At 41.9% G+C, this 72,089-nt stretch overlaps 1 protein-coding gene and 1 long non-coding RNA gene across 2 annotated transcripts; one reads left to right on the top strand and one right to left on the bottom strand.

Moving 5' to 3' along the window:
- Positions 1-3,969: 3,969 nt before the first annotated feature.
- On the bottom strand, positions 3,970-23,910 carry LOC306867054 (interferon-induced protein 44-like). The gene is made up of 7 exons (XM_079412518.1): positions 23,760-23,910; positions 23,645-23,678; positions 7,205-7,409; positions 6,908-7,054; positions 6,646-6,817; positions 6,218-6,318; positions 3,970-5,283 (listed from the first exon to the last, which is right to left on the bottom strand). The coding sequence occupies exons 1-7, from the start codon at positions 23,827-23,829 to the stop codon at positions 5,116-5,118; spliced, it is 897 nt and encodes a 298-aa protein (XP_079268644.1). The 5' UTR covers positions 23,830-23,910; the 3' UTR covers positions 3,970-5,115.
- A 15,192-nt stretch (positions 23,911-39,102) lies between these two features.
- Positions 39,103-56,764, top strand: LOC306867343. The gene is made up of 6 exons (XR_013784006.1): positions 39,103-39,177; positions 39,544-39,630; positions 53,690-53,737; positions 54,205-55,116; positions 55,204-55,863; positions 55,996-56,764. It is a non-coding gene; the product is annotated as an uncharacterized lncRNA (long non-coding RNA).
- The last annotated feature ends 15,325 nt before the right edge of the window (positions 56,765-72,089 follow it).

The following is a 72,089-nucleotide window of genomic DNA, read 5'->3' on the forward strand; positions in this document are numbered from 1 at the left end:
CAAACATTTTCAATATTTTAAAGATTTATTATTTCGAAAAATTATGTTTATACGGTCTACTTTAAATACTTTTGTTAATATTTTTTTACCTCTGTGATTATGGTATCTTTCCTTAATTATCTGAAATACCATAGCATATCTGTTTATAATGATGCTGAGCACGGAGCGTCCTGAATGCTTTCATTAATATTTCGCTGTATATCCTATGTTTTTATTAATAATTTGGGTGTATTTTACTGTTCATATGTGTGTGTTTTTCAAAATAAATGAATTAAATTAATTTCGAGTCTGTATTCATCATTCAGAGCTGTTGAAACAGCCTTTAGTTTAGTAATTAGTTTGGGCATATGAGGACATAAATTAGGTTAAACTACTGCATGTCCGCCCATAGAAAATAAATAATTATAAAATATTACCAACTGATTACCAGCACACAACTATTGATCTGCGACATTGCCACGACGTCGCAGTTACGAACTAGCAACGTCACAAAGTTACGTCGTGGCGACGTATACGCACCTTTCACTTTTCCCGTTGCCACAACGTAACTAGTTACGTATTTTTATTAGCTGGGTTACTAGTTGGGTTTTTCTCAAACTACAACACGATGAATGCTACGCATCTAAGAATGTTTAGACCATGTTTATTATTAATAATCTGTTCACAAATATATTTTAATAATGTGCTAAACGATAACAATTAGTTCTCAGATATAAAATATCCCATTTTTTATAGTACAAAGCATGCGTGAGTCTATGACTGCAGAATCATATCTTCTATACTATAAAATCATACATGATGTTCAGGATGGCTATATGACTCCAAAATCATAGGTGGGTTTTCCCCAAACTATAATTCCTGACTATAATGTTTGAAATCCAGTAAAACATTGTGAATATGATGGGCAATTCATTGTATTTAAATTTCTTACGGCGCGAGTATGTTTTCATGCTCTATATAAAACAATAAAAGTAATATGAGAGTATATTGTAACATGATGAATGCTACGAGTCTAAGTATGTTTACAACATGTTTATGATTAATAGCCTTACTCTGTTCAAAAATAGAGTATAATTGCATGCAATTATCAAAAATAAAATTTCTTTTTTTAAGATAATACAAAGCATGAATGAGTCTATGACTACAATACCTATATAAATATATATATATAGATGCTCCTGATATAAACATGCTCACAAATGTTTTTTCTCTTTTTTTGGTTGTTTGTATTTTATTGAATCAGACACCTGCACCACGGATGATGAATCCTGGTGACTTTCAGTCTCTTCCAACTGTTTTCCTCTGAGAGCGCTGCACCAACATCAGAAGTTCCATGGAAAGTAGCAGAAACACTTAAATAACACGTAAATATCAGATATGATTTACTTGTTTCACTTGTTGAACAGAATCTGTTGCAGGAACGAGTCAAAGTCTGTTCACATCTCTGTGGTTAGATCAGTGCACAATAGAATTGACCTTCATTATGTATGTTTTGATTATACTGTGTTGTAAATAAAATACAAATAATTTAAAAACCCATTTTTTCAGTCTCCTCACTCTCTCTCTTATCTGTCTCAGTCACGGTCACACTGATGGCCCATTAGCAGCTTTAGGGGAGGGCCCTTTGTCTCTCAGGTGAGAATCACTTAATATTAAAGCCCATTACCACTCCCTCGCATATTGGCTTTCAGTCACAAAACATGTCTTTAAAAATTTAAATCAATATATTGTTTTCTGTGAATGAGTAAGCAGAATGATTTTCACATAATTGTGAAGTAAATATTCTAGCCTAGAAGACTGATTACTCAAAAGTCTTGTGAACAATTGTTCTGTATGTGTTTTATGGTCTTATTTCAGTGACTTCAAAATTTTAGTTTTTCACTAACCATGCATAAACGTTGTTTTCTCAAAAACACAATCATGTACATAAATGCTGCTAACATATTATTGTAGCCCAGTTTGTGCTGTTTACAGTGTTATTAGACTTTAGCCATTTATACTTTTATAAGCAACTGAAAAAAGCACAAATGTCAGGGCATGTCGAAAGTTCTTCAGGCCCCCAAAACACCCTCAGGGCCCAGAGGGTTAAAGCAGATGTAGAAACATGCTCGCAAATACTATATGACCTGTTTGGTAGGATCTGGAAGGAAGAAGACCTGCCTGCGGAATGGAAGGAAGGCCATCTGGTAAAAATACCCAAGAAAGGCAACTTATGTTAGGAGTTTGGGTTTGTTTTTCTGGTTTATCTATCTGTTTCTGTGTTTCGTTATTTGGTTTTGTTCCTGTTCTGTTTATAATTAATTTGCTCATTAGTCTTGATTAGTTAACTCCCGTCACCTGTTCATCCCTCGTCAGCTGCACTATTTAAGTCATCCTTTCTGTTCAGTTTGTGTCCGTGATTATATATGTTACACCATTCGTTGTTCGTGGAAAGTAAAGACTTATTATTTTATACCTGCCTGCCTTGTCGTGTTTGCCTCCCTGGATTATAACGTAACAACCTAAGCCTCTGCGACAACTACAGGGGTATACTGCTTCTATCCGTACCAGGCAAAATTCTAAACCGGATCATCTTGCAACGCCTCAAGGCAGCAGTGGAGGCAGAGCTTAGAGACAACCAAGCTGGATTCAGGCAAAACAGATCATGTGCCGACCAAATAGCAACCCTACGAATCATTCTTGAGCAGTCACAAGAGTTTAAGTCACCACTTTATACAGTATTTCTGGACTTCGAGAAAGCATTCGATGATCTGGATAGGGAAGTGCTCTGGCAACTGATGAGACACTACGGCATACCAGAGAAGTTCACCACCGTCATCAAGAACACCTATTCGGGAATGCAATGTAGAATCATACATGAAGGCCAGCTGACAGAAGCTTTTCACATCACAACAGGAGTAAGGCAAGGCTGCTTACTTTCCCCATTATTATTCCTCCTAGCGGTCGACTGGATCATGCGGCAAGCCACAGACAACTGGACGACCTAGACTTCACAGATGATATCGTATTACTGTCCCAAAATCACTATCAAATGCAAGAGAAATTGAGAGAGGTAGAACAGAAGGCAGCCGAGACAGGTCTTCATATTAGCATACAGAAGACCAAAGTGCTCAAAGCCAATACAAAGACGTTGGCCAGCTTGATGGTTAACCACCAACCACTAGAGGACGTCAACTCCTTCATTTACCTGGGAAGTGAGGTAGCGAGTGATGGCGGATCAGAAGGAGATGTAAAGAGGAGAATAGGAAAGGCAAGAGAAGCATTTGGCGTGATGGGGGCCATATGGAGAGCACGTAACATCACACTCAAGACCATGGCTATTCAACTCAAGCATAAAAACCATACTTCTCTACAGATCTGAGACGTGGAAAACAACAAAGAGCAAGCTACAAGTCTTCACCAACCACTGCCTCAGATGTATTTTTAACATCAGATGGCCTGATAAAATAAAGAACGAAGAGCTGTGGGGAAGAGCAAAGCAGCCTGCAATAGAAGTGGAAAAAAAGAAACGAAAATGGGGATGGATTGGGCACACATTGCGGAAACCGAAGAATTCCATCACACGCCAAGCCCTGCAGTGGAACCCACAGGGCAAACGTGGTAGAGGGAGACCAAGAAACACCTGGAGGAGGAGTGTCATAGCTGAGATGGAAAGAGCTGGCTACAGATGGCAAGATCTGGAGAAGCTGGCACAGAACAGGACGAGGTGGAGAAATATTGTAAAGTGAAAATACAGGTAAACCTTTAGTAATTAATAAAGAATTATTAGATAATTACGCAACAATTACTTAGAACCTGAAACAGTATTCTAAAGGGAAAATATAGGGAACCCATTATTAATTAATAAAGAATTAATTACTCGTGCGGGAGCTGGGCTTAGGGAAACTGCAGTTAACTTCCCGGTGTTAACTTAGGCGTTAACACAAAAACTACCCAAGACTAAATACAAATATGACCCAACAGCTTCATCCCAGTGTTTCAGTAAATAAATAAATTAATTAATTAACAAACCACCATTTTACAGAGTGTACTGTATCTGTAGTAAGTTGGATAGTTATGGCAAGACAGTGGAGTTGGGGTTCCTTTCCGAAGCAGATTCCTACAGAACATGTGCACAGGGCAATTATTTACCATACAGGCAAAAACAGAAGGAGTGAGAACCAGAAAGGCGTAAGTGACATTTCACTTTACTGGAGGGCCAAAACAAAAAAATTTTGATCAGGTTGATCTGACTTTATGCACTGATTTCAATCGTTTATAATAAAAATGTGTACACTTATGGATGACAGTATACTTATATATATATATATATCCATTTCACCCAAAATGTCACTTACGCCCTTCTGGTTCTCACCCCTCGTTATGTACAATTACAATAATGAGTCCTTTTGGGTGTGGAGCAAACAAAATGCATATTTAATTTCCATTAAAGGCTAATAATAGTAGTAGTGGACTGTAACAAAGATGCTACTGTAGTAGTGCTTTGTTCTTGTTCTTTTACTCAAGTAATTTTGAAAATGAATAGGCCTACTTATAATTTTACTGGAGTAATATTTTATTGGGGTATCTGTACTTTTACTCAAGTACTTGATTTGTGGGCCGCAACCTGATTATTATAGTGACTATTTGCGTATAACTGTTCAGTATTAGTTATTTCATAGTTATTTTTCTTGAACCTTAAATGGTAGACAGTTAATAGTAGTTCTTCAGAAGGTATGATAGAATACATTAGTTATTGTTTAGCTAACTGTTACTTAACACAATCATAAAAGTGTATTACATACTGATTAGTTAACACAACTCCCTACTGTTAACTACTAAGGAAGATAAGTATTAATGAATAATTACCTGTTAGTTCTTCAATAATTCCTTATTAGTTATGCAGTAAGTAAGAAACAGTATTCTAAAGTGTTACTGTAAATTCATTTAACAAAGCTACAAAATTTCTGGGAAAAATATAAATAAGAATTGTTTCACATCATTCAGTTTCATAGTAAATGTTGAGTGATTTATAATAATAATAATAATGTATTGTACAGCCAACAATATTCAAGGTCAGATTTATTAGAAAGCTAGACTGTGAAATGCAGTAATTACTGTATATGTGGTTTATGTCTAGCTATCAATTTCCTGCAATCTATCATCAGCAAGCTGAACGATCTGTTCAAGTGCCTTCAGTATCAGAACATCAGTGTCATCATCTGTGTCGATCTCATTATGGTAGTTCTTCACTGGGAAGATGTTTGTCAATGGCACCCCCACTTTAGCACTGCACAACTCCATCTGGACAGGAACAGAATGGGAGAAAATTAGACATGCTATTAGACAAAATCAGATCAACGTGGGCTTTTGAAACAGCAAGTTGACTGTGTTTATGAATGGATCATTGAATAACTGGCTCACTGGATTCCTTCAAAAACAGATTCAGGAAAGATACGCCGCAATGCTATGAGACGCACAACAGCTCTGCTCCGGCTTTGTTTGAATTATTTCATTTGCAAAACAGGACAAAATACAAAATGTGTCTACAATGTAACTCACTCAATTCACTTCTTGTCTGTTGAACTGCTGTATAAAGTTAATTTAACATTTGTGATCATGCACGCGTGCTGATTCTTGTGTGACATTACTTAACTATATCATATAAAGATAAAAAAATCAAGATCAAAAATAAAAATTTTGAAGTAAAAATAGATATTTTTCCTTTCATTGTTTGAATTATGGAGGCATTCTAACTGCATTCAAACAGGCTTTATCATGCAATTAATGCTTTTGGACTCTCAAGATGTGTTTTTGTTTTTTGCAAAGTCACTGAAATACTAGATAATGCCGTCTCTCTGTCTCTCAGTCATCAGTACAGCACAATATCGTTATGTCAGGGGAATGTCTTTAAACGCTAATACAGGAAATATCATACCTTATTGTGTTAATGTTTTTAGAATGTCAAGCGCTTGAAACATTTTGTGCGAAAAATGATAACATGCGTGAGCTCGCACACAGCTCATTCATACTGAGCTCTGATTGGCCATTCACCGGTAGAGAATGTTAATATTAATATTTTTATACACATAATACATAATACTATGTATTACATAATACACAGTATTATTAATCTGTATTATACATTATTAAGGGGATGGTGGTTTTACAACACCCCCCCGGCCATATGTAGAACAGCAAGTGTCACATAAATATGTCTTTGGATGACATCACATACCTTCTCCTTGATCTTCTTGCTAGTGTACACCTTCCTCAGATTTTTTTTGACCAACGGACATGCCTCATCCACTTTGGTCATGACAAGCACTTGAGGAATCCCTGCAGGAAATGTAGAGGCAATGTCAAATTTAATATTTTTCTCAACAAAACTGAGCGAATTTGTTGAAAGGTATATATTCCTAGGCTACATAATTGATCCCCATACACTGTCTGGGCTGTGGACATAATCAAGCTGCAAAGTTGAGAGTTGCAACATACCCTTTATTGCAAAATTGCAACTTGCATTTGATGTTTTCCACTTACACAATGTCAAAACATGTCACACAAACCCAGCCCACTATCATTAAACCGACTCCTCTCTCCAACATAATGTAATGTATGTGAGCTCATGAATGAAACTCATAAACATTCAGGGGTCAGTTTTACCCTTATCACTGATTCTCTGGCGGATAATCTTCAGCTTGTCAATAAGTTTATCATCTGTGAATTGGACTGTTGCTGCGTCTATGACGTAAACCAGGCAGAAAGATTGCTCAGAGAGGCTGGGGTCACTGATGTAATGTTGATCCTCACGAGTGAGTGGCTGATCCTTGTTGAACTAAGATTGGAAATTCAGCAAAAGACATATCAGACATACAATATCACATACAAATCAGTTATTTGCTCAATTAATGTTGTGGTTTATTACTTTATGTCCGTCCTTCATGTGTCCAAACACAACACTGATGATGTCTTCTACTTGTGACCCTTCCAAAACTTCAGCTTCCAAGCCCATGATGTCTTTGAAGATGAAGGGCAACTTTTTTTTCCTGCTTCTAATGGTGAATCCTTTGAGCTACAAATCAAGACCAAATATATTTGTGAACAGTCTAGAAGAGATCCTCATATGATGATCCAAAATGCTTACAACACTCAAGTGTGGCTCAACTGGACATTTCTTGGTCTTTTAGAAAAAACCTATATGCAGCTATAGGCAGATACCTACGTTTTGAGTGAAACTGTGATCGAAACCAGCAGCTGAATTAGCTATTGCTCTAGAGGAGATCCGTCCTAGAAAGGCACTATCGACAGAGTTAATAAAGCTGGACTTTCCTGCTCCAATTTGTCCAGCTACCAGGATCTTGATGTCCTTTACATCTGGATGACTCGGAGAGAAGTTTTCCAGCTTTTCTTTCAGTTCTTCTTTCTTTCTGTTAAAACAAAACACAGATGCATTGTTATATGTGGCAACATTTTGTCATATTGGCTGTGTCTGGAATAGAATATCACCATACTACGCTTACTTTAATGAAATTATATAACAATTTTTCCTTAAGAAGTAACAATAAAATTCTGCGCTACTTTTTAGGTTAATTTAGGTCATTAGACCTTATTTATCTTATTTGTTTAAATGTTCATATTCCACAATCGTACAGGCATATGCAAATTTTGGAGCTTCACTACACTTCTGTGAGTTTTAAAAAAGAGTAGAATTTCACATTCATTTGGGCAGATTGTTTCTGTGTAGTGTGCTTTTTTAATGTTGTACATAAGCAAGGTAATTAGCAGGTATTTCACACTCAGACCTGCCAACCTGTACACATTTTGCGTAGTGGGTACACATTTTGACCTTATTCTGTGATAAGAAACCACATCGGATCACAAAAGGAAGTTATTTCAAACACTCTACTGATGTTGTGGAGTAAAAACATGAATGTTCTCTTTTGTTTGGACAGCAGTTTAAGAGATGCTTTCCATCGAACTGATTTCTTAAGCAAGGACAGTGAGGTAGTCATTATTCAGTGTTTTCTTTATTCGGTTTTGCATTTCAATAACTTCAGTGAGTTTTATTTCTCTCTGAACTGCCTCTGTTTGTGTGTCCATGAGTCTTCTCCGCTTATAACATTAACATTTAACATATAACATTTAAAAAAGCAACACATGCTGAACATCTTCCCTTGTGATGACTTGTTATGAGAAGCGTCTCTGAAACTGCTGTCCAAACAAAAGAGAACATTCTAACAGTGTTTGAAATCAATTCCTTTTGTGATCCGATGTGGTTTTCTATCACAGAATGAAGCGATGAATATATATTCTATACTGTAAAAAAGGCTATTAGCAATTATAATTATTATGAAAATACCCAAGATGGCTTGAAGAGCCCAGATTAACTATACATTGTTGCAGTTGAGTGTTTATTGTCTTTAAGTCTGATCAGTTTAAGCGTTTCTATATTCTTTTTATTCAGTTACAGCAATAGCTGCATGTCTTTGCCCGTATTATGGATTTCCTGGAGCGTCATCATTTCTATTACTTCTGTGGTTCATATGTGGAGTTTCTGCGTGAGGAATAAGTAGGCATAGTGGTTCTCAACTAAGGTCCTTGAGTATTCCAACTGTACACATTCTGAATGTCTTTATCTTCTTTACTCTACATGTCTCTCTTCATATTCTCCCTCATTTGAATGCTTTAACTTTAACAGAGTCTGAGTTGTCTTCAGCTGACATTCACACAATGATTGAGTGGCTAAAGAACAACAGAAGCCCTCACAGTCAAGTTGAGGAGTTCATTGGGCTGCATGGATTCGATCTTCTGGAACAAAAACTATGAAGGAAATCAATAGAGAATATCCTAAACTTAATGACTTTCCTGGAATGATGAGTATAATGATGTGGAGTTACATTATCCACTGGCTCCACTGGAGTACACAGAATTTTCACCTCTAGTAGAAATCCTACATTAATTTAACTAAAATGCTTCAGCTTATTCACTCTTTTGTTGCAATCTACCATATATTAATAATGTTTTAGATAGCAGGACTTTATAGTTATACAGGTGCTGGTCATAAAATTAGAATATCATGAAAAAGTTGATTTATTTCAGTAATACAATTCAAAAAGTGAAACTTGTATATTAGATTCATTCATTACACACAGACTGATATATTTCAAATGTTTATTTCCTTTAATTTTGATGATTATAACTGACAACTAATGAAAGTCCCAAATTCAGTATCTCAGAAAATTAGAATATCAATTAAGACCAATGCAAAAAAAATTTTTTTTAGAAATGTTGGCCAAATGAAAAGTATGAACATGAAAAGTATGAGCATGTACAGCACTCAATATTTAGTTGGGGCTCCTTTGGCCTGGATTACTGCAGCAATGCGGCGTGGCATGGAGTCGATCAGTCTGTGGCACTGCTCAGGTGTTATGAGAGCCCATGTTGCTCTGATAGTGGCCTTCAGCTCTTCTGAATTGTTGGGTCTGGCGTATTGCATCTTCCTCTTCACAATACCCCATAGGTTTTCTATGGGGTAAAGGTCAGGCGAGTTTGCTGGCCAATCAAGAACAGGGATGCCATGGTCCTTAAACCAGGTACTGGTAGCTTTGGCAGTGTGTGCAGGTGCCAAGTCCTGTTGTAAAATGAAATCTGCATCTCCATAAAGTTGGTCAGCAGCAGGAAGCATGAAGTGCTCTAAAACTTCCTGGTAGACGGCTGCGTTGACCTTGGACCTCAGAAAACACAATGGACCAACAGCAGATGACATGGCACCCCAAACCATCAATGACTGTGGAAACTTTACACTGGACCTCAAGCAATGTGGATTATGTGCCTCTCCTCTCTTCCTCCAGACTCTGGGACCTTGATTTCCAAAGGAAATGCAAAATTTACTTTCATCAGAGAACATAACTTTGGACCACTCAGCAGCAGTCCAGTCAAGCCGCTTCTGACGCTGTCTCTTGTTCAAGAGTGGCTTGACACAAGGAATGCGACAGCTGAAACCCATGTCTTACATACGTCTGTGCGTTGAAGCACTGACTCCAGCTGCAGTCCACTCTTTGTGAGTCTCCCCCACATTTTTGAATGGGTTTTGTTTCACTCTCCAGGGTGCGATTATCCTTATTGCTTGCACACTTTTTTCTACCACATCTTGTCCTTCTCTTCGCCCCTCTATTAATGTGCTTGGACACAGAGCTCTGTGAACAGCCAGCCTCTTTAGCAATGACCTTTTGTGTCTTGCCTTCCTTGTGCAAGGTGTCAATGGTCGTCTTTTGGACAACTGTCAAGTCAGCAGTCTTCCCCATGATTGTGTAGCCTACAGAACTAGACTGAGAGACCATTTAAAGGCTTTTGCGGGTGTTTAGAGTTAATTAGCTGATTAGAGTGTAGCACCAGGTGTCTTCAATATTGAACATTTTCACAATATTCTAATTTTCTGAGATACTGAATTTGGGACTTTCATTAGTTGTCAGTTATAATAGTCAAAATTAAAGGAAATAAACGTTTGAAATATATCAGTCTGTGTAATGAATGAATCTAATATACAAGTTTCACTTTTTGAATGGTATTACTGAAATAAATCAACTTTTTCATGATATTCTAATTTTATGACCAGCACCTGTATTCCCTGACCATGCAGACCGCCTTTATGAATTCTGGGCTCTTTGCAATGCTCTGCAATACCCCATAATGCAATGCAATACTCTTTGCAATGAAAGAACCTAAGGCTTCAGATGTCCTTCCAGAAATCCTGGAAACACTGGCAATATGTAGGACATAGGTCATATTTGATTTCATACAGACTTCAGTGGCTTTTTTTGTAAAACTGATTTAGTCTTTCTCATAGTGCAAATGAAAGTAGATCCCAACTAAGATTGTAAAATAAAAACTGTAAGCTTAGTTTTTGTTTTCTCTGTACTTTTGTCAATTAAAGATGTTCATGGAGAAATTGGCTTTAAACCCCGTCCTGCTATCTTCAGCATACCGCACAAATGGAAAAATGGTGCGCCCAACATACACTGAAATGAAAAGAATAAAACTTTTGAAAGACAATTGAGTGAGTTTGTCTCTTACGCGGTGAGAGTCATTTAAATTTGCCACAACAGTAGTCAAGTCACCTTTATTTATTTTGTATAAGACACACTTTGTACAATACGGATCTTTCCAAGAAGATATTTTGAAAATAATTGATGACAGAATTTTCACTTTTGGGTGAACTATCACTTTAAACTATTTTAATTCGCTATAGCTTCAGTGGTACCTTCCCACATGAAAAATACTATAGTAAACTTTGGTAAATTATAGTATACTGTAGTGTATTATACTATTTACTACAGTTTGTTCGTTTATACTACAGCATACTCTAGTATTAACAATAGTGAGTTCGTAACTAGTAAAATTAAGTTTTTACTATAGTAAACTAGTAATACTGAAGTATACTACTGTAGTATTTATACATTTTATTAATTTATACTATATCATAATGTAGTATTAGCTACAGATATAATCAAAGCGTTACTAAAAGATAATATGAAAATACAGTGTGTTCTGGTGTTAAGAAAACAGATATCATTTGTATCGTCATTTGACATTTTGTAAGGCAAACAATAATGTAACTTTTATTTAGTTATTTTTTATTTATGTATTTAGCTTTTTAACAATTATTTTAACTACAACAATTATCAGCGTTTGCGCTGTCTTGCGCTACGGACGCACGTCACGTGACGGATGTGACGTTTCACAGCGCACCAGTCGTGCAGCTGCGGTCTTCAGCAAACAAAGTTTAAAATGATGTTGCATTTGTCCTGTTATTTTCCTACTGGTGAGATTGAGGAGCTCTCATGGTTACAAGGAACGTCTCGGTTACGTACGTAACCCTCGTTCCCTGATGGAGGGAACGGAGACGTTATGTCGTGACGACATTAGGGGATTTACTTGGAAGCCCCAATCATCTCTGACTTAAGAGAAAACGCCAATGAATATTGGCTAGTGGATTTTGCATACCTGAGCCACTCCCCGTGCATACGGGTATAAAAGGGCGACAGGTCCATCCACTCATCAGGTTTCCCGCTGAGGAGCTGAGAACGTGTCCCTGGCAACCAGCAATGATTCAGGATTGTGGCATGGGGACATCCCTATCTGTCGGTCACTACGAGTTATGTCGTGACGACATTAGGGGTCCTATGGAAAGCGCCACAACCTGAACCCCGTCACGACCTTGTGGCATGCAGATGTTGACAAGCTAGCGCGTGACAGACAAATGCCATGCGAAGGTCGCAACCTTCCCATCGCCCCAGGGCAAATTAGCTAACCTAGGTGCCCGCAGGGACCACTGAGTACATTGCTGCTGGAGATAGCCAAGCCGCTGTTCCTTACCCCAAGAAGTCGGAAGGGATTTCGACCTTCCATGAAAGATGCTTCAAGTCTTTCCTGTTTGTTGTACAGCTTGGCAGTACCGACGGGGAAGCGAGCCTTCCGGAGAAGGGCTCTACGGAGGCCACATCCTGCCCGAAGGGAGGTAACATGTGGAGATACTGATATGGACTGGCCCAGGCCTGGGGCAGTACTACATACGACTGGACCCTGGGGCAGATCCTACCTAGGAGTAGGGAGGAGGAGGGCTGCCAGCAGGGCCTGACAGAGCTCTGTCAGAGGGAAGACACGGGTTTACCGTGAGGGAAACCGTACCGTGGACGAATACACATGTGGGATTACCCGAAGCGAATCAGGCCATACGGAAACCTAGCCGAGTACAGGGGCTGACCGGAGACCCGGGCGAGCTAGTACCAGTACTGGGCTTGGCGTCAGACTGCTCCGCCCAGTCTGACTGCCGGGGGTGCTGGAGGAACTCCACCAGGGTTCGCCGTCCGGGGAACTGAACTGGAGGAGAAAGCAGGCGCTCGTATCCCCTGGTGAGGGGGAATGGCGCAGCAAGCGTGACACAGGCCAGCTCTTCCCGCCACTGTTACCCAACACACAGGAAGAAACTGGCTCAACGCAGAGACTGTAAAATCTTGCAAAGGTGTTCGGTGTCGCCCAGCCCGCAGCTCTACAGATGTCTGCCAGAGAGGCGCCGTGCGCCAGCGCATAGGAGGAGGCAACACTCCGTGTAGAGTGAGCCCTCACCCCGAGGGGGCACGGCTCGTCTTGGGATTGGTACGCCAAGGCAATGGCATCCACTATCCAGTGGGCCAACCTCTGCTTGGAGACAGCCTTCCCTTTCTGCTGACCTCCGTGGCAGACAAAGTGCTGCTCAGAGCTTCTGAAGCTCCGGGTGCGGTCCACGTATATGCGTAGAGCTCTTATGGGACACAGCAACGCCAAGGCCGGGTCTGCCTCCTCCGAGGGCAGTGCTTGCAGGTTCACCACCTTATCGCGGAAGGGCGTGGTGGGAACCTTAGGCACATATCCAGGCCGGGGTCTCAGGACAACGTGAGAGTAGTCCGGCCCGAACACAATTCTTTGCTTACTGAAAATGCTTGGAGGTCCCCGACCCTTTTGATGGAAGTGAGCGCGGTCAGGAGCGCTGTCTTAAGAGACAGGAACTTCAGCTCAACTGAATACAGCGGCTCGAAGGGATCCCTCTGAAGTCCAGCCAGGATGATAGAGAGATCTCAGGGGGGCACCAAGGGTGACCTAGGAGGATTTAATCTCCTGGCACCCCTCAGGAACCTCACGATGAGATCGTGCTTTCCCAGGGACCGGCCGTCCACTGCATCATGATGGGCCGCAATAGCAGCCACATACACTTTCAAATTCAAATTCAAATTCAAATTTTATTTGTCACATACATATACATACATAGTACGACATGTAGTGAAATGTATTGTACGACTGTCCAACAAATTGTCCAACAAAATTAAGAAAAACCTCAAATTTACAAAAATACAAATAGAAACAGTACAGTAAACATATATACAGGAATAAACTAGCAATAAAATAAAATAAAAATAGATATGAGAATAAAAATAGATATGAAGAATAAAAAATAGAGTATGATTCTATATAGATTCTATAAAAAGATTCTGTAAAAAGTAAAGTGTATGTCAGTGATAAAGTGTCCGTGTGCTGTGCAGTAAAGTGTATAAGTGAGTAAAAGGAATACTAAAGACAAAAGACAAATGGTATGTAAGTCCCACTCATTTATCCTTACGTAACCTTCTACAAATTAGTGCAGATTGTAATGAAAAATGTGCAAAGTGGAAGTGTGGGGTGATGTGCTTAGAGTGGAGAGAGGTTAAGACTCCGAATGGCCTGCGGGAAGAAGCTCCTCCTCATTCTCTCTGTGTTCGCCTTCATGGAGCGGAAGCGTCTCCCTGAAAGCAGCAGAGAAAAGAGTCCATTGTTGGGATGGCTGAGGTCCTTCACTATCTTCCTGGCCCTGGTCAGGCACCGCTTGCTGTAGATCTCCTGCAGGTCAGGGAGCTCGGTGTGAATGGTACGTTCCGATGAACGCACCACCCTCTGGAGGGCTCGTCTGTCCTGCATAGTGCAGTTCCCGAACCAGGAAGTGATGCTGCCCGTCAGGACGCTCTCGATGGTGCAGGTGTAAAAAGTCTTAAGCACCCGAGAGGGAAGTCTAAAGTCCCTTAAGCGTCTCAGATGGTACAGACGCTGCCTGGCCTTCTTCACCAGGGTGCTGGTATGACAGGACCAAGTCAAGTCCTGCGTGATGTGAACACCCAGGTATCTGAAGCTGTCCACTCTCTCCACTGGAGTCCCGCTGATCGTGATCGGCTGGTATGACCGCTCCTGCTTCGTACTGAAGTCCACTATCAGCTCCTTAGTTTTGCTGATGTTCAGGTGTAGACTATTCACCTGGCACCAACTCTCCAGGTTCTTAATCTCCTGTATGTAGGCCGTCTCGTCGTTGTCTGAGATCAGGCCCAACACAACAGTGTCATCAGCAAACTTGATGATGGTGGTGGAGTTGGAAGTGGCCACACAGTCATAAGTGTACAGTGAGTACAGCAGGGGGCTCAGAACACAACCTTGAGGAGCTCCAGTACTTAGGGTGATGGAGGATGAGGTGTGTTTACCCATCCGTACGGCTTGCTGTCTGTCCTTCAGGAAGCTGGAGATCCATTGGCACAAGTATGTGCTGAGACCAAGGACCTCCAACTTGGAGGTGAGTGTGGAGGGAATTATGGTGTTAAACGCTGAACTGTAGTCCACAAACAGCATTTTTACATAATTCCCTTTTCTGCAGTCCAGGTGACTTGTTGTGGTGTGGAGGAGGTGTGAGATGGCGTCCTCCGTGGAGCGGTTATGTCTGTATGCAATCTGTAGTGGATCCAGTGTGTCTGGTAGTGATGCAATGATGACGTCTCTGACCAGTCTCTCAAAGCACTTCATCACCACTGATGTGAGGGCTACAGGGCGATAGTCGTTTAGGCAGGTGGGCTGGGGTTTCTTGGGGACAGGAACAATGGTGGACTGCTTAAAGCATGAGGGGACTATGGACTGTTCCAGGGAGAGGTTGAAGATCACAGTGAACACCGGTGCTAGCTGGTCAGCGCAGGCCTTCAGAACCCGACCTGTGATGCCATCTGGTCCTGCTGCCTTCCTGATGTTCACTCTCCTGAATGCCCTCCTCACGTCATGCTCCGTGATTGTGAACACGTTGTCCTCACCGGCTTCCTCAGCGTGCATGCAGTTAACACTGCTAGCGCCGCTAGCGTGATTTGCTGCAGCCTCGAAGCGAGCATAAAAAGTGTTCAGCTCGTCAAGGTGGAGGGCGACAGCCTGCGTTCCAACCTCTCTTGCAGGAAAGAAAGCACTACTCCAATCGTGCATCTTCGGGGCTCCTCTCGACGAGAGGAACACCAGTCTGCGAACAGACTCCACTTCAGTGCATAGGCTTGCCTAGTTGAAGGAGCTCTAGCCTGAGTGATGGGGTCCACCACAGCCTGTGGCAGGCCACTCAAGTCTGCCGCGTCCCGTCCAGGAGCCACACATGGAGGATCCACAGGTCTGGACGCGGGTGCCATATGGTGCCGAGCCCCTGAGAAAGAAGGACCTTCCTCAGAGGGATGCGCCAAGGAGGGGCTGTCGCGAGGAGAATGAGTTACGGAAACCATGTCCGGGTGGGCCAATACGACGCAACCAGCAGGACCTGCTCCTAGTCCTCCCTGACCTTGCACAGGGTCTATGCGAGCAGGCTCACTGGGGGAAACGCATACTTGCGCAGAGCCCGAGGCCAGCTGTATGCCAGTGCGTACGTGCCGAGGGGAGCCTCGGTCAGGGAGCAATACAGCTGGCAGTGAGAGGACTCGCGGGAAGCAAACAGGTCTACCTGAGCTTCCCCGAATCGACTCCAAATCAGCCGGATCATCTCGGTATGGAGTCGCCATTCTCCAGGGAACGTGAGCTGTCGTGAGAGCGTGTCGGCTGCACGATTGAGCTCTCCCGGAATGAGGATGGCGTGCAGCGATTTGAGCTGCGTCTGACTCTAGAAGAGGAGATGGTGGGCAAGCTGTGACATGCGGCGTGATCGTACACCTCGTTGTACGAGACAACCGCAGTGCTGTACGTACGGGCCAACACGTTCTGGCCTACCAGCAGCGGCCAGAACTGCCTTAAGGCCAGATGCACTGCCAGCAGCTCTAGGCAGTTGATGTGCCAAAGCAGACGAGGCCCCATCCAGAGCCCCGAGGCTGCCTGCCCATTGCATGTAGCGCCCCAGCCCGTGCTGGAGGCATCTGTTGTGACAACAACATGCCGGGACACTTGTCCTAAGGGCACCCCTGCCCGTAGAAACACAAGGTCCGACCAGGGGCTGAAAGAGTGGCGACACGACTGCGTGATGGTCACACGATGTGTCCCGCGGCGCCATGCCCATCTCAGGACCCGTGAGTGTAACCAGTGCTGAAGTGGTCTTTCATATGAAGCAATCCGAGCAGCGTGACTGCGGCTACGGATGCCATATGCCCCAGGAGCTTCTGAAACTGTTTCAGCGGAACCACTGTCCTGCCTCTGAAGGAACTCAGGCAGTTCAGCACTGATTGGGCACGCTCGTCCGTGCGACGCGCCGTCATACTCACAGAGTCTAACTTCACACCGAGAAAAGAGATTCTCTGCACAGGGGAGAGCTTGCTCTTTTCCCAGTTGACCCGAAGCCCCAACTGGATGAGGTGCCGGAGTACCAGGTCCCTGTGACCACACAACTGTTCTCGCAACCGGGCCAGGATGAGCCAATTGTCAAGATAGTTGAGGATCCTGATGGCCACTTCCCGTAACGGGGCAAGGGCGCCCTCCACGACCTTCGTGAAGACACGGGGGGACAGGGAGAGCCCGAAGGGGAGGACCCTGTACTGCCATGCCCACCCCTCGAACGCGAACCGTAGGAACGGTCTGTGTCGAGGAAGAATCGAGACATGAAAGTAAGCGTCCTTTAGGTCGATCGCTGCAAACCAATCCCCAGACTGGACGCTCTTGATGATGCGTTTCTGCGTCAACATCTTGAACGGGAGCTTGTGCAAGGCCCGATTCAAGACTCGCAGATCCAGGATTGGCCGAAGGCCACCGCCTTTCTTGGGCACGATGAAGTAAGGGCTGTAAAACCCCTGCCTCATCTTGGCTGGAGGGACCGGCTCGATTGCATCCTTTGCCATGAGGACAGCAATCTCCTCGCGCAAAACAGGAGTGTTCCAAGCTACCACCGAGGTCTCGAGAACGCAGCTGTACTTGGGAGGTCGCCTGGTGAACTGAATCGCGTAGCCGAGTCGAATTGTGCGCGCGAGCCAACAAGACGGGCTGGGTAGCGCAAGCCATGCTTCCAGACGCCGTGCAAGGGGCTCCAACGGCACAACCGACGTACCTATGTTGGATAGTACAGAAGGCAGCGCGTTCTGAAACATCCTTACCGAACTCCCTGGTCCCAAAGGGAACTGGCTAGAGGTGCGTGGGGAGGCAGTGCGTCGGCCGCTGGCAAGATGGGTCGCGGGCAAGAGTGAGGAGGCAGCGCGTCGCACACTGTCAACCCGCAAACCTGATAACCCGGAGGAAAGGAAATTGCTCTCACTTGAGCCAGCGGCAGAACAGAATGAATGATTCTCCCCCAGCCCTCCTACAGGGGAAGGAATGGCGCTGACCTCACCAGCTCCTGAGATGGAGCAGCTTTCCACATCTCCGGTTTGCCCGTGTCAGGGCCGTTTTATCGTCTCATTGGACGATATCGGGGCCAGCTGGAACACGGGGGGGCGCCACGCTCCTGCAAGAGGCTCGACGCACCAGCACAAGGTGGAGCAGCTCAGGGGAACACAGGAGGGCGCCCGCGGCGACCAGCAGACTGGGGCTTGCCCTGCGGCGGAGCGGTACATCACGCCGGGGCAAGATGTGCTGGACGGCCTCGGTCTGCTGCCGTAGGGCAAGGCCAGTCACTGAGCGCAGTTCCTGCGTCAACCTCGGGTTGGTACTACCCTCGTGCATTTAATGCCTTGGTTTGTGTACTCGCAGGATAGCCATGGCATGCAGGGCAGGGCAGGGGCGGCATGGCCCGCAGCACTGTAAGCTTTGGCCGAGAACCCCGAGGGGGCAGCTACGCCGATCCTTCATCCTCAGAGGACGATTGTCCGTCCCCCGATGCCGCGATCGAGATCTAATCCTCTATCGGCGCGCCGAATGAAAATGCTGGGCACGCCGTAAGATGGCACAGCAGAATCACCGGGGAGCCGCACAGAACAACTGCTGCAGGAGGAGTGAAAGGTCCGTGGGCACTGGGCCGGCTGGAAAGGCTCTCACTGTAACCCTCAGATCGCCCAAAACACTAGCCGATGGTTCTCCGCTCATGGCAGAGAAGCCAGCGCGGGTAGTTCCCCGCTCATGGCAGAGAAGCCAGCGCGGGTAGTGACGTGAGGCTGCTGTTGCGATAGCTATGAAGATTGTAAGTTACGTTATCGCTACATTAGTTCACTACCCTTTGCAAAATGCTCCTCAGTCTCGACCTTAACATTTGTCTCATATATCCGTAAGCTATTACTCTGACATGAAGTTGATTTGAGAACTTTTTGACCTACAAGTAAAGCATACCGTTTAATGTACAGTAATATTAGTATCACTCAGCTCAAGGCAGGCAGTGCTATGCCATAGCTAGTGTCCGCCTGTAACAGCCTGTTTCAAGATGGAGAAACACCTCGAGTTTAGCTCGTCAGCTGCTTCAGAAATTTGAGTGCTGAAATTAAGATTTACAGTGGTTTATTTTCCCAGACTAAGTTCATGTAACATCTTAACAACAATTCTTGTTGACTGTAGACCGTAGATGTTGCTCAGACGTCTTTTAATAATATAAAGGTGTTTATCCTTGAATGGTGCACTGCAATAAATGCTTTCCTACTTAAGATTTTTGTCTTGTTTCTAGTCCAAATATCTAAAAATTATTAAATCAAGAAGCATTTTCTAGACAAGTAAAAATTGTCTTGTTTTCAGAAAAAATAAATCAAAATTAAGTGAGTTTTTCCTTGAAACATGGAAAATAATCTGCCAATAGGGTAAGCAAAATAATCTTATTTCAAACAGAAAATTATTTTATAAATTTATTTTTTTTCGTATTTGATTTAAGAATTATTAGATATTTGGACTGGAAAAAGACAAAAAAAAATGTAAGAAAAGCATTTTTAGCAGTGTGTAACATTTTAGTTTGGTTTGTCAGCTTTTGCACCCCTGACGAGACATGATAGAGACATGGCCTGAAAACATTCAGTGACTGGGGTTCAGTCATCAAAAGGCACTCCAGTTAAACCCTCCATCCCAAGAAAGACTTAGGATATAACAAGTAAGAGTCAATAATAATTGTTATTAAGACACAAAAAAGTTCATTAACCAGTAATACATTTATTAATACATAATTAATAAATTAATACATTTTAAATAAATCTTGTTGTCACGAATCTGGTCCATGCTCTCCCTGTCAACCACCACTAGAGGTCACCCGTTCACCAGTGACTTTTACACTCACAGCACATTGGACTCCATTTCCCACAATCCATTGCACAGATCACAGCTGTCACCATTCACTCATCACACACACCTGATCACCATTTCACAATCACCATCACTCTATTTAAGCCTGGGATTGCTCTTGCTCAGGGCCGAGTGTTGTTAGCGTATATCACTCCCCAAGCGATAGCAACTCTACAGAGCCATTATCCTAGTCCTAGTCTTGCCTTGTTTTCCTGCCGTGTCTGACCCTGCCCGTGTTTCCTGGATTAACCCTTCGCCTTGCCGTTTGGACTCTGTTTGCTCCCCGTTTGGATTATTGCTCTCGTCTCTGGATTATCTCTCTGCCTTGCCCCTTTGGATACTGTTCGCCGATCGTTGACCCACGCTTGCTCCACGGATTGCTCTGTCTTGCCCTTGCCATACCTGTTTGCCGATGTCTGACCCTGCCTGTTTCTGACCATGTTTCTTAATAAAGCTTTGCACATGGATCCGCACGTCTCACGTCTCGTCAGCCCCGTAACACTTGTGTGTGTGTTTTGTTCTAAAATTATGTTAATTTTAGATGACCTTTTAGAAGTATTTAATTATAAAACACTTTATAATCTATAGTAACATTAAACTTATTTCATATTTTCTCTAATCTTTCTTGGATATTAAGACAGGCACCTGCAATTCTGGCCAAATTAAAGGTAGTTTAGTTTTTATTAGGTAACTTTACATTCTATGGACTCTACGCCGCTTACATTTCAGGAGCATTTCAGCTCCTACTTAAAAAATAAATTAATAAAAAATATTAGGAACACCTTCTGATCAATGACAGAAATTAACCTTCCCAAAGGCGATATTTGACTCCTTATCTTTTTCACCTTTGTAATGCCTCTAACTTTATTAAATGTATGCCATGTTTTGTTCCAAAAAATTTAGATTTATAAACTTTTATTGAAAATTTTAATTAAACAATAAATTCAATTAAAATAATAAGATACAATCAGGAAGAATAAGCTACTAGTCAAATGAAATCCGCATCAACAATTCATCTCTGCACGGCACAGAAGAGCACAAATCTGGCTTTAATGAACATTTACAGACTTTTTGACAAGACTCAGAGGTGGTATTAATGCATTTCATAATAACAATGTTATGAAATTAATGTTTTAAATATAAAGTTTTGAATATAGAAATATTAAATTATATAAATATATATTAAAAAAATTATGCTTTAAAACTGAAACCGCCAGTAGGTGGCAGCAAGTCACTGTCTTTGTCACTGAATAATTCATTCAATCGATTCATTCAAACGGAACGAAGCAAATGAATGGATCATTGAATTGTTGATTCACTAGATTCGTTCTAAAGCAAAGATTCATTCACAAACGAAACAGCGCTGTGTTTGCTTGGAGATGCGCTGCGGCTCATCTGTTATTTGTTTGGAACTATTTTTGTTGACGAAATAGAGCTCAATCAGACAATAGTGTTCCTAAAATGTAAGTCACTTAATATTAACTTTTGTATAAAATCAAATGTGTATAAAACTGTCGTACAACTCCCTTTAAAAGCTGTCACTCGTCTTAGTTCATCGTGATCTCACAAACTTCCGTTTTAATTAATGAAGCTCTCAACACTGCACACTGAATCTATTATTTACATCGTTTCTACTCTTCGTCTGTTATAATGAATGACAAAACCGACTAAACCTGCAGCCTGCTTAGTGCTTTCACGATCTGTGCTCACCGATAGAGAAGCATTTCTATTGGCTGCAGTCTGCAGGTATTATGGCCAATCACAAAAGACTGCATTGCGTAGCGAACCATAGACACAAATATATCGCGCTAGGTTTATGTGCAGAACTGGGATCGCTTTCGTAGTCGTTTGAATGGATAAAATATAGAAATCACTTTGATTTCCAAATAAAAATGCCCCACCCCCCATTTTCTAGCCCTGGTTATACCAATTATAGTTGGGCTATATTTAACCCAACATTTTTTAGTGTGTAGTGAAAACTATATTGTTGATATCAAGAATTCATATCCTGCAAATAAATTAAAGTCAAAATGGCTTGCCGTACAACATCAGCCGACTCTGCAGAGGGCTTGTGTTTAGCAACATCATGGTGACTTATTGGATGCATACTTGGTTTTTGTTTGTTAATTAGCCTATACAATTTAGATGTTTGAGACCCGCCAAACTGACCCCAAAGCTGCCCAAATTTTGTCCATCCACCCAATCTCGTGACACTGCCACAGACCGATCAATGTATGACATCAAAGCACCGCGAGAAAAGACAGCTAGCTTTTAATTCAAAAGTGGTATTTACTCCAATATGTAATTTCATCATGGCTATATTTCCATGGCAAAGTTAAAGAAAGTTGCGCACATCCCCCAAAAACCCGAATAGGGCACAGGTGCAGGACAAAAAAAATTAATTATAGTAAAGGAACAAATGTAATGTCTGCACACTGAATTGACTGCTCCATAAAAAATTCCTTTATTGCAACGTTTCGACCATCAGGTCTTCGTCAGGCACAGATAACAAACTGAGGTACAACACTTAACTCCTTATAAATAACAGGTGATCATGCCAATTAAACCTCAAAAAATACGATTCGATTCAATACAGGAGTATATTGATCGATATTATGATATTATATACTTGTTTATATGCAATTTAATGATATTATATACCTATTGAAATGCTATTTTAACTCACAAATGCAACCAAAATATATAACATGAACATTTATCTGAACTTTTCACATCCTGTACCTCAGTTGGGACATTCACAACAACAACAACTACTGTATTTTTTCTTTGTTAAATAGTTAAGAAAATAAACAATTGGAAAAACAATTCTGGCTAAAATGGGCTCAGTCCAAAAAAATATTTTCTACAGATAACCAAATGACAAGCAATAGCAGAGAATAAATACAATAGAACAAAGACACAAGTTCAGTAAACAGTGCTTTTCAGGTTCTTCAGCTCAGTCTAAAAGACATTTTCAGATACGCTACAGAAGTGTAATACTCAGATAACTGCATAGTCTTCACTGTAAATTAAATATGGATTAATCATTTGTGATTTTACAAAGGTTATTTAGTCAGGAGCAGTAAGCACTTTTTTTCTTTTTAAGTATTTTTCTTTGACAGCATTAGATTTATTATTAGTTTTGCTTTCACTTTAAGAAGAAAGCATGGATTTATACTGATACACGCATTTTCTTTCTCAACTGTTTAAGTTAAGACATACTAACTGAGTGAGTTTACTAGGATATTCGCGCATTTTGGTGTTATTTTATCTCTATTTATTCATCCATGCACAAAAAGCTGAAGAGAGCTGAATTCGCTGTTGGTGCGGTGTAGACGCAGCTGTCTGTGTGAGTGCGCTTCAGATGCAGAAAACTTCTCTCATGGAGTGCGTCTTTTATGCTCCGCTTCTGTCTTCGGCCAGTCCTTATATCGAGTCCTGAGACACGAGTTTGAACGAGAATGCACGTGTTGGTGGTAAAGCATAGACGGACATTATGTGAAAATGTGGACTGTGCCAAAATAAACGTGCCTATTTATACTACAGATATCGATATTTTACGCGTGGCATCAATGCATCAGACATCGTATCCATGTATCGATTCATATCGATGAATCGTTACACCTCTAATTTGCAGATGTAGCCTTCACATAAAAAATGTAAAGTACTAGTCTGCAGAAAAGCTTATGAAAAAGTGACTTACCCCCAGTTAAATCTCCTCCATGGTTCATTCAGTTCTATGGAAAAACATATAGGTCATAGCTATCAATATATAATATATTGTATGTTAAAAAAAATAAAAATAATAAAACTCATGCCTGGATTTGGTGGTGGTGGTGGTGGTGGTGATGGTGATCGTTTTGATTGTCTCGAGTTTGATGATCCCATTTTGTTTTTTCCCCACTTTGGATATGTTTATGTCAGCTCTATCCTGGAACACAGTTGACTTGTGTCTCACTTCAAGAAAGTGAAATCAGTTCCACACCAGAACCATTATATAGACTGGCTTTAGTTTCACTTTTGTTTTTGCGAGCTTGCATGCATAATTAATAAATGAGGTAATCCATAGCAGGCAAATGTTCTGGATTGAACTGAAACAATTCAGCAAATCAGATTTAAACCTCACTTTAGGACGTCCGACAGTAGCTCAGATGCTTTTATACACAGTTGCTTTCTTTAATGAAATATAATAGGGTGCAGTGGCAAAGTTATTTGTTCAAGCATTCTTTAAGAAGCAGTGAAGAAATTTGTTATAGTTTGGGATTAGATAAAAACTTTTTTTCTGCTAGAACTACGACGTCAGTTTTGCATAACTAACAAGAAGGCAAAAAAAAAAAAGCTGAATAATATTTTTTATATTTAATTTTTTATATTTAATAAACACAGGTGTGATTAGATCATTCTGTGCGGCACATCATCAGCTGCTAAATTTAAATCTGTGTTCGCTCAACTTCGCTGGCTGGGACGGAGTCAGAGACAGCCGTGTTTTTCTACAGCACTGCGCATTTTAACCAATCACACATGATTCTGTTGAGTTCATGAGTACAATGGCCAATAAGAGGCGTCCAGATGAGTCCTCGCTGAAACAGCTGTTTTGTTCAGTGCTCCCTGAATGAATTCTGCTCTCTGCCGATTTCTCTCATCAGAAACAACAAAGTGCAGAAGTGTGTACGATGTAAGCAAGATATTAATTTCACAATGTAAGCAACTTCAGTGATTAATGGGAGTTTTTGAGAGTGCTTTAATTCTGGCTAAATCAATGATAATGTTCTTTGATAATGTAAACGGAGCGTCTTACACTTAGTGAAAATAGCCCACCTTTTGGCAGAGGCTATTTACAATAATTCCGCCCACCAACGTGAGATTGGGACTGTCAAGATTATAAAAAGCTACACCGAGTGTAGAGAGGGCTTTATTGTATCAATAAAATGGCATCCATTTAATAATCTGAATCAAAATTATAATTTACACTCAATACGTTATTATTGCATACTGTTTTATAATGTAATACAATACTGAGGTGCAGATAATTGCCACTATTTTGCAACAAGTAGTATAAATAGCAGCAAATCCTGCTATTTAAACAGTGTAAATATAATCTATAGCTAATAATATTAATAATATTAGTTGTGAATTATAAATTGATTTTTAATAATTGGTGTCTCCGATCGCCCCGTGGCGACGACATATCAGAACTTAACGCCCCAGCCCAAGTCACAGGACAGGGAATGATGCTGCTGGGCAACAGGACTCAAAGCAAACCCCCCCCCCCCCCCCCCCCCATCTCCCCAAACATCAGCCATCCCCGGAGACTACCTACATGCCACACTTATATATTTATTTATTATCTAATTAATTATGTTTTTAATGTGTAGATGTGTATGTCTCAGCTGGTTTGTGATGCATTAAACCCGGCCCACCCACACGGCACACTTACCCTGTGTGTGTGTGTGTGTGTGTGTGTGTGTGTGTGTGTATATATATATATATATATATATATATACACACACACACACATATATATTGTCACGGGGCGAAGGATCACACGACAAGAGGAGTTCAAAATAACAAGTCCCCGGAGGGTGGCTTTATTTACAAAGTGGCTTTCGGGATAAGTGACGTGCTCCGTGAAGTGCTTGCAGGTGTCTCCTAGTGCGCTTTCCCAGGCGTGAAGACTTGTGGCGGTGCTCTCGTGGGTTGGCAGGTCGGTCACACGCTGCTTTCTGGGGAGAGACACAAACACGGTTGGGGACCTAGTAACATTGCTATGTTCAGTCCCAGAAGGCGCCCCATGTGAACAAAAGCCGGAACCATATTAACAACTTCTTTAACTTGAGCAAATGCTGCAAATACACATATACACAGTGGTGTAAAGTAACGAATTACAAATACTCTCGTAATTGAGTAGTTTTTCTCAGGAATTGTACTTTAAGTAGTTTAAAAACTGTACTTTTACTTGAGTACATTTTGTATTGGTACTTTTACTGTGCTTTTTTCCCTCAACCTGCCTTCGCTACTTTATATGTTTATTTTTTCCTGTCAACGGTGATTGGCTAAGCAGAATAATAAGTCCCGTCAAGTCTGTTCGGTCATCATACAGTACCAGCAACAACTCCATCCCCCTCCCTCTTCTCATCAATGACACATGCAAACTAAACAGTCTCTCAGTTGTTGCTTATGAAGATTTTTGCATCTTCTTGGACACTTTTAATGCTTCCACATTGCAGACATGTGTTGCACTTATAAAGCGACTAGGTCAACACATTCACATAGGTGCATCCCTAATTAACATTAACTCATAAAACCTCTACATGAACACACTCCCTCCCCCATTTATGCCCGCCGCACTATATTGATTGTGACTATTGCCATTTAACATATTTATTTAAAATACAATACTTAGCAGATATTCAAAACTTACCTTGATGTGTTTTTTTCAAATTAGATGAACTCTTGAACGCGGATATCTCAGCTGGTCTTGGCAGGCAAAGCTGACATGACATAATGACACAATTGCCCTTCTTCGCCTTCACTGCAGAAAGCTCCTTTAGGTGTGGCCGAGGATGCTTAAGTGCTGTATTTGAGCTGTTGCACGATGAAGAATCCATCACACTTTCTCCCTCCTCTTCCTCCATGATTAAACTAAATTGGCGCCAGGTGTCTTGAAGTCTGTCTGATGCAAGATTTATATGCGTGATTTGAGTATGGTTTTTCACTTGACTGAAACGCGAAATAAAAGCAGCATTGCAAATAAATTAGTAGATATGGCCATGGAAAATATGTATTTCAAAATCATTGCTTTTGCTCTGTTTCATTTATATTTTGCAATTCTTTGTTTTTATTTGCACAACTTTTTTTCTTCTCACAATACTTCATTATTTTTTTTTACAAAAAGTACATAATTTTTTCTCAACACTTTCATTTTCTTTTGCAATACTTCAATTCTCTTGCAAATATGCGGCATTGTTTTGACTCCATACTTTGGTCTTTACGAAGACTTAAAACTTGAATGTGTGAATCGTTTGTGTGCATGTGTAAACAACAGTTCAGCATGCTTATGTGTTTTGAACTGTACACAGGCACGTTATTACTTAGATATCACTAACATATACATATGAATGCGTGCGTGTGTGTGTGTGTGAGTGTGTTATCCAACAAGACAGTGAAATGATGTGGTTCCTCAACCAAGATACTGTGCAAGGGTTCTGTGATCAGTGTCATTAAAAATATAATGTGTGTGGGGAGAGGTAAACACATATGTGAGAGGGATAGAGTCTGTATATGAGTAGGTAAGAGTGTTATGTATTATAAAACAAAAGGGTTATTAAAAAATTTGCACATTCAGTTGGAGTTCATTTTGTCATAAAAATCAGTGCACTGATTCTTACAACATAAAATGAATGTTGAGTTAATGTGCAGTTTTCTTTTACAACACTCATCTCACTGACTTATACACACACTTCATCCCTCTCACACATATGTTGTTTGTCATGTTTAACAGCATTCAATGCATTTTTGTTCCTAGCCTGATGCAGAGCAGTTCTGCTGGGAGGAGGGGTTCCTGCTGCTGTTTCAACTGTAAAGAAAGGTCTGGAGGAACGGTGGGAGCATTTTTCTAGATACTGTAGTGATTGATTTTTGTGGTTTAAAATCATAAATATTCTTGTATGCAAAATGATGAGGTAAATATTATTTAGTATGACAAATATTTAGTGGATCAACACACACACATATTCTGTATTTTTAACAGGAGTGCCAAGAGGACATAAAGTGGTAGATTGTAAGAGACATTGGCCCAGTGTTGTGCTGGATACAGAGTCACCGTGAGTTATTCTGTGGGGAGGTGAAAGGGTCTGGTGAAAGGGTCTACTCCAGATGGACAGTAAAAATCAACAAAATGCCATCAAAGACTACCTGGGGTCGAATCGGATGAAGCAAGAGATGTCTTTTTATTCATCTCTCAATCACTCCATTGTGAAAAAGGCCCAGCAGAGGTTGTACTTTCTTCGCCAGCTGAGGAAGTGAAGTGAAGTGACATTCAGCCAAGTATGGTGACCCATACTCGGAATTCGTGCTCTGCATTTAACCCATCCAACGTGCACACACACAGCAGTGAACACACACACACACACCGTGAACATACACCCGGAGCAGTGGGCAGCCATTTTATGCTGCAGCGCCCGGGGGAGCAGTTGGGGGTTCGGTGCCTTGCTCAAGGGCACCTCAGTCGTGGTATTGAGGGTGGAGAGAGCGCTGGACATTCACTCCCCCCACCTACAATTCCTGCCGGCCGGAGACTCCAACCCGCAACCTTCGGATTACAAGTCCGACTCGCTAACCATTAGGCCACGACTTCCCCCCAAGAAGTTCAACCTGCCACAGGAGCTGCTGAAACAGTTCTACTCTGCCATCATTGAATCCATCCTCTGCACTTCAATAACTGTCTGGTTCAGCTCAGCTACCAAATCTGACCTCAGAAGACTACGGAAAGCAGTCCGGACTGCTGAATTAATCATTGGTACAACCCTCCCCAGTCTCCAAGACCTGTACTTATCCAGTGAGCAAAAGGGCTGGTAAAATCACTCTGGACCCCTCACAAGATTCAAGATTTTTATTTGTCACATACACAATTATATAGAGTATAACCAGCAGTGAAATGTAGGTCAGGTCCGCTCCAATGACAGTGCAATTGTATAGAATACAAATATTAAGAAATAGAAAAGAAGAAAAAAAAATAAAAGGAATAAAATAAAAGATAAAAAAAATATAAATATAAATGTGCAGGTCAGTATGTTGTTGACATAAATAGTAATATAACAGGAATGTGCAAAAGAATGTTGTACAGGGTATTTAAATAGCAGCAATATGAGGTAGAAAAAAATATGAATAGCTTATTGATATAGTGATATTTACATGGAGTCAAGTGATGTTATGACACAGAGTTAGAGTTTAGGAGCCTGATGGCCCGGGGGAAGAAGCTCCTCCTAAGTCTCTCAGTTTTTGCCATCAGGCTACGGAAGCGCTTACCAGATGGGAGCAAAGTGAATAGATGGTTACCAGGGTGATTTGAGTCCTTGATGATTTTGACAGCTCTATTTTTGCAGCGTTTGAGGTAGATGTCCTGCAGAGAGGGGAGAGCAGACCCTGAGATGCGCTCAGCTAAGCGCACAACTCTCTGTAGTGCTCCGCAGTCCTGATTGGAGCTGTTTCCATACCACACTGAGATGCACTGAGTCAATACACTTTCTATGGTCCCTGAATAGAAAGTTTTCAGGATTGCTGGTGAGACCCTGAATTTCCTCAGCTGTCGCAGATGGTACAGTCTTTGCCTGGCTTTCTTAACCTGTGTTTGGATGTGTGTAGTCCAAGTCAGGTTCTCGGAGATGTTTACACCGAGGTACTTGAAGCTACTCGCCCTCTCCACAGGGGTCCATAATAGATGTGGAGCTGTGAGAGGACACGCAGCCATGCGTGTAGAGATAGTAGAGCCCTGTGGCTCCTACGTTCAGGGTGATGGAGTTTGAGGTGAACTGGCCAACTTTCACCACTTGAGGTCTGCCGGTGAGGAAGTCTTGAATCCAGTCACAGAGTGAGGAGTTTAGGCCGAGGTCTGTGAGTTTAGATGCCAGCTTGATGGGGACTATAGAGTTGAAAGCTGAGCTATAGTCAATGAATAGCAGCCTTACATAATTCCCATTGTTGCTGTCCAAGTGTGTGAGGGAAGAGTGGAGGACGTGAGAGATGGCATCGTCAGTAGATCTATTTGGGCGATAGGCAAACTGAAGAGGGTCCAAAGTAACGGGTATGAAGGAGCAAATGTGGCTCTTTATAAGTCTCTCAAAAACCTTCATGACTATAGATGTGAGGGCAACTGGGCGATGGTCATTCAGGCAAGAGGGTTTATTGTTCTTAGGCACAGGGATTATGACAGATTTTTTGAATGAGGTGGGAACCACGGAGGTAGCAAGGGACTCATTAAAGATAGAAGTGAACAAACCAGCGAGCTGATCAGCACAGGACCTCAGAACACGGCCGGTTATCCCATCAGGTCCGGCTGCAGGACAGAGAGTTAAAAATCAGCATCCAGACAGGCAGATCACAATCAGCATTCAAGGCTGATTCAAAACAGGACGAGAGTTCGGAGATGGGCACATCGGCCGTCCCAGAGCAAAGCAAGAGTTCGCAGGCGGCCTCCTTAGCCGTGAAAGGGCAGGACGAGGATTCACAGATGGCCTCCATAGTCGTGACAGAGCAGGACGAGGATTCACAGACGGCCTCCATAGCCGTGACAAGGCAGGACAGGAGTTCAGGGACAGCCCTTCTAGCTGTGACAGGACAGACAAAGAGTTGGTGAGTGGATACTAATGACACCTCCGAAGGTTCTGCAGCGGCTGCCACCACCTCTGGAGGTTCTACAGTGGTAACAGTCTCTTTGACCGCAACACGACAGGCTGAGAGTATATTGCTGGGCACCACCACCATACAAGGAGCTGAAGCAAGCACCACTGCTTCGGGAGGTTCTGCAGCATGTGCCGCCACCTCTGGAGAAGCTGCAGCGGGTGCCATCACTTGGGGCAGTACTGAAGTGGTGTACTTGGCCCAAACGCAACATAAAGCGATCCCCATCATGGGAAGCGCTTCGGACAGGGGAAAAGGTGCAGGAACAGGAGGTTTAAAGTGAGCTGGTTTGGGGATACCAGCTGCACGTTCAGACACCAGTGGTGAATCACTCACACTGGATACCAGACTGGGAAATCGAAGCACTGACCTTGAATATTTGGGTGTTAGATATTCAAGATGTAACAAGACTCTGGCTGATCAGCGGTGACGTGAAGCGACTCTGGCTGATCAGCGGTGACGTGAAGCGACTCTGGCTGATCAGCGGTGACGTGAAGCGACTCTGGCTGATCAGCGGTGACGTGAAGCGACTCTGGATGGTCAGCGGTGACGTGATGAGACTCTGGATGGTCAGCGGAGACGTGATGAGACTCTGGATGGTCAGCGGAGACGTGATGAGACTCCTGAAGATTAACTGTGACTGGACTTGACTCGTGAAGATTAGCCGTGACTTGGTTGGGCTCATGAATGGCAGCTGTGACATGACGAGGCATTGTTGTGTCAGCCATCTTGCGATCAGAATCCGGTGCGACCACCATTTCACAAGCAGGTTGAATCACCGTAGTAGTGATCAGTACACTTGAATGTCCCAGAGCTTGCGATTTACTGAATTCAGCAGCCGCCATTACAGGCACATACACAGTTATTTTCCTCCTACGCAACACCCACAGTAAATGAAGAGCCAACACACAACAGAGCATAGTCCAAAAACGGACTTAGTGAAGAACGTGGACCCTCACAGATAAGCTTTGACTTTAGTGGCTGATTAATGCTGTCATGAAAAAAAAGAAAACAATTCGATCAAGACATAATCCGGGAAATTAGAATAATTAGCAACGTCTAGATATTCTTGAATGAAGTCCTCAAGTGATCGCGTACCCTGCTTGAAGGCTAATAATAGTCTTACAGTGTACATACCTGGCCAGTATTGTTCATGAAAGCTGCTGGATCCTTGGGTGGCCGAGTATTCTGTAACGGGGTGAACGAGACGCGAGACATGCGGATCCATTTGCAAGCTTTTATTAATAAACATAGAAAAATAACAGGCAGGGTCGAAACACCAGCAAACGGGTATGGCACGGGCAAGACACAAGAGCAATCCAAGAGCATGCGTGGGTCCTCGATCGGCGAACAATATCCAGAGGGCTTGAGAAGAGGGGTAGTCCGATAGCCTGAGCAATAATCCAAACGAGGTATACACAGAGTCCGAAACGGTGAGACAAGGGTAAATCCACGATGCAAGGACGGGAAACAGGAAATGAGACTATAAACAAAACAAACTAAACTTAGACTTCAAAAACACAGAATGGCTCGATAAGGCAGCTAGCACTAGGAGAGTGTTATACGCAGAACCAGACTCAGAGCTAGACATACACACAGAAGGCTCGTAAGGCAGCTAACACTTGGAGAGTGTTATACGGAGAACAATACTCGGCAAAGACAGAGAGGAAGTTCAAGGCTTATAAAGCGTGTGTAATCAGTGCAATCAGCTGTGTGATCAGAGCAATGTGAGATTGGTGACAGCTGTGTGTCGTCAGTGCAATGGATGATGGGAATTGTAGTTCGTGGGTGAAGTGTAACAGTAGTGTGGTGCAAGAGTCAATGTGATGGAGGAGTGACCTCTGGTGGCGAGTAAACGGAAGTCCGCAGACCAGATTCGTGACAGCATCTTTCCTTAATTATCTAAAATGTCTGCTAACAAATATTATGCTACCATAGCATATCTGTTTATAATGATGCTGAGCACGGAGCGTCCTGAATGCTTTCATTAATATTTCGCTGTATATCCTATGTTTTTATTAATAATTTGGGTGTGTTTTACTGTTCATATTTGTGTTTTTCAAAATAAATTAATTAAATTCATTTTGAGTCTGTATTCATCATTCACAGCTGTTGTAACAGCCTTTAAATTAGTTTGGGCATATGAGGACATAAATTAGGTTAAACTACTGCATGTCCGCCCATAGAAAATAAATAATTATTACCAAAAATATTATCAAATCATTACCAGCACACAACTATTGATCTGCGACGTTGCCACGATGTTGCAGTTACGAACTGGCAACGTCACAAAGTTACGTCATGGCGACATATACGCACCTTTCACTTTTCTGGTTACGTCAAGTCAAGTCACCTTTATTTATATAGCGCTTTTTACAATGCAAATTGTGTCAAAGCACTGCACAATATCAAAAAAGGAAAATAATGTGTCAATAAGTTTAAATAGTGTCTTTGCAATCAGGTCGACGATATCGCTGGATATGAAGCGTCCCCAACTAAGCAAGCCAGAGGCGACAGCAGCAAGGAACCAAAACTCCATCGGTGACAGAATGGAGAAAAAAACCTTGGGAGAACCAGGCTCAGTCGGGGGGCCAATTCTCCTCTGGCCAAACAAACCAGCAGTTCAGTTCCAGTGGTCTTTTCTGATGGCTGTCTAAGTGGCGGGGTCCTCAATGGGGATCTGTCTCTGGCGTTCATCCAGGTGTCTGGCCTCTGCCTACGATCAGGGACACATACGTCATCTCCCGGCACTGATCCTCCATCTCAGGTGTTCGGTCATCTCAGATCATGTAATGGTTGGATCCAGACTAAAGTTCTGTAATTCCTAGCTGGCAGAAACGGAGAGACAAGCAGAGACATGATTAGCGTAGCTGCTGTTCCATCTAATCAAAAATAAATTGTTCAACCCAAGCTAAAGAATAATAATAATGTACATCTGATTAGATATAACTGCAGTACAAGATTATAAGATGCATTATGTGAATGCTTGGCTAAAGAGATGTGTCTTTAATCTAGATTTAAACAGAGAGAGTGTATCTGAACCCCGGACGTTATCAGGAAGGCTATTCCAGAGTTTGGGAGCCAAATGTGAAAAAGCTCTACCTCCTTTAGTGGACTTTGCTATCCTAGGTACTACCAAAAGTCCAGAGTTTTGCCACCTTAGAGAGCGGTTTGGATTATTGTGTGGTAGAAGACAAGTTAGGTACGCAGGTGCTAAACCATTTAGGGCCTTATAGGCAAGTAATAATAATTTGTAAATGATACGGAATTTAATAGGTAGCCAGTGCAGAGACTGTAAAATTGGAGTAATATGATCATATTTTCTTGATCTGGTAAGAACTCTAGCCGCTGCATTTTGGACTATCTGTAGCTTGTTTATTGAAGATGCAGGACAACCACCTAGCAGTGCATTACAATAGTCCAGTCTAGAGGTCATGAATGCATGAACTAGCTTTTCTGCATCAGAAACAGGTAGCATGCTTCGAAGCTTAGCAATGTTCCTGAGATGGAAGAATGCTGTTTTTGTAACATGGGAAATATGATTTTCAAAGGACAAGTTGCTGTCTAAAATAACACCCAGATTTTTGACTTTAGAGGACGTAACAGTGCATCCGTCTAGTTGCAAATTATAATCCACGAGATTCTGTGTACTGTTTTTTGGTCCAATAAGTAATATCTCTGTCTTATCTGAATTTAGTAGGAGGAAATTATTGGTCATCCAATCTTGTACACTTTTTACACAATCTATTAGCTTAGATAGTTGAGAAGTTTCATCTGGTCTTGTTGAGATATATAATTGAGTATCATCAGCATAGCAATGAAAACTTATCCCGTGTTTTCTACTAATATTTCCAAGGTGCAACATGTAAATTGAAAATAGCAGAGGACCTAGGACAGATCCTTGTGGTACTCCATACTTTACTGGTGATAATTGAGATGACTCCCCATTTAAATGAACAAAGTGGTAGCGATCGGACAGGTAGGATCTAAACCATCTTAAAGCCTGTCCTTGAATACCAATATAGTTTTGTAATCGATCTATGAGTATATTATGGTCTATAGTGTCAAACGCAGCACTAAGATCAAGTAATACTAGCAATGAGGTGCAGCCTTGATCTGAAGCAAGTAGTAAGTCATTCGTAATTTTAACAAGTGCAGTTTCTGTACTATGGTGAGGCCTGAAACCTGATTGAAATTCTTCATAGAGATCATTTTTTTGCAAGAAGGAGCACAATTGAGCAGACACAACTTTTTCAAAAATTTTTGACATAAACGGAAGATTTGAAATGGGTCTGTAATTTGCCAGTTCATTTGAATCTAGTTGTGGTTTCTTAATAAGAGGCTTAATAACCGCCACCTTGAATGGTTTTGGGATGTGACCTAAATATAACGATGAGTTAATAATATTGAGAAGCGTTTTTTCTGCTACAGGTAACAACTCTTTCAGTAATTTAGTGGGTACAGGATCTAATAAACACGTTGTTGGTTTAGATGCACTGATAAGTTTATTTAGCTCTTCCTGTCCTATAGTTGTAAAGCACTGCAGTTTTTCTTTGGGTGCGATGAATGAAGCTGAAATACTAGACGCAGTAGAATCTACATTTGATGTATTTCTGATGTTATCTATTTTATCAGTAAAGAAATTCATAAAATCATTACTATTAAACTGAGGGAATGTTTAGATCGGGTGGCGTCTGTTTATTAGTTAATCTAGCCACTGTGCTAAATAAGAACCTTGGATTGTTTTGGTTATTATCTATGAGTTTGCGGATATGCTCTACCCTGGCAGCTTTTAGAGCCTGTCTATAGCTGGACATACTGTTTTTCCACGCAATTCTAAAAACTTCTAATTTAGTTTTTCTCCATTTGCGCTCAAGAATACGAGTTTCTTTCTTGAGAGAATGTGTATAACTGTTGTACCATGGCGCAGTACGGTTTTCTCTAACCTTTTTCAATTTGAGGGGGGCAACAGCTTCTAATGTATTAGAGAAGATAGTGCCCATGTTGCTAGTCATTTCGTCTAGTTCATGTGTATTAATGGGTACACAGAGCAGTTGAGATAAATCAGGCAGGTTATTTGTGAATCTGTCTTTGGTGTCTGGAACAATAGTTCTGCCCGGACGATAACGCGGAGCCATATAACTAATATCAGTAATACGCAGCATGCACGATACAAGGAAATGATCAGTAACATCATCACTTTGAGGTACGATATCTATATCGGTAAGATCAAGTCCATGCGATATAATTAAATCTAGCGTATGATTAAAACGACGTTTTGCTTGACTCCAAGAGAGTTTATTAGGTCAGTAAACGCAAGTCCTAACGCATCATTTGTATTATCAACGTGAATGTTAAAATCTCCGACAATTAGCAGTTTATCAACATTAACCAATAGATCTGAGAGGAAATCTGCAAATTCTTTTAGGAAATCTGTATATGGCCCTGGCGGTCTATACACAGTAGCCAGAGCAAGAGATAAGAGAGATTTATTTCGCATATCTAACAGTGTAACATTAAGCAGAAGTATTTCGAATGAGTTAAACCTCCTGTATCCTGTTTTCTGAGTAACATTGAGAATATCACTATATATTGTTGCCACACCACACGACCAGTCTTACGGGGCTCATGTTTATAACAGTAGCTTAGTGGAGTAGACTCATTTAGACCAATATATTCATTTGGTTTCAGCCAGGTTTCAGTCAGGCAGAGTACATCAAAATGATTATCTGTGATCATTTCATTTACAATAACTGCTTTGGGTGCGATTGATCTAATATTTAGGAGCCCAAGTTTTAAAAATTGTTTTTGTTCATTTATTTTGCGTTTTTCTGGTTTAATCACGATCAGATTTTTTCTAGATCCTGCATTAAATTTATATTTTGACCTCGCTATTCGGGGAAAAGACACAATCTGTATAGATTGGACAACGCAAGTACTTCTATCTTTTAAGTGGGTAGAACAAAAGTCATCATAGCACCACGACGTAACTTTGGTCACCAGATTATGTTGCAGTTATGTATTTTTGTTAGCTGAAGTAGTACTACATTGAAGCTCTTCACTGCAGCAAAACTCAACCAAATGCATCTTATACAAGATAAATAATATATACACAATATATATAAACCGGCTGAAATTGCTCTTATCCTACCCGATCTGAAAAATCCAGTCTTTCACTCTGCCTGTGTCAGTTTGCGTCTTGTTAAAAGATTTAAATCCCTGCTGCCAAGATGCTCCTCTGCCGGACACGGATTATGGAAAGTGAAACTTAAATCTATAGGGGTGGTTGGATTTATTCATGCACTTTAACATATTTATTTAAAGCTTCCTTCGTTTCAGAGTCTTACAGCATTATCTTAATAGGCTGTATATTAACTTATTGGGAGAAAACCGGTAGTTCTATGTGAAATCAAGACATTTGAGCACCCCCATTTTGCCAAAATAACATGATCAAAACACCTCAGCGAATATTCGACTGTGAGATTGGGATTCGAATCAGGCTCCTGCTATCAAAGCATCAAATCGTTGACTATTCGGGGTCACCCCTAAACAGTAGGTAACAGTATATCTGTTTCTTTTCCAGGTGACACAATTTAGACGAGGGCATGGATGCTGACATTGGACGGTCAATTTGAAGTATGCTAAAGATGCTTCTTGCACTCTGGAATTTACCAAAGATAATTTCTACATAACATGGTACTTGAGAGCTTGTTTTTTATTTGGTGGGTTAAACAAGGAATGTTTGGATGAGTTGGGATTTTGCGAGCCACCCACTGAATGTGGTGACTTTGAACTGACACCTTTTTCATCCAACCTGAAAGAAACTAACAGCTTTCCTCTCTGTCTTTTTGTTTATAGGTACTTCTTGGGCATCAATCCAGAGACGGCAGAGAGGACATATCAACCAGCAAGTCTGTACACTGATCAGGAAACTCATTGACTTTGAATGGATGTCAATCTAGTGTGTAAGCAATGTTCCAACACCAAAATGGACTCAACTCTGGCTTTGTGTTAAGCTAGTCATGCAGTAAGATGATCACTGAATATGTTCTATAGTGTGTCCTGGTTCAATGGAGAGAAGAAAATAAAATAAAAAAATCTGTGAAAATTAAAAACACAATACTGGCTACTGAGTTGCATTACTATTACAGTTTACACTGTAATTCTACAGCAGAATACTGCTAAATTGCAGCGAGCAGAGCTGGATGTCTGTTTTTAGTGGGCTGATTTCAGTCCCTCCCATTCGAGGCTTTTTCCAATCAAATTGGTCGCTGTAGGCGGAGCTTCGCCTCGCCCTGTCCTTCTTTGGACCCAAAACAATCTAACCAAGACCTTCATGTGGGGAATATTCCTAATAACTTCTTATAAAAGTATTCATCATTCGCATGATGCTGAAAATCGACACATAGTTCACACCGAATTGTTGCATTTATCATGACCATTCATACGAAATCAAACTCAACATATTTCACGTTAATAGCTTTTCCTGCTAAAACACAAAAAGGGTTCAAATTAAAGATTAGAAATAACACATCATGCATAAAAAGGGCATAGCAGATAATTATTAGTAAGCATATTGCTCCAACACTTTGAATGATTTTATATGATTGTCCTTTTGAAATTGTTTATTTGAAACTTTCCTTGTCTGAAAAAGGAAAGAGTTGAACATGCAGCAGAGCAGGAAGAGAGTCATGGAATGCGTCCGTGGTGCAGATCTTGATGTCCTGAGGGCGTCAGTTAATTTAATCATCCCGTGGCTTTACTATAGTTTCATACATTTGCCTGACAGATCATGAGGCTTCCACGGGTTGCGAGAAAGACTCTCGCAGTTTTGCATACAAAAAGTTCTTTGTTGTTTTCTTGATTAAGTTAGTCATTATCATCCCTTCTGAGTGGACAAGAAAACGCTGACAGGAAATGGTTCAAACCATGGCCTGAGATTGATTATTATAGTCTTATGACCGCAGATGGCTGAATGTGCTGTACTGCAATTATTTTGTGTTGTTCGACAAAATCCTACATGGCTTTCTCAGCCCTGTAACACTGCCTTTTCAATAAAGCTGTTAATTTAAGAAGTTTCTGATTGGCCGATCAAAAATGTCACAGATCAGAATAGTGATGTTACTGACTCAGGCAAGGGTTATCTGGCCAAAATTGTGCTGTGAAAGTTTCCACAGATCAGAATAGTTTTTTTTACTGATTTAGGTGCATGATTATCCGCCCCCACAGAACCTGTTTTACAGGACTCCACCCAAGCAGCTCATTTCCTCACAACCTTCAAGAAACATCTTGACTTTCACATTTACAGTTTTGACCTTTATTCATGTTTATCCTGTTTTATTAATCTTGTGTTTTTACTTTCAGTGCATTTTTTCACAGCAAGGGATGACAACTTAACTGTATTTTGTTGATAATTTAAAGAACCTTTCAGATTGATGCAAAATGTTGAAAAAAGAGTTTGAAAATCTGTAACATTGAACCATTTTTTCTGTATTCATTTTTTAACACCTATTTGTCTTTCTTCATTTATCTTATGGTTTTAGTTTCAGTTTTCACAATTCCTTTTTATCCACAGTAATGCATGAAAACAACATAATTTTTGACGTTTTAAACAGCCAAGATAGCGTATTGCTTTCAATTACAATATCATGTGTATATTTACACAGTGCAAAATCTGCAAAAACAGAATGTTGTTCTTGTTTACTGAGTCCACCTCCTTCTGGGTGAGATCAGTGCACTTTGTGTGTCTTATCTGCCCACACAGAACCTGTTTTACAGGACTCCACCCAAGCAGCTCATTTCCTCACAACCTTCAAGAAACATCTTGAGTCAGAACCTGTAAGACTTCTATACCCTTAGACTACTTAAAAATGCTCTTACTGCTTTACACTTGTTTGCATAATTTTAGCAAAATGATTGTTTCCCTCCTCTGTTATGACATGTTTATATTCATTCTTTGTAGAATAGCTATAACTGGAAATAGGCTATAATGGATAAGACAGGCTACATAAAATATGAGAAATAGAGAAAGCATTAGTGGTCCTTTCGATTTCACATCATTTATTATACATTAATTTCTTAGCCAAAATATAATTCTTGAACCTGTAAATGTAAAACCTGGTGTGATTTTAATTTTAATTTCCTGTATATTGAAAAATATTCATGCAATTTTAATCTCATATATTCCTTTACTTTCACATTCAGCTTTCACTAGCACTTTTGTTCGAGAAAAGACGCACCCGAGCAGCTCCCTCACAATCTTCAAGAAATATTCCATGACGCAACTCTTCTGTAAGTATTTGATGTGCCAAATTAAATGATGTTCAGAATAAAGACTTGTGCTTTCAAGTCAACCCCCTTTGGAGAAAGGGCCATAAAGCCTATTTCACACATACTCCGTCTGCAGTGTGTTTTTTTATTTTTTCTTAGTGCTTGCATAATGCGTGCGGCTGTGGTTGGTCAGTTGTTCCAGGAGCAGTGTGTCTGCAGTGCACCGAGACTGTTTTTGCTGTGCTGCAAGTGCAGAGTAGCAGATTGTTTGTGGGCAAAATGAACATTGATTAACACAAAATTTTTATAATTTCATCATATACGCATAATTAAAGTGCAATATGTTATACAGTTCCTAAATGTCAAGAAAAAATCTATCAATAAAGTGAAAGGCTTTTTGACAGAAAACGTACTCAAAAACAAGTGGACTTGTACTTGTACTGCACTGTTGTGGCAACGTAACCGGAAACGTATTGCGGATTAATAGTTGTGTGCTGGTAATATTTTATAATTATTTATTTTCTATGGGCGGACATGCAGTAGTTTAACCTAATTTATGTCCTCATATGCCCAAACTAATGTAAAGGCTGTTTCAACAGCTGTTAATGATAAATACAGACTCAAAATTAATTTAATTTATTTTGAAAAACACACAAATATGAACAGTAAAACACACCCAAATTATTAATAAAAACAGAACATACAGCGAAATATGAATGAAAGCATTCAGGACGCTCCGTGCTCAGCATCATTATAAACAGATATGCTATGGTATTTCAGATAATTAAGGAAAGATACCATAATCACAGAGGTATAAATATTAACAAAAGTACTTAAAGTAGACCGTATAAACATCATTTTTCAAAACAATAAATCTTTAAAATATTGAAAATGTTTATAAAACAGAACAATGACCAATTATAACCACATTAGAACATATTTCACCCAAAAATTTTAATTCTGTCATTAATTACTTACCCTCATGTCGCTCCAAACCCATAAGACCCTTTTGTGCAGAACACAAATGAAGATATTTTTAACAGATGCCTTGTGTACGAAAAAAACAGCAACAACAAAAATATGATGTGTTTATTCACATCCAATGCATTTCCACAAAAGCATCATGAGATGGCCAGTTCTCACGCCAACACAACACTGACACATCATGATGCTCTCCTGAACATGTTATTTTATAATAAAAATGCAATGTTTTTGCGCGCACACAAAACATTCACATCACTTCATAAATTGAGGTTAAACAACTGGGGCCTGTACCATAATGATGGCTGAAATCAACAAAAAAACAAACAAACATGATATTTCTGAATATACATTTACATTTATTCATTTAGCTGACGCTTTTATCCAAAGCGACTTACAATTGCTATATATGTCAGAGGTCGCACGCCTTTGGAGCAACTAGGGGGTTAAGTGTCTTGCTCAGGGACACATTGGTGTCTCACAGTGGATTCGAACCCGGGTCTCTCACACCAAAGGCATGTGTTTTATCCACTGCGCCATCACCACCCCAATATATAAAAAAAATCCTGAAAAATAAAGTGTATCACCATTTCCACACAAAATATGAAGCAGCAAAATTCTATTTAATTTGGCATTTTCAATGTAGGCCTGTTACATTATTCTTATGATTAGGCTTATTATTATTATTAAGTTACTTTTATTATTAAATTAATATTACAATTAATTTGCCGAACTTCATAGCACATCACCGCATAACTGACGCGCTGCGAGGATAATAAAGATTAGGCTACACCTCATTGAAAATATTTTTAAAAAGGTCTTTCAAAACAGGTTTATTATACAATGAATTATAGGCTTATAATTAAAATTATTAACACTGCAATCATCAATGAAAAAGCTTATTTCAAGCACTGACTTTATAAAAAAAAAAAAAACCTGTTTAACACAAAATACGTTTCTTCTCTCTGTATTTATTTATTTATTTATGTATTTTTTCCACTAGCCTATGTTTGGGGCACAAGGGAAATATTAAGGGAGTAAATTAAAACATTTAGCTATATACCGTTCTCAGCATGAAGTAGATTCGTCTCTCGTCGTCTCTGAGAGAAAATGCGCCATTAATGCAGCGTCAGATGCCGAAAGCGCTGTCAGTTTTTACTTTCACTTTCTAGTGAATCGACTGAGATTAAGAGGTTCACCGCATAATTCTTGCGCAAAGTTTGCACGTTGCTTGTGTGATATTGGCTCACCTTCCTGGTTTAAAACAAATATTTACAATATTGTGATAAACTGTCATGACAATAATGGAGGAAGCAATACTGCGAGTGATCAGTCTCTTCATTGAGTCAACAATGAGTGAGGGCAAACAAGCAGCAAGACGATGACAACGAGTGGCGCAGGGACCTCGACGAACTGGACAGAAGAATGGTGGTGAAGAGATAATCCGCTGGTGAGTAGTGATGTAATCCAGACACAGAACGAGGAACACAGCAACACCGAACGGAACACTCACGAACAAGACAGCAGCAATGATCAGGAACACCAACAGGAACATAGATCCAGAGACAGCACACGAACACATCAAACAAACGGTCTGACAAAGGAGGGAAGAAACTGGTGAGTATATATAGGTGTGTTGATGAGCTGCAGCTGCCAACGAGACTCAGCTGAGAAGCTGATCAGCGGTAATTGGCCCGGTCACGCCCACACGACCTACACCCACAAACACATCTCAACAATAACACAAGACGAGAAGGAAACAATGAATTAGTGAACCGTGACAGTACCCCTTCCCCTAGGAACGCCTCCTGGCGTTCCCAGGGTCCCTTACCTGTCGATTGTAATCATCGATAAGAGAGTGATCCAGTATGTCTCTAGCAGGCACCCAACTTCTCTCCTCCGGACCGTAACCCTCCCAGTTCACCAAGTACTGAAATTCGCGTCCCCTCCGTCCAGAATACGGTTTACCGAAAATGTGGGTTCCCTGTCTACGAGTCGCAGCGGGGGGGGGGAACCGGGACTGGCGGATTAATACGAGAATGAAACACGGGTTTAATTTTAGATACGTGAAAGACGGGATGAATCCTCCTGTACACCGGAGGAAGGTTGAGGCGGACTGCCACCGGACTAATGATCTTGGTGACAGTGAACGGGCCAATGAATTTGGGAGCAAGTTTATTAGCAACGGAGCGGAGAGGAATGTTCTTGGTTAAAAGCCACACTTTTTGACCAACAACGTAAACAGGAGGCTTAGACCGGTGGCGATCGGCTTTAGCCTTGGTGCGCGCCCCCACTTGGAGTAGAATCTCACGGGCTCTAGTCCAAGTGCGGTGACACCTCTGGACAAAGGCGTAAGCGGAGGTGGACCGCGACTTCGGATTCCAGACTGGGAAAAATTGGTGGCTGGTAACCTAAACTACATTCAAACGGAGATAGGCCCGTGGACGACACTGGTAACGCATTGTGGGCGTACTCTACCATAGATAGTTGCTGGCTCCAAGAGGAAGGATTCTTGGAGACAAAACATCGCAACGCCCTTTCCAAATCTTGGTTGGCTCTCTCGGTTTGGCCATTGCTCTGGGGATGAAACCATGAGGACAGACTGACAGTCACTCCCAGTAACTTACAAAATTCTCGCCAAAATTTGGACACAAACTGGGGTCCCCTGTGGGAAACCACGTCCACCGGGAGGCCATGTAAGCAAAAGACGTGGTTTACGACTGTCAACGCTGTCTCCTTGGCTGAGGGTAATTTGGGCAAGGGGATGAAATGGGCCGCCTTCGAGAACCGGTCCACCACGGTCAAAACGACGTGTTGCCCTGAGAGGGCGGTAATAAAATCTAGCGCGATATGGGACCAGGGTCTCGAAGGGACGGGCAGCGGTTGAAGTAGCCCATCTGGGGGTCGACTGGAAGTCTTACCAGTGGCACAAACCGAGCAAGCCAAAACAAAACTGTGAACGTCGCGAGCCATACGTGGCCACCAGAATCGTTGCTTGACCAAAAAACTAGTGCGATTAACTCCTGGATGACAAGCCACATTGGAACAATGCCCCCACTGAATGACGTCGGACCGTAATTCCTCCGGCACAAATAACCGATTCGGTGGGCAACCGGGCGGAGGCGTTACCCCTTCTAAGGCCGTCTTGACCTTCGATTCGACCTCCCATGTGAGTGTGGAGACAAAAAGGTTCTTGGTTAAGATGCACTCGGGAGTAGACGGGCGTTCGGAACGGTCAAAAATACGCGATAAGGAGTCGGGTTTGATGTTCTTGGAACCCGGGAGGTACGAGAGAGAAAAATCAAAACGTCCGAAAAAAAGTGCCCACCGAGCCTGCCTGGGGTTCAATCTTTTGGCAGTTCTAATATATTCTAGGTTCTTGTGATCGGTCCAGACAATAAAAGGTACCCCCGACCCTTCCAACCAATGACGCCACTCCTCCAACGCTAGCTTGACTGCCAACAACTCGGCCGGTGATAAACGATGGGATAAAAACGCGCAGGGATGTATCTTGTCGTCTGTGGAAGAACGCTGGGATAACACTGCGCCTACCCCCCACCTCTGACGCGTCGACCTCCACCACAAACTGACGTGAGGAATCAGGGGCTATGAGGATGGGGGCTGAAACAAAGCGGCCTTTCAATTTGGTAAACACAGCCTCAGCTGTGTTAGACCACCTGAACGTAGTTCTGGGGGAGGTCAAGGCAGTCAGAGGCGCGGCTAGTTGGCTGAAGTTGCGAATAAAACGCCGGTAGAAGTTGGCGAACCCCAGAAACCTCTGTAGGGCCTTACGGGAATCTGGACTTCGCCACTCCACCACAGCCTTAACCTTTTCAGGATCCATGCGCACTCCCTCAGACGAAATGATGTACCCTAAAAAAGGAACAGACTGTGCATGAAAAGCACATTTCTCCGCCTTGACAAAAAACCCATTCTCTAGCAACCTCTGAAGCACTCGCCGGACGTGCTGCACATGTTCCTGGAGAGAAGAAGAAAAAATCAATATGTCATCCAGGTAGACATATATGAACTGATCTACCATATCTCGCAGCACGTCATTGACGAGTGCCTGGAAGACCGCCGGGGAGTTAGACAGCCCGAAGGGCATGACCGGATATTCAAAGTGCCCCCTGGGGATGTTAAAAGCAGTCTTCCACTCATCCCCCCTTCTTATGCGGACCAAATGATAGGCATTACGTAAATCCAATTTTGTGAAAATAGACGCTCCCTGCAACCTCTCGAAAGCTGAAGACATCAACGGCAAAGGATAAGTATTCTTTACCGTGATGTTGTTCAACCCATGGTAATCAATGCAAGGACGCAGAGAACAGTCCTTCTTCCCCACAAAAAAGAACCCCGCCCCTGCAGGAGAAGAGGAAGGGCGGATGAACTTGGATGCTAGAGAATCAGAAATATATTTCTCCATAGCCTCCCCTTCTGGAACAGAAGCGAATATAACTTGCCCTTGGGTGGAGACGTACCTGGCAGTAAATCTATAGCACAGTCGTAAGGACGATGCGGAGGAAGAGAAGCTGCTCGAGACTTACTGAACACTTCCCTCAGGTCCTGGTACTCTGCAGGCACGTTAGACAAATCCACCGCCTCCTCCTGAAAAACAGAAACAGAACTTGACGGACAGGCAGACACTAGACAAGACTCATAACAACTATTGCTCCAAGCTAAAATGGATCTCTGGTGCCAGTCTATTTTAGGATTGTAACGGATGAGCCAGGGGTGACCGAGGACGACAGGTGCAAGGGGAGAGTCCATAATCAAGAAGGATATAGTCTCAGTGTGATTGCCTGACGTGATGAGGGTGATGGGTCCAGTAGTGAAGGAAATGGTGGGAAGTTCACAACCGTTGAGGGCGTGGACCGAAATCTTGTGTGTGAGAGGATTGATGGGGATCTGAATCTTATGTGCAAATGTACTGTCCAGGAAATTACCCTCGGCTCCAGAGTCCAGAATGTGTTGTCCATCTCAGTCTTACCGGAAGGAGGGTCGATGATGGTGATGAGGTCTTCTCGGCGGAGATTCCACCCGATAGTAGCCTCATAGTTACTATCGGGCTTGGCCTTTTACTGGGCAGTTGTTCAGATAATGTCCCGCCCCTCCACAATATAGGCAGAGGCCCTGGGATCTCCGCCTCTCCCTCTCCTTCGGCCCACCCGACCTGCGGGTTACCCTCGGGGCCCGCGGATATAACCGCCATCCGCACATCACTAATGTAGAGCATTCACAGCTTATATGGGCCGAACGCCCCTGCAGTAATCTCTTGAGCAGGGGTGTCCAATCTTGCTCTTGGAGGGCCAGTATTCTGCAGAATTTTGCTCTAGCACATACAGTAAAGCCAAGGTCACACTACAGGATTTTAAGCCCGATTTGCAAGTCAACGAGCTCGTCGACTGGTCGGGCTGTGATCGGGGGAAAATCAGCAGGTGATCAGCGTTTGGCAGTCTTTATGTGTGAACTACTCAACGATGCATCAAAGAGGCTCGCTGACACCTCACCGAAGCCAAACATATATCTAGCATGCTACATATCTGGACCGGTCAGCCGACTCGACATCACGTGGTGTCAGTTGTCGCGATGAGCTACAGCCAATGAGAGAGAGCAAGGCATGGGCTGAGGTCAGCGGAAGAAAAACAGCTGCAGCAACATGGCTTGTGGTTTGGGGACCGGATAGTCGTTAGGTGAGAGAGTTGTTGTCAGTTCATGTAGTGCGTTTACATAGTGTCACGTAGTGTGAACACCGCAATGACTTCAAGACAGACAGCAAGTCATTTAGTCTGAACAGCACAGCGATCTTTCTTTTTACCAACCACATTAAGGCTACTTGGGGCATTTGTGAGTTTATCTCAATCATAATTAATGTAATAAAATATGCTCCTAATATGCTATTTGTTTTTAAATGTGGGAACTGGGTTCCCCTTGCTGGTGTGATAAAAAATAAAATGATCACCTATTTGCTTGTCTCATTTACTCCTTTTAAATGTACTCTTGGGATCTCCACCTTAAAAATGAAAATGCCATTGTATGTACAACAGTGTAGTTGTTAATATAATTTTGGATGGACTCAGTCTACATGTGATTGTCTTAATCAAATAGTAACAAGTAACCTACCTGCCCAGGTTACTGGTCTGAAAGCAGCCATGTGTCACACGTGCTCAATAATGATATAATTAGTCAAGTGCTGGCTGCTCAAGCACTTTTATGAAACAGGAAACTATTCAAATTTTACTATGTGTTAAAAGGGTCATATGATGTTGCTAAAAAGAACATTATTTTGTGTATTTGGTGTAACGCAATGCGTTTATGTGGTTTAAAGTAAAAAAAACACATTATTTTCCACATACTGTACATTATTGTTGCTCCACTAAGCCCCTCCTTTCTGAAACGCTTCCATTTTTACAAAGCTCATCATTCTGAGAAGCGAGGCGTGCTCTGATTGGCCAGCTATTCAGTGCATTGTGATTGGCCGAATACCTCAAGCGTGAGACGGAAATGTTACGCCCCTCACCGTATTGTGATGGCGTTTCATGGCGCAACCACACAAAAACAATAAAACCCATTACAAACGAGGTATTTGTTGCATCCAGTGGGGACATAATTACTGATTATAATGACTTATACAGTCTTTTTACGCACCGCGTTGCATCGCGCCGCGTAAACATTACCATGTCTGCATTTGTGATCGGAGAAACACAAACATCAAGCACTACTCTACACTTCTCAAAACTCACGTTTGAATCGTCAGTAGCAGAAATGTACTTACAGGCTTGTGAGTCAGAAGCGTCAGACTGTCCTTGCGACGTTGGAATTGCCCCACTTTATAGAAACAGCCTTTGTGCAAGCCAGCATTGTAGCTTCCAGGTTCAGGAAATAGAAAATGTGCTGCACACACTCGAATATTTGCGTTGTACTGCTCTTGGACAGTGTTAGGGTTAGGGTTAGTCCTCTTTTGGAAGCCCAAACAAAGTAGTTTCGCTTTCACAATGAAACAGCATCTCCAGGACATGGCGCAGGCGGCAGCAACAATACTACAGTCAGAATAATAGTTCTGCCTTCTTTCATTGCATGTACGTTTGGGCGGTGTTATAAAAATCTCCCCACATCGTGACGTAGACATGTGGGGGGTGTGGCAGAGTCTTAACATTGAGAAAGAATATCTCTTTGGTTTTGAGACTTTAGTCTTTGCAACTTCAGGGATCTTATCTATGCATGAACAGCTTGTAACACTCCAAAGAGAAAGGAAAACTGGAAATCGCATCATATGACCCCTTTAAATTGCTGGCCATAAATGCAAGGAATTCATGATAAATCCTAAGCAGTTATAATTAAATGCACTGGGTGGCGCTGTGGAGCGTGTTAAGTTGATCACAGATCACAGATATTATTTGATCACAGAACGTCGTCATCTGCCTTGCGAAGTTTGGATTTACTTTGATCTAAATGATCTGACAAAATGTACTTCTGATCAAATTAATTAGTAAAACTGATTAATCATAATATCACCACCACAATGAGAAATCACATGAAATACAAACATCAGTCAGCTGAGGAAAGACAGCTGTCCATCACTGCATTCACACTGCAGGTGAGCACATCTGATAGTGAAATTATCTTGAGATAAAGTTTCCTTGAGGGAGAGTGGTTTAACACAAAGTGCTAAGAAACTGTTAGCACACACGTTATGTTTGTCAGCTCGTTTTTATTGTTATCAGACTAAGGAACAAACTTTCACTCGAGCATATGGATATTATTGTTTCTCTCAGAATTAATACATGAAAATGTAAACACAATAAATATAGGCTGACACAAGTATATGTAGCACATTCTGTACTGTAATTGGAACAGTCTGCTTGATTTTTCCGTTTGCTCTGCTTGATCTTGAATGCATTTTTTTTATGTATTTTTTGTTGTTGTTTACACATTTTCAACCAAAATAAAACCTTGAGATACAACGTAACGTTGTTGTAGAATATTGTTGAGTAATGGCTAATCATAAGCTTGTTCAGAAATCATGACAAAAACTTGATAATTGAAAATAACGTCTTTCTCGTTAAACCTCATTTAAATAAACGAATATTCAAATTTTTTTTTTTTATGAGCCCGAATATTCCAACGTAACATTTTTGGAAATAACCAATCCCTAGTCCAACTATGCTTTTTTCACTTTTTGAATTTTAGTCGTTGTGTAGTGCGTATGTTTGGGCATAAAAAAAATCTACAAAGTTACAAATCTCAAAGTCCACTCCAAAAGGAGATATTTAGTTTTTTTATTAAATCCCTTTTCAAGAACTACAGCGAACTCTGCTTTGTGTACAGCGTTACCGGGGAAACCTCACTCTCTCCTGCTCCAAAAGCGCCTCCTGCTGGCAGATAATTAATTTGCATAAATATATGCCGCCACAAATATGAATGAATGATAAATTATGCATTTATATACTCTCTCTCTCTCTTTAAACAAGTCTTTGTGTTGCACTGTTATCATTTACAAGCGTGAAGCGCATCTCCATCGCAGCAGCTCAGTCCACAAACTATTCCTCAGCATATGCTTGAGTTTGGGTTGCTTAACGTTCATCTGGGAAAACAGTGTGTGTTATCTGTGTAGATTTGTAATGTAAATTGATGGATTTGGAGACCAGAATGGACAAAGAGAGTTTCCGTGAAAATTGGAATATGGCTACTCGCCCCAAGACCAAACAATCGCAATCTTATCTTCTTTCGGCTCTCTCAAACCAGCACTGCCTCGGCCAAGGTCGCTGTTGGAAAATAATCCTGGGAAGAGCACTGCAGTGAGACGCTCTTGCATTCCTCCCACCTGTCACAGACACCTGCGGATTGTTGACTCTGTCTGGGTCCTGATCAAGGCTGTCTCCATAGCAACGTGCTGTGTCGCTATCACATTCTGCAGACTGAGACAACTTGATTTGAATGCCAGCGTGGCGACTCTCCAGGCATACAAATACATACATACACAGACACATACGCACATATATAGATATGCATTCACCTCCCCACCCCCGATCCATCGCCTTCGGCGCTTTGTACCTCCAGCCTGACAAGCGGGTCCGACCAGCGCCGAGAATGGCTGCTTGCCGGAACTGGATTGCCTTCCCTGTTGCAGTCGTGTGGCTATGTTGTTGATTGACTATGTGCTTTTTGTTGCTGGGGTGTTTTTCCTGTTCTCACAATGTACTCCCAAAGGAGCATAGTCTGTGAATAATTTTTTTTCTCCCTGCTTTCCTCATGTCATGCTGTATCTCTTCCTCACTCTAAAACAAATTCCTCGTATGTGTAAACATACTTGGCGAATAAAGCTAATTCTGATTCTGAAATTGTTTACAAACCTATGCCAACACAGGAGATTACATCAACATATTTCTAAATATGCGATTTGTTGTACATCACGATTTCAAATAAAAGTCGCTCTAGGTTTGCTTGTGTTAAATGGATATAAACTTAATTGAATTACGCTTGAAAATGAAACATTGGCGCTAATACATAATGTACTTAAGTCTTGTTCAATAAAACCATGTAATTACTTGGATTTAATACTTTATTTGAACCAATTATGATTGCCTCAGTGCTAGTTTATATATAAATATAGTCATATTAAAGCCTGTTTAACACTTAGGTTTATTTTTATTACTAAAAATGATCATATTACTCAATTGTCAAAATAATCAGTAGATTTATTGATTACCAAAATAATTGTTAGTTATGGCCCTAGATTAGTTAAAACATTTCAAAATACAACTGCATTGTTTTGTGACTAAAAGACAAATGTTTTGCAATTGAAAATTTCTTAAAAATAGTATTAAAATATTCTCATTCTAGTGAACCAAGTATCTGCATTTTGTCTCGTTTCATGAGCTAATTTTATTGTCACACCCCTAGCGTCTACAAGCATGATATAGCTCATATTTTCCAAGTGTATAGCTTTTATTCTTCAGGTCAATATTCATAAAATAAAAGGAAAGTATACTTTGCCATAGTATAGTTTTAAATGTTAAAATGGCCATAGTCACTGCATGCTTTGCTTGAGCGGCACTTTATTTGTACCATTGTTTTATTAGTTTATGTATTATAATTTGAAAGATAATAACAGTATGGTTTTATAAGTGAGGTCTCTGATTTTAGTCTTTGAAAACCAAAAGAATTGTGCTTGAAAAGTCCTTGAAAGTCTGTACGAACCCTGCAGTAAGTGAGATATGATTACTTTGAAGGATTCTGTCCCATCAATAAAATGTTGGTTTAAGCAGTCTTAAGATACACTGTGTAGAAACAGACTCGAGTTTGGCATTGATGCAAGCAGGTCTTCTCTCCCTCAACAAAGAGTCAACACTGACATAACTTGAAAGTGCACATGCAAACTGCCAAAGACAGAAAAACTGGTCAGAGATAAAAATCAAAGACTATTTTGCATCTCTGCATTTAAAATTAAAGCAGTCACTTCTGCCTTTTACAAAAAGACCCATCAATAAATGATACAAAACTTTGAAGCATTTGTTTGCTAGGCTGCGAAACATGGTGTACGTTGAAAATAACCTGCAAATTTTCAAGGCCCGTTGCATTGTGCTGCTTTTGAGATGTCATTGACAGTGTGTCAAGCAGTATAACATTCTTGCATAAGGTACTAGTTCTTGAAGAAACAACGGAAGAGTGCGCAAACTGGGAAGCCGATGAAGTGACATCTACAATGATCACTGGTGGTTCTCCATACACTCGAGTCTTCCAAAGTATCTTTGAAGGGGCACTGAACGCTTTGCAAGAGGAGTAACACGAGGAATGTGAAGAGAATAGGTATTACTGCTTGAATATCATTGCATTTCTTTTGGAAAACTACATGGCCTTCTTCCCTTTTTGTAGCAGGGTACTCTTGGAAGGCCTAAAAAGATATCCTGCAGATATTGCTGTGACACTGCCATCATTATTTGCTGACTTCGGCATGACAAACGATACTAACTGCCACGCAGAAAAATGGTTTGGGATTGTGAAAAATTCCATTCTATGCTGAAAAGCGTCGCCTCAGACCAACAGAATGTATTCGGACATGCATCAAATTATCTCTTCAGTTTCAAATCCTACAACAGACACAAACCCAACAACTCCCTAAAACTGTGAATATGCAAATGATTGTAAACAATATTTTTAATATCTGAATTCAAAAGGACTAAATAAGGATTAGGAAAACTCATTTTTAGAAGTCAAATAAGTATTTTCTAAGATATGTGAAAAATATTGAATTAGGCAAGTAGGCGCGAGCCAAACACCCTCCCTTCAAATGCTATATTCTCTCAAAATCAGGCGAGAAGAAAATGTGCTGCCACTAATGCATTGTTTAGTTTGTTCAACTTCAACTCGAGAGCTGAACACACTCATGCAAACACTGAATACTGTCCCTCTGGTGAGAATCATAGAAGAGCAGAGCTTCTTAGGTGGCATTTACATTACATGGTTCACAAGACCTCTTTTTAATTGTTTCCTCCGCTTTGGCACAGATCAGATTTGACACACAACTATGTAAGTAGGGGGAAAAAACATGCCTTCTGATATTCTCAGACCAGTTTGAGGCCTCATTCGTATGTGGAAATGTTCATATGTGTGATGACGATCCAGCGTATACAAGGAGAAAGGTAGTTTTAGTTTCATTCTTAGTTTTATGCATGTAACTGAATGTAATTACTTCAAGGATGTTAGCGCGAAGAGGGTTTTGTACTATTTGTATTATAATTCTATAATCAACACAAACTCAGCACACATGAAAAACGATAGGTGCATAGGAAAAATAGTCCAACAAAACTGTCGAATCAAAATTATAATAAGATGCAATCCCGCACACTATCAATGCTTGTTAAATGTTGACGTTTATTATCACAAGCACAAGCCACATTTCGCAAGACTTGTGAACCAAAACGTCCCTTGTGCTTGTGATAATAAACTTCAACATTTAGCAAGCATTGATAGTGTGCGGGATCGCATCTTATTATTATAATTCTATAGAAATCGTTCTTTTCATCTCACTTAACTAAATACATAAGATCTAGTTGCAGTGATTTTTACGATGAGAATGTACTGCAATCACATTTATAAAGTTGTGCTTCTGATGAAATGAGTGATGAAACACTGACAGTTTTTCATGTTTAATACTGCTGGTTGCTTTTAAGCAATAGTTCAAAATAAATTTATTTATTTATTTTAGTCATTTAGCAGACGGCTAACAGTATACCGCTGCACACGTATTTAGAACTTTTGTACGTATTGTAGTACGATGAAGACATCTATTGTAACTATAGTAGAATAAAACGTCATCAGCATGCACTAGTGGTAAACAAAAAGAGCATGATAAATCATATTTTAGCAGTTGTAGTTTTTATGTGCTGAAAATAGCGGCAAAAGAGGAAGGGATAAGAGCTTTAGGTAAGCAGTTTTATATTTTAGCGCTATGTCGCATTGATTTCATGTCGCATTTTTATTGGTTGGTCAGTAAACGTGGATTGTACCAGCAAACGCACTGTGCGATGATCATGCTGTTTATGTGAGAGAGTACGACCACTGTACGACACAGGACAACCAATGAGGAGCCACGATCACAGAAATCACCATGACTGTTTCACGATGCCTATCTTCCATCTGGGACAGCCGAAAATCGTGCAGCGAGTTTAGAGCTTTACCCCTAAACGAACAACAAAAAGAAACTTCGTTTTGAGTATATCAGGGTTTTCAGACAGTGGATATCATCTTTAATATACTTCTCTGACTGGACTAGCAAGGAGCAGTTAGAGCCGATGAGAACGCAAGTCTGCACTGACCATGATTAAACCATGTAATATAATGTTTCTGCACTTATTGGGGGGAATCTTAACTGAAGAGATGAACTGACCAACAGGAAGCTATGGATCTACTGAATGTGTATTTCTCAAGCATTTTATTGCGGCATTCATTGTTATTTTATCTGCAGTGAACACTAGTGAAAAGTGTTTCTACTAATTTACTTAAAAGTGTAGTTAACCCAAAATTCTGTCATCATTTACATTGTTAAATCAATTCCCCCTCATTTTTTTTCAAACCCCTGACTTTTGTTTTTCTGCAGAACTCAAAAGAAGATACTTTGAAGAAGACTGGTAATCAAAACTAACAGGTTTGTCACGACGACATAAGGGGAGTAAATTATTTTCATTTTTGGGTAAAATATCTCTTTGATTAGGATGATACACATTTTAAATATTAAGTGGCTATGTCCAGCATGATTAATGTGTTATAATTAAATAGGTAAATAATAATAAGTAAATAGTCTGTCATACAAGATGTGCCTTTGTAGAGGTTAAAAAGATCAAAGATAAAAATGATCATATAAAGGACGGAATCAATATGATCCAACTGTAATAAAATAGTAAATGAAAAAGTTAAAATCAATTTGATTTAAGTCTAATATTCTGAGGTTGCAGGTTGTGACTGACGCGAGCTGTGCTGTGCGTCATAGCCAATACAGACTGACGCAGAGACAACAGCACGAGTCTGTCTTCATTTATTAATGTCTATTTTCCCCCTTTATCAGGGTGTAACACCTTTAGTAATAGATACTTGTGCATTATTTGCTCTTTACAGGTGCAGAAATTAAAGCTCCCAAGCAAAGAACTACAGCAACAACCAAGAACAATATTCACCGATTACCTTTAAAAATGATTCTTAGTAACAGTTAGGTAATTGTTTAAATTATTTTGCCAAGTACAAAATGTTTAATTCCAAAACCATTTACCAATGTGTTTTTCAAAACACCTTTTAAATTAATGTTTTAACCTTTATTTATTAAATAGTACAGTCCAAGTGTATATATAAATGCTACATTCATTCAAATAAAATGGGTTAATCAGTGGTCTCAAACGCAATTCCAGGAGGGCCACAGCTCTGCAGAGTTTAGCTCCAACCAGCTCCAAATCACACCTGCTTGGAAGTTATTAGTAATCCTGAAGACCTAGATTAGCTGGATCAGGTGTGATTGATTAGGGTTGGAGCTAAACTGTGCAGAGCTGTGGCCCTCCAGGAATTGAGTTCGAGACCAATGGGTTAAATATTTTATAAGTATTGCATAACGGACGAGGCTTTTATTGTTGCGTTCGCCGTTGTACTATTCTTTGAAACAACATGGGGCGACGAGGAGTAATATCCTCTAAAACCATTGGGAATCATCAGTGAGAAGAAGTCATTTGCCGGTACAAGACTTCTCGTGTGATGAATTAATCATTTCTTTATGAACCGATTAAAATAATTGTAAACTTTTGGGTTTATTTTGCATAATAAATAAACCCCGGTGAAGACGAGGAATGTGGGAGCACTAGAAAGTCAATGATTGGAAACAAAAATGCTTACAAAGACACAAGACGGATTGAACTTGGATGGATACACAATGGAAAACAGGTTAGAACAAAATGTGGTGGTGGGACAAGAAAGCTGCCTGTTCCGAAAAATGCTGGTTATGATGATCTCATCAAGCTGGGAAAGGAGCTTTTTTTCCTCAAGGTCAGTCAAAGAAAGGTCCTGAAGACAGTTTCTCTTTCAAAATATTTGATTTTCAAGAGTGTGAAATGCCACATGATCTCACTGTAGGAGAGCTGTACGAATCGGTTAAACTGGGAATGCTGTGATTCTACTTAGTATCTGAAGCTTCTTCAGAGGATCTTCAAACTTCAGACACACCATCAGAAAAAAATGATGACTGCTACATAACAGGCGAGACCCATTTGTCATCTGATGATGAAATACAGTTTGGTCCAGTGGAGGATCCTGACTACACCTCTGATGATACTCTTTCCATAGAGGCACCTCAAGAAGAGATACCATCCCAGTCAAGAGAGGTAGCACATATAATAGCACATCAAGATTCTGCTCCGAAGGTGCTGAGACTGCATCGTGTCAACATCATTCATGATATGGTTGAACAGTTCAAAGATGCCAGTGTTGTGGAGTCCAGACTGTCGGTTATTTTTGTTGATGAATGTGGCATTGATGAATTGGTGTTGCCCGGGATGCATATTCAGGTTTTTGGGAAGCTTTTTTCCTGAATTGTGCAGATGGGGAAATTGAGTATGTCCCAGCACTTCAGCCTGAGTATGGAAAAGAAAAATGTGAGGCAGTAGGTAGAATTCTGCTAAAAGGATACCAGGATCATGGATTCTTTCCAGTAAAGCTGTCGTTGGCCTTTGCAGTCTGTCTCCTTCATGGGGAGAACAAAGTGACACCAGACATGCTGATTGAATCTTTTTTGAGGTATGTACTGTAATAATGTTGCCAAATGTACAATTGAATGGTGCTGCATGCTAAATGAGCCATTGAATAGTATGACAGGTCTTTACCACTATGTATTGTAATTGATCTGTTTTATACATTGTTTTATTCAAGGTTTGTCACGTCATTTAAGAAAGACATCATCAGCTCTGTGCTGGAAGAAAGAGAGTATGACAGGGATGACCTTTTCGACATGCTTTCCTGAATGGGTGGGCATGCTGTACCTGATGGAGATCCCATACAGGACACTATCATACAGACTGCACACAAACAACTAATACAGGAGTCAATGTATGCTCTTAAAATGATGGCTGCTAGTGCTCAGTGTACTTTAAAGAGTCTGCTTCCAACTGTGTCTGCAGTTTTAGCACTTTATGAATCCAAAATTCCAACAGCAAAAGGTGTTATTGCATTGCTTAAACCAAATGAGAAACAACCTTCTCACAGCAAAACAATGCAGTTTTTAAAGCTGTTCATTAGATCACTTGACAAAGATAAATGTTATTATCTGTTATGTATGTTATCTGTGTTTCACACATTGATGTTGAGTTTACAGATGTCAGGGGTTTACAAAGGTGTCCAGTGGCACATACATGTGGTCCACTGTTGCAGATACCCTGCACTTACAGTACCTACTCTGAATTTCGAAGAGAGTTTGGAAGTGTCTTAGATGCCAACTACTTGAAAAATGGATCTGTTGTAAAGCTGACAATAGCCTGTAAGGTAAAGTATGTCCAGCTAAACTACATTTTGAAGATGTTCTCTGTGTATGGCAGTGGTAAAATAATCAGGCTTCCCTTCATATACTGTGTTCATTTGTATTTCCTGGGACAAATCTGAAGACATCATAGGTCAAATTGCACATTTCAGTTTTGAAAACCATACATTGTCATACATTTATTTTTGTTGGCCTTACAGATTTAAGTATTAACTAATTATGAATCCCAGAAGTTCATGTTACAGTCCCACTAGCTAAACTACATTTTGAAGATGTTCTCTGTGTATGGCAGTGGTGAAATAACCAGGCTTCTTTTCATACACTGTGTTCATTTGTATTTCCTGGGACAAACTTAAAGACATCATAGGTCTAATAAGACATTTCAGTTTTGGAAACCATACAGTCATACATTTCTTTTTTGTTGGCCTAACATATTTACGTGGTACCTAAATAAGAGTCCCGGAACTTCAGAGTCCCACTAGTGTTGTAATTAGGGATGGGTATCGTTAAGGTTTTAACGGTATTACTACTCTTATCGATACTGCTTATCGATCCGGTACTTTAACGGTATTCTTATCGGTACTTTTTGTTTTACTTTGTTTCTTTGTTCATATTCTTACAGTATCTTATCTTATGTATATAAAACACTAAAAATGCCTGCACTTCATCAATTTGTAAATGCACCAGTGTGCAGGTATTTTTAGTGTTTTATATACATAAGATAAGATACTGTAAGAATATGAACAAAGAAAAAGTAAAACAAACTGACAAATACAATAAAACAAACACACAAACGAAATGAAATAAACAGTGCTTTAATTTTTCCATGAAGGTCTACTAATATTAATGTTCAGGTAAGTAATAGTTACAAAAGTAATCAAATGTAAATGAGCACTGCATAGTTTTCACTGTATGTACTGATAGATTTATGCTTATTAAAGCTATAACGTTGTTCAGATTAAGAGCTGTGGGTGATTTTCTCTTTGCATTTTGTTCTTTGATTACCATTGATTGCTCAAGCTTCAGTCTGACACTTTAAGACAATATACTGACACGCAACGCATTTTTTGGCATATTTTTGTGTGTTATTTCGACGCGCCCGAGGCTCAAAGTGTACTTTGCTTGTCCGTTTTGGAGCACGCCGCCGCGCAGGCACACGCGCGCACACACATTTCAGCCTGAACAGCATCACTTGTGCAGATTGTACTTTCAACGTTTTACTATCAAATATGTCCTGCAATGTAGCAACAGTAAAGACGGCATTTTATAACAATCACTGATTGAGCTGATTCAGATGTTAAGTTTTGGTTCGGAGGAACGAATCCGCGCCGCTATGAAGGAAAGGGAGCTGTGCTAGAAGAAATGCGGCTATAATCCTTGGAAGCCAAAATCGAAAAAAAATAAAATAAAATACTTAGCTTAATATAACAGCCACAGGCCTAAAGTGTGAGCAGATGTTTGAATAGTTGGTTCTCTCTTCTATCATAATTAAACAGGACTTTCATGTTGCGTGTGCTGAAGCTCTTCCGCGTGAGCGCGATCTGGCTTCTGAATTGCGCATAACAAAAATGCATCATAGATAAATGTTTGAATATTATTGCACATAAAAAAAGCTGGCGACATTATATATATATATATATATATAGAGAGAGAGAGAGAGAGAGAGAGAGAGAGCAACAATAAATGTATGTGTGTTTTCTTAATTTCTACAATACCGACAGAGGTACCGATAACGTCAGAGCTTATCGATACTCCGGTCTTTCATAATTTAGCCCCGAGACCGATTAAATACCGAGTTTCGGTACCCATCCCTAGTTGTAATATGTACCAGTTGTGTTATTAGAAGGCAGTTAGAAATACAAATGGCCTACCTGCAATACTATTTAATCTTGTGTTATATGACCTTATGTCAGTACCTCTTGGTACGCATTCTCATGTCCTGTAACTATATTTGCAAGAACAAACCAGTCCCTGCCTGAATGAGAAAAGTGTTCAGTGCTCACAGAGCATGTGTCATGACAATAATGGAGGAAGCAATACTGCGAGTGATCAGTCTCTTTATTGAGTTAACAATGGGTGAAGGCAAACAAGCAGTAAGACGATGACAACGAGTGGCGCAGGGACCTCGACGAACTGGACAGAAGAATGGTGGTGAAAAGATAATCCGCTGGTGAGTAGTGATGTAATCCAGACACAGAACACAGCAACACCGAACGGAACTCCGACTCACGAACAAGACAGCAGCAATGATCAGGAACACCAACAGGAACATAGATCCAGAGACAGCACGCGAAGACATCAAACAAACGATCTGACAAAGGAGGGAAGAAACTGGTGAGTATATATAGGTGTGTTGATGAGCTGCAGCTGGCGCTGCCAACGAGACTCAGCTGAGACGCTGATCAGCGGTAATTGGCCCGGTCACGCCCACACGACCTACACACACACACACACCCACAAACACATATCAACAATAACACGAGACGAGAAGGAAACAATGAATTAGTGAACCGTGACAGTACCCCTCCCCCTAGGAACGCCTCCTGGCGTTCCCAGGGTCCCTTACCTGTCGATTGTAATCATCGATAAGAGAGTGATCCAGTATGTCTCTAGCAGGTACCCAACTTCTCTCCTCCGGACCGTAATCCTCCCAGTCCACCAAGTACTGAAATCCGCGTCCCCTCCATCTTGAGTCCAGAATACGATTTACCGAAAATGTGGGCTCCCCGTCTACGAGTCGCGGCGGGGGGGGGGGGACCGGGGCTGGCGGATTTATAGTAGAATGAAACACGGGTTTAATTTTGGATACGTGAAAGACGGGATGAATCCTCCTGTACACCGGAGGAAGGTTGAGGCGGACTGCCACCGGACTAATGATCTTGGTGACAGTGAACAGGCCAATAAATTTGGGAGCAAGCGTATTAGAAACGGAGCGGAGAGGAATGTTCTTGGTTGAAAGCTACACTTTTTGACCCACGACGTAAACGGGAGGCTTAGACCGGTGGCGATCGGCTTTAGCCTTGGTGCGTGCCCCCACTTGGAGTAGTCTCACGGGCTCTAGTCCAAGTGCGGTGACACCTCTGGACAAAGGCGTGGGCGGAGGGGACCGCGACTTCGGATTCCAGACTGGGAAAAATTGGTGGCTGGTAACCTAAACTACATTCAAATGGAGATAGGCCCGTGTACGACACTGGTAACGCATTGTGGGCGTACTCCACCATAGACAGTTGCTGACTCCAAGAGGAAGGATTCTTGGAGACCAAACATCGCAACGCCCTTTCCAAATCTTGGTTGGCTCTCTCGGTTTGGCCATTGCTCTGGGGATGAAAGCCTGAGGACAGACTAACAGTCGCTCCCAGTAATTTACAAAACTCTCGCCAAAATTTGGACACAAACTGGGGTCCCCTGTCGGAAACCACGTCCACGGGGAGGCCATGCAAGTGAAAGACGTGGTTTACGACTGTCAACGCTGTCTCCTTAGCTGAGGGTAATTTGGGCAAGGGTATGAAATGGGCCGCCTTCGAGAACCGGTCCACCATGGTCAAAACGACCCTGTTGCCCTGAGAGGGCGGGAGGGCGGTAATAAAATCTAGCGCAATATGGGACCAGGGTCTCGAAGGGACGGGCAGCGGTTGAAGTAACCCATCTGGGGGTCGATTGGAAGTCTTACCAGTGGCACAAACCAAGCAAGCCAAAACAAAACTGTGAATGTCGCGAGCCATACGTGGCCACCAGAATCGTTGCTTAACCATAAAATGAGTGCGACTGACTCCTGGATGACAAGCCATGTTGGAACAATGCCCCCACTGAATAACGTCGGACCGTAATCCCTCCGGCACAAATAACTGATTCGGTGGGCAACCAGGCGGAGGCATTACCCCTTCTAAGGCCGTTTTGATCTTCGACTCGAACTCCCATGTGAGAGCAGAGACAAAAAGAGTCTCGGGTAAAATGCACTCGGGAGTGGACGGGCGTTCGGAACGGTCAAAAATGTGCGATAAGGAGTTGGGTTTGATGTTCTTGGAACACGGGCGGTACGAGAGAGAAAAATCAAAACGACCGAAAAAAAAGTGCCCACCGAGCCTGCCTGGGGTTCAATCTTTTAGCAGTTCTGATATATTCTAGGTTCTTGTGATCGGTCCAGACGATAAAAGGTACCCCCGACCCTTCCAACCAGTGACGCCATTCCTCCAACGCTAACTTGACTGCCAACAACTCCCGGTTACCAATGTCGTAATTACGTTCGGCCGGTGATAAACGATGGGACAAAAACGCACAGGGATGCATCTTGTCGTCTCCGGAAGAACGCTGGTATAGCACTGCGCCTACCCCCACCTCCGATGCGTCGACCTCCACCACAAACTGACGTGAGGAATCAGGGGCTATAAGGATGGGGGCTGAAACAAAGCGGCCCTTCAGTTTGGTAAACACAGCCTCGGCTGTGTTAGACCACCTGAACGTAGTTCTGGCGGAGGTCAAGGCAGTCAGAGGCGCGGCTAGTTGGCTGAAGTTGCGAATAAAACGCCGGTAGAAGTTGGCGAACCCCAGAAACCTCTGTAGGGCCTTACGGGAATCTGGACTTGGCCACTCCACCACAGCCTTGACCTTCTCAGGATCCATGCGCACTCCCTCAGACGAAATGATGTACCCTAGAAAAGGAACAGACTGTGCATGAAAAGCGCATTTCTCCGCCTTGACAAAAAGCCCGTTCTCTAGCAACCTCTGAAGCACTCGCCGGACGTGCTGCACATGTTCCTGGAGAGATGAAGAAAAAATCAATATGTCATCCAGGTAGACATATATGAACTGATCTACCATATCTCGCAGCACGTCATTGACGAGTGCCTGGAAGACCGCTGGGGAGTTGGACAGCCCGAAGGGCATGACCAAATATTCAAAATGCCCCCTGGGGGTGTTAAAAGCAGTCTTCCACTCATCCCCCTTCCTTATGCGGACCAAATGATAGGCATTACGTAAATCCAATTTTGTGAAAATTGACGCTCCCTGCAACCTCTCGAAAGCTGAAGACATCAACGGCAAATGATAAGTATTCTTTACCGTGATGTTGTTCAACCCCCGGTAATCAATGCAAGGACGCAGGGACCCGTCCTTCTTCCCCACAAAAAAGAACCCCGCCCCTGCTGGAGAAGAGGAAGGGCGGATGAACTTAGATGCTTAAGCAGAAGTAGCTCGAATGAGTTAAACCTCCTGTATCCTGTTTTCTGAGTAGCATTGAGAATATCACTATATATTGTTGCCACACCGCCGCCACGACCAGTCTGACGGGGCACTATTCGGGGAACAGACACAGAAGTACTTGCGTTGTCCAATCTATACAGACTATCTTTTAAGTGGGTAGAACAAAAGTCGTCATAGCAGTTATTTGAGAATTGGCTTACTAGTCAGATGGAGCGTAGCGTCCTGGAGATGTTGTCCGACAGGAGTTCCGCTCCGACTCTGCTGGGGTGCAGGCCATCAGCACGGAAAAGCCTAGGACGCTCCCAGAAAAGATTCCAATTATTAACAAAGAGCAGTTTCTGTTCTTTACACCATGACAATAACCATTCGTTTAAAGCAAACAGTCTACTGAACCTTTCGTTTCCTTGTCGATACGTGGGAAGCGGTCCTGACACGATGATCGTCGCCGCGGGCGATGTGCTGCGTACCGTCTCGATCAGGCTCCTGTAGTCCCTCTTCAGTGTCTCCGTCTGCCGCAGCTTGATGTCGTTGGCCCCCGCGTGCAGCACGACAGCACCGATGTTCTCGTTGCCCTTCAGGATCGCAGGTATCTGCGCAGAAACATCGAGAACACGTGCACCGGGGAAACAGTGAGTGTGCACTTTACCTTCAGCTGACGTAGCACGGACGTGCCGGACGATGGAGCTTCCCACGACCACAGCATCGCGTTCCGTCTCGCGGAGGGGGGCGAAGCGGTTCCGGGTGGAGATGAAGGACATCTGGGAAGATCGCGTTCTGGGTGCACAGGGTCTGTGCAAAGAAACACACGGAGTAGAGGTGGTGGGGATGTTAGAAGCGTGTACTTTACCTTCAGCTAGCGTAGCACGGACGTGCCGGACAATTGAGTCTCCAACGATCACAACTTCGCGTTCTGTCTCGCGGAGGGGGGCGAATTTGTTCCTTGTGGAGATCTCGAAGACGGGGGGGAGAAGTCATCACCCGAGGCCTGGCTCGCGTCCTCCGCTGCTGCAGCACCCAGGGTCCGTGGTGTCCCGGCGCCGGAGTGAAGGACATCTGGGAAGATCGAGTCCTGGGTGCACAGGGTCTGTGCAGAGAAACACACGGAGTAGAGGTGGTGGGAGTGTTAGCAGCGTGCTGTATACTTACCCCGGACTTGTGAGCGTCAGCCCGGGATGTTTCCAGCACAGCTCTCCGTTCCTTCAGCTGGGCCTTTTTCTCCAGCAGGTCGCGGATCTGTTTCTCCACGGCCTCCAGCTCCAGCTGCACCGAATGCAGCTCGAACGTGTCCTCACCTGCACTCAGAGGTAGACACAAATCCGCCATTTAAGCAAGTAACAGTGAAACGATAGTAATGTGTGTGAATAGAGGATTTGCAATGTAAGCGAGATTAGCGGCTGCCACGCTGCCGATGCTAACGGGCTATAAGCTAATAGCAGATTCGAGAATCAGAATAAAACTAGTGATAAACAGGCGCTCTGATCGGATTTGTTATAGAACGCTATAGTGGATATATTCACACGTTATAGAAAAGCCATTTGAATAAGGCAGTCGAAGCCCCACTGTCGTCGTTAAAGCAGGTTCAGTGGCAAACGGTTCCGTATAGCGCACTAACTAACAACCTGACCAAACGCGCCAACCCATTTGACTAAGGCTGTCAAAGCCCCACTGTCGTCGTTAAAGCAGGTTCAGTGGCAAAAGGGATCACGGAGAAAAAAACAAAACCAAAAAAGGCGAAAAGGGCAAGGCCCTGTGTGTGTGTGTGTGAGATCTCAGTCTGGGTGTGTGCCAGAAGCGGAAGCGTTCTCTGATGGCAAGAGCAATCTGACCGTTTCCCTTTTCACAACAAGTCCCTCTTGAATGCACTTCAAGTGCATCATCCTATAGTCCTTCCTCCGACAAAGCCTATTCTTCCTCAATATGGTTTGGAGGGTTCTAAGACACATTATTATGCCATGCTGATGCCTAAGAACTTCGAGAATCTCTCGGTATTGCAAACCCAAATAGAAATAAAAACCTACAATCCGATTTAGATCCATAACAGGTTAGCAATCTCTTTATCTCCACATACCTGATTTCTCTAGACCTACATAGGACCTCAAATGTTTGTCCTATATATTTGCCCGACGTAAATTAATGATAAGTGGCTATTGCAAGAATGCAGTGCAAGCCAAGACTATAAAATAATGAGTTTCTGATCGGGCCAATAAAGGTCATAAAGCACAAGAGGCCATCAACAATGAAACATCGGAAGTGCTATGCCCAGTGGCGTAGCCAGAATTTTATTTTTTGGGCGGGCCTGGGCAAAAGTGAGCGGGTGGGTGAGTGGGGTGGCTGTTTATCACAATATTGTAAATATTTGTTTTAAACCAGGAAGGTGAGCCAATATCACACAAGCAACGTGCAAACTTTGCGCAAGAATTATGCGGTGAACCTCTTAATCTCAGTCGATTCACTAGAAAGTGGAAGTAAAAACTGACAGCGCTTTCGGCATCTGATGCTGCATTAATGGCGCATTTTCTCTCAGAGACGACGAGAGACGAATCTACTTCATGCTGATAACGGTATATAGCTAAATGTTTTACTCCCTTAATATTTCCCTTGTGCCCCGAACATAGGCTAGTGGAAAAAATACATAAATAAATAAATAAATACAGAGAGAAGAAACATATTTTGTGTTAAACAGGTTGTTTTCTTTTTTTAAAAGTCGGTGCTTGAAATAAGCTTTTTCATTGATGATTGCAGTTTTAATAATTTTAATTATAAGCCTATAATTCATTGTATAATAAACTTGTTTTGAAAGACCTTTTTAAAAACATTTGAGGTGTAGCCAAAGTAGCCTAATCTTTATTATCCTCGCAGCGCGTCAGTTATGCGGTGATGCGCTATGAAGTTCTGCAAATTAATTTAATAATAAAAGTAAATTAATAATAATAATAATAATAATAATAAGCCTAATCATAAGAATAATGTAACAGGCCTACATTGAAAATGCCAAATTAAATAGAATTTTGCTGCTTCATATTTTGTGTGGAAATGGTGATACACTTTATTTTTCAGGATTTTTTTTATATATTCAGAAATGTCATGTTTGTTTGTTTTTTTTGTTGATTTGTTATTTAAATTAATAGGCCTACAAATTAGGAAACAGGTGCAGTCAATCCATCATCAGTCACAAAATGTATTTAAAAATAATAATACTAGCTAATTAAACGAAATAGGCAAATCTTTATGAGGATGACTGACAACAGCTGGTCTTAAATTCTTTAGACAACGCACACCAAACAACTTTGAACACCGAATGAAAACACTGCTTGAGCCCAAATGACATTCATAATCGGCCTGACAGTAGCTTCACAGAATGAACCGGTTCGTGCGTGGGACTGAAAAGTCTAACCGTTACTTGCGGACTGATGGACGGGCTGTCACGGTTGGTGGTTGTAGAAATCGGCGCCCACAACAAGGAATAATAAAAGATATATTTATTTGCATCAACTCACTATAAACCATTATGAACTTAAGATCCGACAAACATAAAGGCAGAACTGAGGACTTATAAAGGGTGAGGAACAAATGAGGAAACAAGATGATTAATCAGACACAGGTGATGGGGATAATTAATTAACAGAACTAGGTCAGAAACAAAAACAGGAAGAACCAAATAAGGAAGGAACAGAACAAAACCAAAACTGACATATTACAGTATCTCCCCCCCTAGGAAGGTGCGTCCCGCACCGTAACAGTAACATCGGGGAGGGGGGGCGGGCGTTCTGGAGGCTGGAGCAGGACCAGGATAGGACAGGGAAGCCTCCAGGACGGATCAGGAGCCTTGGGAGACCATGGCAGGACTGGAGACTCGGGAGTCCATGGTGGATCCGGAGCCTTGGGAGGCCATGGCAGGACTGGAGATTCGGGAGGCCATGGCGGATCTGGAGATTCGGGAGGCCATGGCGGATCTGGAGACTCGGGAGTCCATGGTGGATCAGGGGCCTTGGGAGGCCCTGGCAGGACTGGAGATTCGGGAGGCCATGGCGGATCGGGGTCCTTGGGCGGCCTTGGTGGATCGGGGTCCTTGGGCGGCCTTGGCGGATCGGGGTCTTTGGGCGGCTTTGGCGGATCGGGGTGCTCCGTGGCCTTTGGCCTGGCCACACAGACTGCGACTGTATGGCCCCCCCCCAAAATTTCTTTGGGAAAGTTCCCCTCTGGGGCCCACATTGGAGGAGAGGGTTCTTGAGGGCGCTCTGGAGGAGCGGGCGCTTGAGGGCGCTCTGGAGGAGCGGGCGCTTGGGGGCGCTCTGGAGGAGCGGACTCTTGGGGGCGCACGGGAGGCGCGGAGCTGGACGGAACCAGCGGAGACGAAGGCGAGCTGGACGGGACCAGCGTAGATGCAGGAGGGCGCTCTTGCAGCGCGGACTCTTGAGGGCGCTCTTGCAGCGCGGACACTTGAGGGCGCTCTGGCAGCGCGGACACTTGAGGGCGCTCTGGCAGCGCGGACACTTGAGGGCGCACGGGAGGCGCGAAGCTGGATAGAACCAGCGGAGACGAAGGAGAGCTGGACGGGACCAGCGGAAACGCAGGAGGGCGCTCTTGCAGCGCGGCCACTTGAGGGCGCACGGGAGGCGCGAAGCTGGATAGAACCAGCGGAGACGAAGGAGAGCTGGACGGGACCAGCGGAGACGCAGGAGGGCGCTCTTGCAGCGCGGACACTTGGGGGCGCTCTGGCAGCGCGGATTCAAAGGGGCGCTCTTGCAGCGCGGACTCTTGACGGCTGGACGGGACCAGCGGGAACTCAGGTGGGCTGGACGGGACCAGCGGGAACTCAGGTGGGCTGGACGGGACCCTCTTGCGAGGTGCAGGGATAGGAGGGCACAGACGAGGAGCAGGCACTGGATGGTACTGGCGAGGAGCAGGCACTGGATGGCACTGGCGAGGAGCAGGCACTGGAGGGACTGACATGCCCTCAAACTCTATCAAAATCCCCACCGGCACCTGTTCTTCCTCCCTCGGTGGTTCGGGGTGAACCGTTATTGGCGGCGGAATCCCTTTCGTCACGGACGGCGCAACGTTCATCGCCCCTTGCGGCGGAATCCTCCTCGCCGCAGGCGGAACATTCATCGCCGTGTACGGCGGGATCCTCTTCGTCGCGGACGGCGCAACGTTCATCGCCCCTTGCGGCGGAATCCTCCTCGCCGCGGGCGGAACATTCATCGCCGTCTCAGGCGGAACGAATTTCTCTTGGGCGGTGGGTATGTGCGAGCGGCGAATGGCGACCCGTCTTCCCCAAAACGGGTGGCCTGGGTAAGCCGCGACAGGCAGCCCGACATCCAATGCAGCACGGGCAGGGGCGAGCCGCAAACGGCAGCGTGAACCCCGCAAACGATGGGAACCAGCTCGAGCATTTCGAGCGTTGATCTCGTCTTCAGTATGCGTTCGGATCTTCTGTCACGGTTGGTGGTTGTAGAAATCGGCGCCCACAACGAGGAATAATAAAAGATATATTTATTTGCATCAACTCACTATAAACCATTATGAACTTAAGATCCGACAAACATAAAGGCAGAACTGAGGACTTGTAAAGGGTGAGGAACAAATGAGGAAACAAGATGATTAATCAGACACAGGTAATATTGGATAATTAATTAACAGAACTAGGTCAGAAACTAAAACAGGAAGAACCAAATAAGGAAGAAACAGAACAAAACCAAAACTGACATATTACACGGGCTTTCTCCCTCGTCAGTGCGAGTTTTTAAAAGTGTTTTTTACAGAATTATGCATTGCTGTTGTTTTTCTAACATTTTCTAACACACATCTGCAAATTATAGTCCAACTGAATGGGTGAACACGCACAAATTTACAGGCGCGACATGCCCGAAACAGCCTGGATAACAATTGGCTAACACTGCTGTCAATCAAACTCATCAAGAATTATGCAAAAACACATTTGATTTATTTGAGATGTTATAATAGTTCTCTAATTGTGTTAAAATAGATTAAACGATAATTATTTAACAAATATTATATTTGTATAATAAACTGGGGGGCCTTTCATCAGAGTGGGCGGACCTGCGCCCCTGGCTACGCCAAAACAAGAATCAGGCTATTAAGGCTGGCGCTCTCGGGCAGCAGCACGTCGCAGCACAACTTCAGGTGGCATCCCCAGAAGCCACAGACTTACTTAAAATTACATTTTCCAACAAAGAATGCTTGCTATAAGTATTATAAATCTGTTTCTACTGATTTGTATTATTATTATTATTATAAAAATAAAATAGCAGGCAAAAAGCTATTTGCAACCAAAATTAGGCCTAGTTTTGCAACAAATTAAAAAAAGGTTGATCACAGTTAAAACATTTTTCTACACTTAAGCATGCTATTTGTAGTAAACCCGATTGTAATGATAATACACAAAAAGAAAAATAATTTCTCTGTGATCCCACATTTGCCCATTTTCATTTTTGTAGGCTACTTTACAAATTACAAAATTACACAATTTATATATAGGCTACATACTTTATTGAACTGCCATATTTCCATTCATATCTTTATTCATTTGCAGGCATTAAATTAATGTAAAATATCCAGCCAAAACTTACATAACCTCAAAGCTGCAAGGTAGGCTAGGGGCGGCGCCAGAGAATTTCAAGTAGGCCCTACCGAGAATTTGGAACGCGTAGGTGCTGAGGAGGTGCTAGATCATTGATAGCGGTGCTGGGCGGTTAATAGAAGCCTAAATATAACAAAATGGTTTTTTTTGTTAGTTGAATAATGAAATTGCCCACTGAAATTTGTAACATTTCATTAGGGCCTAGGCTACATATTTGACTCGTGTATTTGATTTCATCTTTGCAGCCGACACTGACCTAGAAAGCATTTATTTTTCCCCAATGCATTCAGAAACATTACATTTACTCTTGCCATTACTTTTAATTTTAGACGACCTTTAGGATGTAGCCTACTCAATTGTAAAACCATTTATAATCTATAATAACATTAAACTTGGCCTATGTCATATTTTCTTTACACCTTCTTGACTATTAAGACAGACAGGCACCTGCAATTTTGGCCTAATTAAGGACACATGCCTATGCCCGTTCAACTTCAAGCAGCATTGCGCAGAATGATCACATTAAAGTAGCCTACCACGAGAGCGATAACAGAGCAGTCGGATCCTAGGTGTGTTGGACTTGAAGCAGCACTGCACAGAATGATCAGCGTATTACATCAAAGTACCGCGAGAGCGATTCAAAAGCATCAGGTTCCATCTGCTCTCTTCGCTCTCGCTGTACTTTGATGTAATACGCTGATCATTCTGTGCAGTGCCGCTTCAAGTTGAATTGTGTGTGAGTTATGGAGGATGATCAGATATGTGATTATTTGAATTATTTATAGAAACAGCCACTTTAAAATGCTATGGAGAAAGTCAAACTGCATTAGGCTTAGCCTATTTATTATGTAACATTGAGTCTAATCTTTTTATATTAGCTATAGGCCTAGCTAATATAATATATGGCTAATATTAAATCTGTTAAGGCAATAGATATTTCCCTATAGATTTATATTACAACTGGTATGTTGTAGCTATTGGTTCTAAATGTGCAGGCGGTTGTTTCTTCATAACAGATGCTATATTGATTCATTTAAAACACACACAGAGAGAGAGAGAGAGAGAGAGACACCAATATATAGTAAAAATTTTATACACACACACAGGTGCATCTCAATAAGTTAGAATGTTGTGGAAAAGTTCATTTATTTCAGTAATTCAACTCAAATTGTGAAACTCGTGTATTAAATAAATTCAATGCACACAGACTGAAGTAGTTTAAGTCTTTGGTTCTTTTAATTGTGATGATTTAGGCTCACATTTAACAAAAACCCACCAATTCACATCTCAACAAATTAGAATACGTCATAAGACGAAAAAAAAAAAAAAAAATTTTAGTGAATTTTTGGCCTTCTGGAAAGTATGTTCATTGTACTCGGTGCTTGGTAAGGGCTCCTCAGGTATAAAAGGAATGAATCAATTATCATTTCATCTGTGACTGAATGCTCTCCAAAAACAGTACCACTGTGAAAGCTGTAGCCAGACGCGTTGGAAAATATCCTTGGTCTTTGTATCCTTTGGCCAAAATTCTTCCAGTTGACTTCCAGCCTTCCTCCTGCCATTTTGGAGAGAGTGATGGCACTCTCATATCCTCCCCTTCAGCTGCACGATCCAAACATTCAGACCAGAAGCCTGAGTACACATCTCTGGACACACCATCTTCATCAGCTCCCATTTCATCTATGATACTGTACTTCAATTTGTACGTTATGAGCCTTGGATCTGTAAACTGGCCAATCATTTCATCCAAAAGAGTGATCCTATGCAGTTTTATGGTAATATGCAGGAGCTCATATTCAGAAGCTGAATCATCCACTTGATCTGCGACAGGACTCAAAGCCTCCTCTGTCAAACTCAAATCAATCATACTGACTGCATGGCTTGTAGATGGAGAAATGAAGTTGGTGATTGCTAAGTCAGAGTCTTGTGTGACAGGCAAGTGCATTTGTTCATAGAGCAAAGTGTCATCCAGTTGGCTTACCATAGATTCACCTGTGTATGGGCCTATAATAACTTCAGATGACTGAGATATGGAGTCAGTTGAATCAACAGGAATGATAGGAGTTTCACATTGTTCTTCTGGTTTATGCATTTCTGCTTGTGTCTCAGTATCACTCACATTAAGTTCATCATCAGGTGGGATGCACTTTGTACTCAGGTAAAATCTTAGCATTCCCATTTTAAGTACTGTGTAGAGTTCTCCCACAGTAATCTCATCTTCAAGCTCTGATTCTTGGAAATCAAAAACACCATGACTAAAGTTCTCCCATGGACCTTTTCTGGACACTCCTCTTGGGAAGAACAGTTCCTTTGCTTGACTTAAAATATCAGATTTCTTTGCATTTTTAGAGATATCAATGGTTCTAGTTCCTCCACCTGAGCGCTTCCTTACTTGTTTACCCTCGTGAAACCATCCTATCTCAATTTTTCTTGTTGTTTTCTCAGCCATCTTGTTGTTCTTCAAGTGTTGTCTGCGTTTAGGTTCGAAGTTCTCAGAAGAATCTTCAACAGCTTCTGTTCTGTTGTTTATTCCCATCTTCTGTCTTAGCTTGTCAAGCAGAGTCTGTCTTGTAGCATGTGATTCACTCTTGTTGACATTTTCCTTACAGAAGCGCCTTGCAGCAATCCTATCACCATAGATGGGAATGTACCTTGACAAGCTGTCATCATCAAGCTCTACTATAGTGGTATCATCTATCTGTTAAAAGACATTAGAAATAAGATTTAGTAGAGCCACAAAACGGAAATGTCTCATAGACAACATTAATAACTTAACATTATTATGAGTACTATTATCACTATTTATTTATTCATTTTATTATATAAATGTATTGTAGTAGGCTACTAGTTACACAAGATATGAACTGGCAAACACATTTATTAAAAGTATACATTGCGTGCAGCGAACATATTGTAGTTTTTTAAATCATATTCTTAGTTAATGTAGGCTACTGTGTAGGCCACAGGTGTCAAACTCAGGTCCTGGCAGAGTCTATTTCCAACCCTGCTCCAATACGCATAAAGTTTTCAAATTCAAATAAGCCTGGAGGACATGATTAGATGGATCAGGTGCGTTTAATTAGGGTTTAATCTAAACTCTGCAGGGCTGTGGCTCTCCAGGAAATGATGTTTTACACCCCTGATCCAAACCTGTTTACGTTTGCATTAGCAGATTCAGTAACTTATCTTGTCCAGCTGCATTTTTTGAATATCTTCCTCTGAAACCCCACGATTCCGAAGAAAACTCCAAAATTCCATGTTGACGTTATTACAGTTGACTTGACTGATAACTGTTGACTTTAATGGGCTGCCTTCGTAAATGGCTCAATTAGGCTGAATTACGTTGTCACGTACAAAATACGTCGTTTTAACGAGAAAAGATGTCGTTATTACAACATAATTGGGGGAAAAAATATGTAATAAATTAAATATTATGACTTAATATCTCGAAATAATGAGTTAATAAGTCAAAATAATGAGTTAATATCTCGAAATAACGAGTTAATGTCAAAATAATGAGAAGTTTATTATGACTTACATCCCCGCGCCCCACCCTCAGTTCTTTTCTTTTTTTTCACCTTGCGGTTCAGGGCTCCCGTATGGAAAGACATGTTTGCTTTAAGCAAATATTAAAGTCATATTCTCATGATTACTGTGACACGCCTAGTAATCTTCCTCCTGAAGATC

This window comes from Barbus barbus, assembly GCF_936440315.1.
Source record: "Barbus barbus genome assembly, chromosome: 4".
Taxonomy (NCBI): domain Eukaryota; kingdom Metazoa; phylum Chordata; class Actinopteri; order Cypriniformes; family Cyprinidae; genus Barbus; species Barbus barbus.

Bases quoted from the DNA above. Each gene is read 5' to 3' on its own strand.
- LOC306867054 (XM_079412518.1), bottom strand. From the start codon at position 23,829: ATGGGATCATCAAACTCGAGACAATCAAAACGATCACCATCACCACCA. The intron at 6,818-6,907 runs GTAATAAACCAC...TTCCAATCTTAG, and splicing joins ACATGAAGGACGGACATAAA to TTCAACAAGGATCAGCCACT. The intron at 6,319-6,645 runs GTAAAACTGACC...CATTTCCTGCAG, and splicing joins CCAGAGAATCAGTGATAAGG to GGATTCCTCAAGTGCTTGTC.